The sequence below is a fragment of the Dermacentor variabilis genome, chromosome 10 (assembly GCF_050947875.1).
Source record: "Dermacentor variabilis isolate Ectoservices chromosome 10, ASM5094787v1, whole genome shotgun sequence".
Classification (NCBI taxonomy): domain Eukaryota; kingdom Metazoa; phylum Arthropoda; class Arachnida; order Ixodida; family Ixodidae; genus Dermacentor; species Dermacentor variabilis.
In genome coordinates this window covers 64,647,349-64,708,296 of record NC_134577.1, presented here as the reverse complement: position 1 = coordinate 64,708,296, position 60,948 = coordinate 64,647,349, and the positions used below count along the sequence as shown (strand labels likewise).

The following is a 60,948-nucleotide window of genomic DNA, read 5'->3' as shown; positions in this document are numbered from 1 at the left end:
GCAGAAATTTTATGCAGACCCGGGGAATATGTTCGAATCGACTTGAAGCGAAGCTTTATATTACAATGTTACATAACTGCGACGCCTACAATTTCATTTAATGCCATTCTATGCAACGAGTAAATTCAAGCAAAGTTTATACAGAACTTTCAGTTCGTGCAATTTTTAGACTCGTGCTCTGCACTGTTCAGAAGCTATTATGAATAGCAAAATACGAAATCAGGTGGGTGCGCTGTGTGACGTCTGCGTAGTGATGTCACGGGTATGAAGGCGATGTGTGATGCCTGCCAAGGGCAGAATCCTGATCACGTGTGGGTGCACGGAGAACTGGGGGACATTTGTAATCGCAGGTCTTCGGAAAACATTCGAGCCGCTCTGCGTATTTCTCGCCGCCGCGATATTTTTGAACGTGAAAGCGGGAGCGCGCGGCTTTTCGTACTGCCACCGCAGTTTAGCGACGGCACCGAAAAGCAGTGCGCATGCGCCGTGCGTCCGCCGTGCGAGAATTACACCTTCGAGTGCATTGCGTCACGCAAACACGTGCGTGCCGTCTTCCTGCAGGCGTTACGCAATAAGGGAGCCGTACGCTTGCAGAGCGGCAACAGTGCTGAACTTGCAATTACGTTCCACGCGATGTATGAATAAACTCGAAACTATGTTAGCATTTGCTGACGATCTCCACGATCACTCTTTGTTCTCTAGCTAGGTGGTTACCACGTTACTTGCTGCGCTTGAAGGCGTATTGTAACAGCAACATCTTGTCTTCGAGGAAGGTATGCTCACAGCAGCTGTTCAAGCTCGCCATGACGCGTCTTCCTGCAGAAGAGAGGTCGGACGTATTCTAACATTCGCTCAAGGGATATTCTCAGCACTTCATCAGTGCCCTGCTGCAGAGGCCGCACAAGTGATTATCCGAAGTAAATAGCATTATCCAATCATTCAGCAAGCGAGGCGGCATTTCCGACGCTCCACATGGGCGTTGACCAAGTGCAACGACGGATTAAGCGGACGTGTTTGTGGTGGTTGCAGTCGTGGACATAACCCGTTATAGTCCACGCGCCAAGTGCGAGAACGGCCGGACGTTACCATGCGGCGAAGTGTGAGGAGTGCTGGACTGCGAAGTTCTGCGGCTGCGCATAAAGCCCGTCCTCACGTGCTTCGAGCAAGGCGTCGTGACTGCAATTGGCCGAAGCGCGCGCCTGGTGGACTTCCGGTGACTGAGGCCGAGTTTTCTTCCCGGACGAGTCGACCTTTTTTTCAGCACGCCTAAACCAACGCGTGTGAGTGTAGCGAGCAGCAGGGACACGGTAAGAACTTCTTCCGAACGGTCTTTGTTTTGTGCGTAGGACTCAATGTGATTTCCATGCAGTTACGAGCCAGCCGATGTGCAGGGAGTCGACGCGATCGGACGCACCTGCGTGAACCTGTGGGAGGCGATGTCAAGGCGTGGTCTCCGACATCTACAACTCGTCGAACGCGCTCTTACTCCGCAGCGCGACTGTAGCGGAATTTAGGACAACGTGCTCCTCCCCAACGCTCACGCCGCTTTCCCAAATACTGATTTTTTTGTTCCAGCAACTTTTTGCCTGCCCTGAACTCCAATAAAATCTAGGAGGTCGGTGGTTATCACTGCGAAAGGGGATATGACAAAATAACAAAAATCCAACGCCGAATAATTGCAGTTTACAGCTGTTACTTCTCCAAGTGTTTCAATATTTTGCGAAAAGTGCGTGAAATAAAAAGGTTGAACGTTTGTTTCATAGCCTGTTTTCTGCAATGCGTGACCAAAAACTAGGGAGAGAAAGAAATTGCGCAAGGATTTCCAGGTAATAAAGGTAACGCGAAGCATTAGGAACGCACCGTTTGAAATGGACGCATCCGAATTTCGGTTAGTCATGCGATCACCACCGAGGGGGAAAAAGACTAGCAGACAAGCTTTGGTTAGACTTCGGTTATACGCTCGAAATTACGTGCCCTCTGGGGAGCGTTCTACCGGAAGAATTTTTAAAATTGGTTCAGTAATAGCAGAGATAGAAATATTGCAGTGCCGGGGGCCAATAATTTAGGGTTTTTATGCTAGCGTAGGATTGTATCCTGCGATTATTATCGCAGCATGAACGAACGCTCGAACACTGTGGAAAATCTCAGTTCAGCTGTCCGCGCGCGCGACTCCACGGCAAGGGAACAAGCAGACGACACGGCAGTACTGTACATCTCTTGCAGAGGTACGCAGTAAAACGAGGACCCACGCATTGGGTTCGTAGGTTTTACTATTAACGTTCATTGGTCTATTGAAGCAACAGATTAAACAAGTGCTGTTGCCTTAAATAATTGTCACGAACGTGCCACTATGAGCGACGTCACAGCACTGCCATTTAGGTAGGCGCGCTTGCGCGACATACGTAGACTCTCCTGTTGGTTCGGGGTGCGGGGCCCGCGAGAAGGGCAAACGGTGTTTGGTTTGAAATTGACTCTTTCCTCGGCGCACAGAGATGTAGAACTTGGCGCTTTTCACTGGACTGCGCTTTTCAGCTCAATATGGCCAGGCTTGGTGAGGGGGCCCCTCTTAACTGCGCTTGCAGTAGACAACACCACGTGATCCCGTGTTCGCGTTCAGAAAGACCGCACGTGTGGGTCGGTCTACTGTTGGAGGGGACAAGCGAGCGCGTGGCTCATGTTCCGCGTAGCGCTCCGTGCAGGAAGCGACGGAAACAGCGCATGCGCGAAGCGACGCAGGAGCAGCGCATGCGCTTCGTCGTCTGCACGTCGTCTGCCGCAGAAGCACCTCGTCGCTTTCTTCGCACGCGGTCGCCCTACCCTGCAGTCAAGAGCCCACCGCGTAACCAAGAACCATGTAATTTCGTTCACTGCCCCGCAGGAGACATAGAAAGCACATAAGTACACTCGCGTCGACAGCAGGGGTGTAGAATGTGAATAAGCAGCAGAGCTATTTTGTTTCGCACGGTATTTTCGGACGCGCGAGATAACGTCGTTATGCTGCGTTTCGAGCGAGTATTCCGCGCTCGGAAACGTTCACAACACCGTCGACAATATACCGCAAATTGCTCAGTTTGCTTATATATGCTATTGTCGATCTCTCAGTGGCATTAAGGAAAAGCCATACATGGCGGTACCCTTGAATGCCTTAGGCTACATATTCACCTTTGTGATTCAACAATGCCAGCTGTACGCGGCTTTTTGCATCTCGGAGCAACTCGACAGACTTAGCATGGCGTAGCCAGGCGTCACCGAAACATGCTGTGCTCAAGAGTGCCGAAAAGAAACGTAGTGTGACTCGTTTCGCTTAGTCATTAGTCAGGCTCCATCCACGAAACGATCTCGTGTTTGGGTCTGTCGTGTTATAACGTCCGAACGCGAAGCTTCTGACGCATCAAAAAGTTTCATGCCCCTAAGAGGGTTCTGAAAGGTCAATCATTTCTATGCCCTTAGCATCTAGACGGCTGGCAAGTCACGTTCATCGCAACTGCGGCTCAAGACGCGAGGGCGAACGCCGCGCGCTGGCGAAGCGAAGGGGTGGTTTGGCAGCAGACGACGCGCGCCGTTATGCGCATGCGCCGGTTTCTCGACGATTCCTGTGCATGACGCTGCGCTTAGCATGAGCAACGCGCACGCGTGCTTCTTCCAACGGTGGACCCTACCAGTACTTTGATGTTGCGACTGCCTGCTTATGTCCGATATTTTTCGTACGTTCTGCGGTTAAAAATTCTTTCCCTGCCCGTGAACGTTCCGGCAATGTCGGAAAAACTGAAGAATGTGCGCGAGGCGTGCAGTGTGGTGTGGCGTCTCGGGGAGGAACGGCAGGACGAAATTTTTCCCTTTCTCAGCGGACGAGGGGTAAGAGCAATTTTTCTGCAGTCGTTATGAAAAAAACAAGCGATATCCTTGTCAAAACAGACTTAGTACAGAACGAAAGATTTTCCGGGGTAATTTTCAAATGAATATCGTTTTTCTTTTGCGCGGCGCATTTTTCTGCGGTGTTGTAAGAAACTGAAGCCACTTGGCAGTTACACAGTGGCCGATTGGTGCTAGCTGACGAGCAGACGTAAATTTTGCTACGGTTAGCGGTTGCTCATTTTTTCCACAAGTAGAAAACTTGCACTCTTTATTTGCCGGAAGTACTTGAAAGCAAGCTTGTTGCAAAAACTGCTTACGCAGAAAAGCATTCCAGGGATCAGTCTTTTGGTGACGCCACCACATTTGAATATTCGTGAACAGAGGCAAAAAAATAATACGTAGCAGTCGCCCCTTGTGTTTTGAATTACAAGAAGTTCGAGTTACCTGTGCTACGACCGAGGTGCGCTTCACCTTTCAACCTGTGCTGAAGGACATTTGTTTTTCGTCGCTTCTTCGTACTCTCAACTTTGGTTTCGCTTTTTAGGTCTTCTTTAATCATGACCACGAGGTATTCTGCCCATTTTCAGAAGTCACATACGGAAAAATTATGCTGATTGGGGAGTCCTGACGGGTTTGACGTGGGAGCAGATGTACAACGGCTACGGCCTCTGCTCGGATCACTTCAGAGAAAGACTACGCCAACCCTGTCTGTTCGGGTCGACTATGCAGATTGTTCGAGTGGCTGAGCGGCCCCTGATGGATGAAGGTAAGGAAAGCAAGTTATTAGTGCTTGCGAATTTGTGCTTCTTTAAATAATTTTTGTACCGAAACCACTCGACATGGCACGGCGCAAGAGCCATGAGCGCGGCGAACGCCGTCTTTTCCAAGTCGTTAGTCACGGCATCGGGTACTATCTGACGTTACGCAGTGAAATTTGCTCGGCGTGCGCCAAGAAGCCGCTTGCTTGTCAGTTTCTCTTTATCGCTTGCTCTTCTGTGGTGCGCGATGTACCCGATTATAGGCTAAACTAAAAAGCTGAACAGTTTTCGCCGACAGCGAGCGAACTGACGTTCGTAAGAAGTCGCGCCGCGTTTGGTGCTGCAGCATGCGATACGGCGAAGCCCGATCTTGCCGCGCGCTGCTGTCTTTTCCGTAAGTTTGGCTTGACGTTCTGCTGCGGAAATTCTTCAGGAGCAAGAATTCTGGTGCTCGCTTGCCCAGCAGCTCCAAAGTATCGCAAGTTTGTTTTCCTGTTTTGGGTATTTTGCAGAAAAATGAGCCCAAAGTACGTAAAACGCAAAATCGCCTTATCCTTATCAAGATAAATAAAAAAACTAGCTCTTACAAACTGATGCATAGTAACCTGCGCTAGCTATTCAGCCACTAGCAATGCTGAACTGTTACATGAATATATAGCATCACTAAAATTTGGAGCGTTGCTCATGAAAATTTGGAGGCATACTACTTGAAATCTCGCAGCCAAATATAATCATAAATGACCTACGTGGATTGAAAGTACTGTTTTCTGAAAAGTTTTCTTTTTCTCACGCACCCTAGAAATTTGATAACGGGCTATTTGTGTTCCCATAAATCTGAAGGGATGTCATATGGCACGCATTTGTCGCCAATGGAATTCGCTTTACAATGGAACGTGACAATCAAGCATAGATAGGACACTGTGCTTGTCCTGTGTGTTCCTTTACACAACGTGCAACTTTGGCAAAAATTTGCCAACTAACCCAACGAGATGTCACATTGATGTATGTTTCTACATGTTCTCTACGCCGCCGCAGCCAGGCGAAAAGCGGATAATATACTCACCATAAAACGCAGGCGTCATCAGCCAACTGAGGAATGATACAGAAAGGTAACGCAAGTCAGCGAAGTTAAATAGTTGCCCTAAGGTTACCATGGGGACAACACTAGAAAAGTTGATGTACCGGGTGAGTCCAGAGTTCTACCAACTCCTACGGCACTCTATTACCGCAGTAGGAAGGACATGGAGAAATGTTTCCTGGAGCACGTTGGCGTGGTCGCAGATTTGAGCGGTGTGACCACTTTACTGAATTATAAGCTAAACACTATAGCTTAGTATAAGGAATAAGTTGGTCTAATCCGTGCCTCATAGACCTGCTGCAGCAGTTACGCTATGTGTTGCTGATGCTGCCCCTAAATGACATCAACCTAGATCTCGCAAAGCCGCGTGAGAGAAAGATCACTGCAAGAAAGGTCCAGAAGCTTGAAAATTAGGCACAGTTTCTTACTGATATTTCATTCTTTTTTGTAATTTGGATAGTTCTTAGGGTGTCCCCTGATTAGCCAATCTTTACAAGATATTTCGGCGTATTTCAATATTTTCCTAAACATAGTGCAGCGTTTTGTCTTTGTGCAGACAATCATTGCTCCGAAACTTGAACTCTCGCATTTCAAAATGAATATATAGCTGCCATACAAGGATCGTGGGATGCTGGAATCTTCTGGAGTTTACTTCGATAAAGTTGTGTAAGTACTAAGGTTACTCGACACTCTTGACTTTAGTGGGTTCATTATTACGGCAAAACTTGTGGCAAGGGGGTGGAGTGTGCTCCTTTTGGCAAAACTACGAATAATCTTAATAACCAAAGAAGGTATGCTGTGCCAGGAACGAGTGTTGAAGAAAAGTTTAAATGCTTTCGCCTCTCTATCTTGTCGACATTGAAATGCTCATGAAGGATGACCTACACTTTGTGCTGAACAAAGTCTCGGCATGGGCTAATCATAACGGCTTCAAGCTGAATACGTAGAATAGCTTCTGTGTCCTCTCTACAAGGAAGAGGGGCCTTGTTCCGGAGCCTAGTATCCGCCTCCATGGTCAGCGCTTACTTTTGAACACATAGCACATATTTCTTTATATAGTATCTGACTTTAAGCTAGCGTTTATGCCGCATATAAAGTATGGGAGAACGAAATCTTTGAATACAATGAAGATTCTTAAAATTCTGGCTCACACGACGTAGGGCAGTGACAGGGGCTGTTTAATGAACCTGTACAGGAGCCTCATACGATCGCGTCTGGACTATTGTTGCGCGGTGTATCAAACTGCCGCTCCAAGTGCATTAAAGATTTTGGATCCCGTTCACAGTTTAGGCACTGGCCTGGCCACAGGCGCCACAGGGCAATATACTTGCAGACGAACATGCTACACCGATAACAGTGAGAGCCTGTAACGCAACCATATAGATATTCCTCCCACATACTTAAAGCCTTTCTTGCGCAGAACGCTGAGAAACTTTTGGCAATCCATTTGGGACCATGAAGCCCCTAATAAATTTAATTTAATTAAGCCGCACCTACGAAATTCCCCTCCGGTCGCAAAAGCGGTACATACAGCTGTCATGTTCTGTAGACTGAGAATAGGACACGCACACGGTACTCATTCTTACCTCCTGATTGGTGGTGAATCTCCCCTCTGTGGTAGGTATGGTGAGAGGCTGACCGTTCTCCACGTCTTGGTGGAGTGTCGGGAAGTAGAAGCTGAACAAAAAATGCACTTTCCTCTAGTATACCGATGCGGCATTCCTCTTCACCCGCTACTGTTTCTTGGAGCAGAACCAGTTCTTGATTACAAATCAGTGTTAATTCTTTACAAAATATCGATTTATTACGCGTTAAAAGAGAGGTATAGCTCAGCGAGCCAGTGGACAAGCGTAGAAGCTAGTGCGCATGCGTGGTGCAACATGCGTAGTGGCGTCTATGCTGGACCGCTTGGCCCGCTGGCTCGCCGAGCCATAACTCTCGACAAGCCCACGATATTCGTAGCACATCCTCTCACGACAGGCTGATGCTGCAATAGTAGCGACCTGTATGGCACACGCCTCCGGACCTTTCTGCTTAAGGGCCTTGGTGAGGCAGTAGTGCTACTTGTAGCGACATATTTTAGATCACCTCTTCCTAGTATATCGTTTCTGCATAGCATATCTCATGTGAGATTAGTTTTATTACGAAGATATTTATGCACTATCCAAATATTATTTTAGGCCTCTATACATCCATGCTTCATGCACATCTCATTTTCATTATTTACCAATGACAATCGATTATCATAGCTTTGGTGCTCTTTGGCCACTTCTGGCCCCTGAGCTAATAAACTCCGATCACCATCGTCATCATTAAACTCGTAACATAGCTCTGACTCCTGTGCAATGCTTCAAACGAGTCGCACTAAACAGCATATGGCTCTGTTAAATACAGTGCATAATGTACGTTCAGCGAATTAGAGGAAGGTCTTGAAAACCATTCAAAAGAGATTATACTGAGCAGGTTGCCTTGGTGCATTGAGTGCAGCCGATTTGAGTTACTTTTAAAAATATTTCTCCATGCCCCAAAGCTTTGTGTTCAACAACACATTTGTGCATCACTCTGGCCTTCCCAAGCCTCAACTGACGTTCAACCGCCGAATGACACAAGCTTCTTCATTTACTGTCTCTCGATTAAAAAAAAAAAAACTCGGTGATATTTGCTGGTTTCGTCTTAGAAATGTGTCATGTATGTCTACATAAATTATGATACAAGAAATAAAGTGCATTACCAATTTTAAGAAACCACTTCAATATGTTTCTGGGGAATTTTGGAATGATACCCTTTCCCCAATGTTGCAGATCGGGATGAAGCTCTAGTGGCCTTGCATGTTGTATCGCGAAACGAAACCAAATATGTAGAAACACTATAGAGATTTTCAGTATAATTTGCTAAATATTTATCGGCTCATTAGCACAAGGACAGCTACGCAGAAACTTTACTAGATGTAGCACGTTTTTTGGACTAGCAAGTGTACCCGTCGTATAAAAAAAAAGGAAAGCTGTTTTTACTGGTAAGCGAAAATGCGAATCGGCTGCTGCTGTTAATCATTTTTATTATTCACAAGCAACTATTTCGACACAAACTGCTTTGGTAGAGTTGCGCACAGCAAACAGACATGTCATCTGTAGCAATTTTCAGTTTGTAAGAAATTGTAGGAAGCTCTCACATGTAGGTATGATCCTAAGTATGATCGTGAATGCTCCAATTTGCAATGAAGTTCGGAAAGAGAAAAGCAATCTGCAAAAAAAAAAATGCAAGCGTTGTTGGTTTCCGTTGGTGCCTGCAGTGGAAGTCGTGGGCTCTTCGACTGCATAGCCGATACCAAGCGAGATATCCGCCATGGTTCCTCAGTGGCTATGGTGTTGGGCTGCCGAGCACGAGGTCGCGGGATCGAATCCCGGCCATGGCAGCCGCATTTCGATGCGGGCGAAATGGGAAAACACCCGCGTGCTTAGATTTAGGCGCACGTTAAGGAACCCCAGGTGGTCGAAATTTCCGGAGTCCTCCACTACGGCGTGCCTCATAATCAGACAGTGGTTTTGGCACGTAAAGCCCCATAATTTTAATACCAAGCGAGATGGCGCTTCCCCCTCAGCGACTGCAAACAACATTAACTTGGCTCTGTCCAGCTACGTGGTGGCATTTGCATATCTTTAAACTCTCACTTTGTATATTTTTGGATATAAGTAGAGAACTTGGGCCACTGGGTGTGGACTGGATGCTGCCTTGTCGAATACGCAACTTGGGTCATCTTCGTATACGTGTCCGAATAAAAAATTTGTTGCTGGCCGCTGCCTTGACTGTAGCAGACAACTTGGGTTCACTGGTTTTATATATAACACCGGGAGTGCGCCAAAACAGACAAATCCACGCGCTCGGTACGTACAACTTGGTCTGTGCCTACCGTGTGTGTGTCCAATTCTTGCACAATCCCCTAGAATGTATGTGCCACACTTCCATAAGGAGCTTGCAGCCTTACGTAGGTTTAGAGATGTTTCACACTTCTCTATGCATGCACATTTCACCAACACGCTTGGTGCATCATGCATTGCCTTCGTTCGGACTCGCGAGGCAGACAGCTAAAATGTACTGGCGACCGGGCTGCCCAGCTGTCATCCGCTACTGTGGCCAATTCGCTTGCTCAAACAAGCTCTGCGTCATCTACATTGCAACGCTGTCCTGGATATCTGCATGTTTTCTTCGTCTTCCTCGGTGCTAGTGGTTAAAGCGTCACACTAATATAGTACTGTACCCGTTCGTTAATCACAAGTCCCGCGACCGACCGGCAAGAATTGCCGGTCTTCGCGGGTGTGGGAGGTGGCCAGGTTGGCTCCTGGCGGGGGATTCACGCGTTTCACACGTCAAGGAGTTGGGCTGCCGCCGGGTGGTATTGCTGGTACCTGTCCGGCCTTCCTCAACAGGGGGAGCTATGGGCAAGTCGCGGGGTCCTTCTGAAGCGCAGAAGCACGGTATCGGAATCCCGGGATACGAAGGGCTACCAGCAGTGCCATCTTTTGGCGGCTGTTCTTTTCATCACGTCACAGTGACTTGCCAACGGTACTTCCACTTTCGCGATCGTCCTGTCAAAATTGCTACTCTTCGAGGGAATGACAGGGCGCGAGCTTTTTCCCGTTCTAGTGTTTTCCATTCTCCTGCGAGACTATAATCTCGAAACAGGAACACGCTACCCAACGTTCCGGATTTTGCAGAAGCATCTCATTAAATGGCTCTGTTCCCTAACTCAGTCGGCATGTCAAGATTCTTCGACATTCAGATCTGGTGAGACTTCGAGACTGGTATCCGCCTACGATTGCAGGCGCCAGTGCGCGTATTTATGTTTGTGCTACAACTTCTTTGCTTTGTTGAAGCTTGATCTAGTTTTTTTTAGTCTTCTGTTTGCAACGTGTCCGTTGATATTGCATTTTCCCGTGTGTAAGCTACGCGCAGAACTTACAGTACAGCAGGGCGCATTAATCCGGCATGCTCAGACGATCAACCCTTCTCACTCCAGCACCTTCTCAGAGGTTCACTCACTGAAGAACATCTCGTGACAGGGGTGTCTTTTCCAACATATCAGGGATCATATGGCAATGCCATACGGCAAAGCTAGAGTCGCCATGTCTTGAGTGCGCCTAAAGGTCTCGGCACCGAAGCACAAGCAGAGGTAGAAGACGTCGTCGAGGTTGATTAACATCTGCCGGTCGACCATGAAATTTGCGTCGCAAGACTGCTCGACTGCTCAGAGGAAAAGCCTGTCTCTGTCCGCGTGACGCCATGCTTGTTAATCTAGTTAGTCAGCGATCGTTTACAAGATAATTCGGCCAATAATATCATTATTTCCTATCGCTGTCTAATAATTTGCTATCGGAATGGATGCTCCGGCTTTTGTGTGATGCCTTGACTTTCCTATTTTGTACGTGTCTATTCCAGCATCCAAATGATTAGCACCGTTCTTTGCGAAAGAAAATTATTTCTGAATTGGCTTGCGAAGTTTTAGATTATGGGGGCCTAGGAAATCGTTTATATTGAGAAGCATTTTGCGAGGAGAAAAACGTCTTTTTAACCAACTGCTGTGCCACTGCGAACGCTGTAGGGATTTTGCAAGCGTCAGTGAATGCGCTTTGATCTCGCTGTAGAAGCTAGTCGAGAAACGACGAAACACTTCGTATTTATTTATTGACGGGGCACTCGCAATCTGTCTGTTTCCATAGGCAAAGACCGGTATGGGGACGATTTTGAAGATACATTTGAAGAAATGTCATTATAACATTACTACGAATACAGAAATGGCAGTCAGATGTGAGGAGAGACAAAACAAATGTTGCAAGTATCAACAGCAACTAAGAAAAAAAAGGGAGAAAAAAAGACATGCATTAGATGTCGGGTGAGGTTCTTCTACGGATAGAAATAATGGAATTGCAAGACACAACACCTGACAATGAGCACAAGTCCACAAGGTTAAAACGAGCTGCCCTGCAATTGACAAACTAAAAAACACAATCACCCATGAATTACCATCAATGCACCGGGGTTCAAGCCGAATACAGAACAGCGTCGTCCTCTTCGTTTGTGTATCGCACCTTGCAGCAACATGTGGCCCACGAGGCTTTTTGCGTCGTGGGCTACAATCCTCGTAGAACACAATACTTTGTTGCTTTCGAAGTGAAATAATTGCGCTCAATGAACGTTTCATGTAGTGTCTATGTGATATGTGACCTTGGCCAATTTTTCCTTAAATTATTCTTTACCCCTGTTTGCGAGGTTGTGACCTGGTGGCCGGCTGTTCCAGCTGCTTGGTGTCTCGATGCCCACCCTGTGGATCTGGTGGCCAGCTAATCTAGCGACATGGTAACTCCATTCCTGCCCTGCGGACCTAGTGGCCAGCTTTTCTTCAGGCCTCCTAGGTTGCTGGTCAGAAAATCGCGCCTGCGTTAAGGATTCACAGGTGGCAAAATGATTTTTTTTTGTAACAATTTCTTTATCAAAAAGACATGTTCGACGCGTTTTCCGTAAACATTCGCAAAATCAGCGTTTGTGTTGACCTCTTTCCTTTCGCGTTGTTTGATTTCTAATATTTCCTTGTAATTAAAGATTGTACTCGCTGCAATAACGCGCGATGTAGCCTGAAACGATATCGCTGGTTGCTGTCGCGTTGGCTGTCATTTTGCCTTGACAGTGCATGTGATTGCGCGAAAGAGTGCTCACTTTCTTTCGTGAATACTTTTAGTCTATGACGCCAAAACGCAACACGTGCCGCTTTTTTGAAGACACTACGAAGTATCTGGATTAATGCTGGCAACTCGTTTATGTAGGACATCACAGTGGCTTCTGTTTGAAACAATGCGGGGACGGACGGACGGACGGTCCTTGTTCCGCTTCATAGCATACGAGGGGAGCACAATCGTTTCTGCTGCTTTCGAAGGGAACTAATTACGCTCAAAGAACTTTTCGCGTAGCCCCTGATCGACAAGTTCATTCGGCTAATTTCTGCTGTAAAATGTTTTTTTGTCCTGCACGCGAAGTCGCCGTATCGACCGTTAAACAAATGCACCACAGCTACCAGTACAGTGCAGCACGCCACTGAATTCAATGTATCCGCTTTATATAAGAACGTAACCTGCTAGTTCCTTGAAAGTGCAGTCAGTGACTACTGCAGAAAACTTTTACGTTTGTCGACGTTTGGCCCATTTTTGTTGTCTTTTGTCGTGTCGCCATCAGGGGAAAACGTGCCGAGTGAGGCATACGCCAAGAACAAAAATGTTTCCCTTTCCTGCCGTGGTTGCTTAGTGGTTATGCCGTTCGGCTGCTAAGCACGAGGTCACGGAATCGAATTCCTGCCTTGGCGACCGCATTGCGATGGGGGCGAAATGCGACAAAACCTGCGTACTTAGATTTAGAGGCTCGTTAAGGAACTTCACGTGGTCGTGATTTTAAAAATTGGGCCTAACTAGAATTTATACCCCGATAAAACGTTCATGCCGGAATGTATTTGAAGGGAAATTTTTTTTATTTAGATGCTACACAGCTAACGACGGTGCTTATAATTGCTTGATTTAATCTATGCAATGAGGGAATTTACGCAATGTTTATGCATAACCTTCAATTAGTACATTTATATTTGTGCGCTCATTGTTCAGAAGCACTTTAGGAATGCACACACCAAATCATGTGGTGATATTTCTGCGTAGCGATATTACGACGACGAAGAAGATCTGTGATGCTTATCGAGGAATGTATGCTGATGACAGGGGTATGCACAGGAATGTATAGAGATTTCTGCAATCACGCGTATTCGGGACCTATTCGGGGCAGTTGTAATCTTGAAAGAATGTGTGACTCGGGAGCTCTGCGTAGGCGGTCACCGAGGGTCATGTAACTTCTGCTGTGGCGGTTACGGGCTTATGTCCGCGAGTGTCCTTGAAGAGCGACCTTACAGTTATGGAAAAAAATTCTTCGGCATTGCCCAACGCACCTTGTTAAAATAAGAAATAGTGGCGTTTCCCATGCCTATGATGCGTTATTAGGAAGACCAGCGTTGATAAGTTAATTCAATGTGAGAAACATGTCTGTCATCTACTCCGAGCCAACTCCTAATGCAATAGAGAAACTACCTCCACGCTTGCGCACGACGAAAAAAAAACGGTATCTCTCTTCTAAAGTATTTATAGATTTATTTGGTTATTGCCCAAGGTGACCACGTCGATTAATCTGGTTAACCATAACCATCAGGCTACTAATGTCATCTTCCAGCTATTTTCATAACCCTTGTCATGCACCAGCTGATTCAATGTTATGTCTACCAACTTTCTCATTTGATCACAGCACCTAATTCCCTGCCGTCATCGACAGCGCTTCCTTTCCCTTGGCGTTCATCCTGCAACTCTAATGCAACTTCCGTTATCTGCCCTAGGCATTAAATGGTTCGTAAACTCTATATTTTACTCTTAATGTCAACTATAGTGTCGGCTACCCCTGTTTGCTCTATAATGCACATCGCTGTCTTCCTGTCTCTGAGCGTTACGCCTAGCATTTTCTCAAAGTTATTCGTTAATCCCCAAGTGTATGCTCCATATATTGGGACCCTTAGAATGCTGTGATTGTACGGCTTTCAAGGAAGGCGGTAAGTTGCCGGTCATTATGCCGTAATTCGTACCTTATGGAATCCAACCGATTTTATTTTCCTGCTAGTTAGCTTAGCATGATTAGTCAACATAGCTAGGCTATCAAACCTTACCTTAATGTTATGCGTAATAATCTTCAACCTCACTCTTACACTCAGTCGGCTCAGTCAAACCATAGCACACATGCCTCACTTTATTACGAATTCCCATTCATCATCATCATCATCAGCCTGTTTTATGTCCACTGCAGGACGAAGGCCCCTTCCTGCGATCTCCGATTGCCCCTGTCCGACGCCAACTGATTCCAACTAGCGCCCCCGAATTTCCTCATTTCATCGCTCCATCTAGTCTTCTGCCGTCCTCGACTGCGTTTCCCTTCTCTTGGTACCCATTCTGTAACTCTATCTAATCTTATCTTAACGCTTATCTAACCGGCGTATTACATGACCTGCCCAGCTGCATTTTTTTTCTCTTGATGTCAATAAGAATATTGTCTATACCCGTTTGCTCTCTGATCCGAACCGCTCTCTTTCTGTATCTTAATGTTATGCCTAGCAATTGTCATACCATCGCTCTTTGCGCGGTTCCCATTATAGACATATTACTCAGCGCAATGATATAGACGCTATAATTTCGGCAACAATAGTCTGGTAAGGTTATTCTATCCAGCAATTGATCCTTTTAGCAAAACTAATCACAAGCACCGCCGCCCTTGCGTTGCATTAGCGGAAGGTGAAATCTGACAGTAGACTATCAATCATCAGGCACCACGTAGGCAAATTTGCACGCTACGTTAAGCTAACGTCAAATGAGCATCAGCCAAATGTCAGAAGAACATGATGTTGGCGTCCAGATTCCATAAATAGTCATCACCGAGAGTTCAACGAAACTCACAGCCTGCATATTCGCAATATTAGCGAAGGCGAAAGGTGTACTTCAGGCGAAAGGCTATGGCGGTTGGGATTGTCATGTGTTAGCATCCCATGCGTTCGGTTGTCTTCCGTCAGGAGTTGCGGTATCATGGCCTTTACGGAATCTGGGCCTAGGTCCTTCCACACAAGCTACCGTATTGCGCTTTGTTCCTGTGTTTTGCTTTTTCGCGCTGATGAGACAGATTATTTTTGCTTTTTACGGAATTATATTCATTTGTCGGACCTAGGCGCTGTGTTTGTGTGTTTCGCTTGCGTTCGCCTGTTTTTTGTACGCGACCGAGATACTTTCTGGCACTTTGACAAGCTGACTATCTTCACGCAAGGCAAAGAACAGTGCCGGCCGTATACATAATTGAGTCCGGCGCCGAGTCTCGCGAAATCTCGCGAAACTATCTCCATAAGTGGTAACCACACAATACACGCCTGCTTTTGCAAGATGACGAAAACAGAGAAGGCATGCTAGCGGTGGCCGGCACAAACGGGGTTTGCTGTCCTGCCGTTCTTATAACTAGGTTGTACCTGACGCAGTCATAGTCGAGGCAAACGCCACAAGTGTCGATGCCTTTCTAACTGAAATGAGAGCGCTTGTCTATATGCCTAACCAACTCGGGCCAAGCTGACTATACCAACTCAAATGAGAAGAGCCGGATGACCTAATGAGTCCTAATGTCCTTATATATATTTTTTTTTCAATAGACGTCATGGCTGCGGTTGCGGTGTCAAGAACAGAACCCGAAGGCATCGCGTCCTCATTTCTTTCACCGTGTTTCTCACATACCCGTGCCACGTCGCTTCTTTTTCAACGGTGCCGCGAGCGAACGGGAAGAGATCGAACTGCTCGAGGCGGGCACCCATCCCTCAAGCGAAGGCGATGCTGGTGTTTCGTGCATCGTCACCGGGACCGGCGGTGGGAGGCCGCACTGTGACCGACTCTGCTAGCTAGGCCAGCAAGGCGAGCGCGTCGAAGACGTGTCTTCCTTGCGTCTTGATCTTTCCGGAGCCTTTCGCTTTACAAAGGTAATTACGTAAAAAAAATTGTTTTGCGCTCAATAAACTTAAGTAAACAAACATTCTTTATAACCCTTAGCAATAAAGCGTAAAAAAACACTAATAAGTGGTTATCGTTAGCGCATCGACAATTATGCCACCTCTTTATGGTACCACAGAAAAAGAAATGCATTCTGGGTAAATTGGAACTTATTCAGCGAAGTATCGCTTGAGGAAAAATCAAATAGCAGACGTGCGTTGAGTCAGAATGGAAAGTTCATTGAAAAAATTATAACAGTTTTGTCATAAGCGTCAGACGTCTGAGCAAACATGTAGTGTGAATGAAGATTTTTTTTCCAAGCTTGTGAGCCCCTAATGTAACGCCTTCAAGCTCAGCGGAAAAGTGTATCAATAAAGAATAAAGAAAAAGGGCGAACAAAGCAAGGAATGCGATTTAAAAATAATATTACACGAAGTATACGAATCATAGATGTAGTGGCTGTAAGAACTGAAGTAAACGTCAGCTAAATAAAGAGAGCTGTTGTGCTAGGGGTCCTCTGTTTGAAACTTGCCACTGGCAGATTTCACTTATGATTTTTAATTAAAGCCAACGCCCTTTTTTAGCGATTTAGTGATAGGATACGTGCATTTGCAGGGGAGCTGCAGTCAGCATCCAGTTCGAGCCTTTCAGAGAATTGAGTGAACAAGAGTTACCTGAGCTTCTAAGGGCAAAAGGGTGATATTGTTTTTCTGCGAGAAGTAATTTGGGAAAATTCGTTTATCAATTATTCAAGTCAGTGCCAGTATACTTACATTTGCAGGGAGAGCGATGTATGCGTCGAATTTGAGCTTCTCAGAAAATTCAGTCGATAGGAATGTGGTGAGGCACTAACAGTCTACAGGCTGGCGTGTTTCGCACCGTAACTTGAGCAAATTCGTTTACTAATCATATAGGTTAGTGGAAGTATTCGTGCAATTGAAGAAATAATGAAGTAAGCGTCCAGTTTAAGCCTTTCAGAGAATTGAGTGAAGAGGAGTTACCTGAGCTTCTAACGGAAATAGGGTGATATTGCTTTTCTGAAAAAAGTCATTTGGGCAAATTCGTTTATCAATTATTCCAGTCAGTGTCAGTTTACGGACATTTGCAGGGAGAGTAATGTATCCGTCGAATTTGAGCTTTTCAGAGAATTCAGTCAAAAGGAATGTGGGGAGGTACTAACAGTCTACAGGTTGGCGTTTTTTGCGCTGTAACTTACTTGAGCAAATTCCTTTAATAATCTTATATGTTAGTGGCAGTATTCATGCAATGGCAGCAGTAATGAAGTTAGCGTCCAGTTTGAGTATTTCAGAGAATGGAGTCAACAGGAGTTACCTGAGCTTCTAAACTCCCTATAGGGTGATATTTTTTTTTTCTGGGAGAAGTAATTTGGGCAAATTTGTTTATCAATTAGGCAAGTTAGCGCCAGTACACGTACATTTACAGGGAGAGTGATGTATGCGTCGAAATTGAGCTTTTCAGAGAATTCAATCAGTAGGAATGCTGGGAAGTAGTATTTGTCTACTAAAGAACCTCTGTGCAGCGCGTAGGAGAGCGGAGCGAAAACTAATGAGAAAAACGGGAAATCCATCTGCGAAAACTGAATACAACAGGATAAACGCTGTCATCCGTCGTCACACAAAAAGATTAAGACGAGTTCAATGGGCTGCTTTCTGTGAGAGTTTATCGGCGTTTACTCCCATGACAAGGATATGGGGAGTAATGAATAGCCTATCCGGAATGATTCGCCTACACAGGCCATTCGAAGCACTTGCTTTAAAGCAAGGAAAAGACTTGCAAACCCTTGCAGAAGATTTTGCAGACGTATACACATCTGGCAGATCAGCAGGAGTATCGAACCCTCTGTTGTCTGAAGCATTCCATACCATGGATACGCCGTTCACCTTTCGTGAGTTGGATTTGGCGCTTAGCAAATTAAGAAGACGCTGTGCTGTGGGTCCCGATTCGATCAGCAATCAGATGCTGACAAATCTGCCATATGAACGAAAACGAGCACTTCTGGGCATATTTAATCACGTCTGGAGCACAGGAGAGATCCCAGAAGCGTGGAAGACAGCATGGGTGGTGCCAGTGCTCAAGTCCGGAAAGAATCCTGCAAACCTCACCTCATATCGGCCAGTGTCACTAACATCATGCGTATCAAAGTTGATGGAAAGACTAATATGTACGAGGTTAACATGGTATCTTGAGCAAGGAAATAGACTGCCATCACGTATGACCGGATTTCGTCCACGGTTGAGTGCCCAGGACAGTGTCTTGGATCTACTGAGCCATATCGAGCACCATCGCGTAGACGGCCTTTCCACACTCGCCATCTTTATGGACGTTGCCAAGGCATACGACTGTGTGCTTCATACAGGCATCATCAACGAACTCCGAGCCATGGGCGTCTCGGGAAATGCTCTTCGATTCGTCCATGAATTTCTCAGTGATCGATGTGTACAAGTTAAGCTGGGAAGTATAACGAGTGTCAAGCGACGCATTTCCCTCGGCGTCCCACAAGGAAGTGTCCTATCCCCCTTGCTTTTTAACGTTGCCATGGCCAGCCTTCCAGATGCCCTGAAAGTAGGTCGGACGGCAGTTAAAATGTCCATCTACGCAGATGACATCTGCATTTGGATCTCGGGGTACCAACACAAACGTTTGGCCCGGATAGCCTAGGCCGCAATCTCCACTATCGATCGCCACTTATCGACGCTTGGCCTATCCTTATCAGCAGAAAAATCAGCCTTCATGCTTTTCCCGGGAGTGAGACGCAAGTCAACACGTCTGACGCTGAATATCAGAGGGCATTCAATTCTTCGTGCAACTCATGTTCGATTCCTGGGCGTCACCATCGACAACAAGCTACTATGGCGTGGTGTGGTCGAAAGTGTTGTGGCTGCATCGGTGCAAAGAATCAACGCACTTCGTCGATTGGCAGGTGTACGTTGGGGAAACAATCCTATATCCATGCTTAAACTGAACGCTGCACTGATAACAAGCCGCATTCTCTATCAGCTCCCTCTGATATCACCATCATCGAGTCAATTCGAGCGCTTGGAGGCAGTGCACAGAAAGGGACTTCGCTTGGCGATGGGAGTTCCAACGGCGGCTTCAAACAAGAAAGTCACTAATGAGGCAGAGTCTCTTCCACTCCGCCTCTTGGCATCTCAGCCCTTGCTGACGCAGCTATTAAGGCTGGGCGAGCCACGCGCAGGCACGGCGCTTCTCCGGCGGCTAAGATCAAGAACTCGCTCACATTTCCATGCGGCGCTGAACACCTTCCGATTTTTAGGATTGGAATGGCCTAAACGAAGTCGCCTTGGCCAGCCATGGTCTTTTCCGGACGTTACCTGCAGCCTCAATGTACCCCACCTACCGACGAAACGCACCATTTCAACTGCCGAAGCCAAGTTTATTGTGTTGGACCACTTGAGCACTTTGTTTCAAAGCCATCTACAAGTGTACACAGACGGTTCGGTGTGTGCACAAACAGATAGCTGTGCAGCTGCATTCTGCATACCATCCCTTGATGTGTCATGGTCTGGCCGACTGGATCGCGTAGTTTCCTCTACAACAGTAGAAAGCGCCGCAATCACCGCGGCTTTGCGGAAACTACGTGCCTTTTCTGCACGAGATGTCGTGGTGCTGACGGATTCCAAGTCAGCATTACAAAGATTGCATCGGGGCCTACCTCTAGAGAAATTTACAAGGCAGTCTCTGGCACTGATTGACGACCTCATGAGCAAAGGATTTAACATAAGGTTTCAGTGGATTCCTTCACACGTAGGAATTGATGGAAACGAGGAAGCTGACGCCCTTGCACGCCTAGCGCTGACATGTGTCCCAAAAGTGAAAGCTCCAAAAGCTTTTCAAAACCCTAAGGATGCAATCCGCCTTCACTTTCGACAGATGCACAAGAATCCACACGAATCCTGTGTGACTCATGGATTTACACGCGAACAAGCGACGCTTTTATACCGCATCAGGACCGACTCCGCATACACCCCAGCTTGGTTATTCAAGACTGGGCTTCGCGCTTCCCCACTCTGTGTTTTCTGTGGTGACATTGGTGACATCGAACATTTCATTTGGCTATGCCCACAGTTTGACACAGAAAGAAAAGCGTTGGTCGACAACCTGCAAAAAAGCGGTCTCACGCACAGGACATTTGAAGACGTTGTTTTCCCCGGAGGGCCCGCGGCATTCAGGAAGAGAGCGCAACGCCTGCTGATAGCCTTCCTGCGAGACACGGGGCTCTTCGACACCTGGTGACACATCCCTGATCTCAACTTGAAGGAGGATCAGGCGGAACAATTGCCGGCTATGTATGCCAGGCTAACCCCGCCTGCTTCAACATCACCACCACCACCACCACCTACGGGCTGGCTTCTTTTTGCGCTATACCTTACATTCGTTTACTATTCATATAAGTTAGTGGCAGTATTCGCGCAAATGCAGGAGTAATTAAATAAGCGCACAGTTTGAGCCTTTCAGAGAATTCAGTCAACAGGAGTTGCCCGAGTTTCTAAGGGCAATAGGGTGATATTGTTTTTCTGTAAAAAGTAATTAGGGCAAATTCGTTTATCAATTAGGCAAGTTAGTGTCAGAATACGTAAATTTTGCAGGGAAGCATGTATGCGTCGAAGTTGAGCATTTCAGAGAATTCAGTCAATAGGAATGTGGTGAGCTACTCACAATCTACAGGCTGGCTTGTTTTGTGCTATAACTTACTTGAGCAAATTCGTTTACCAATCATATAGGTTAGTGGCAGTATTCTCGCAATTGCATAAGTAATGAAGTAAGCGTCCAGTTTGAGCCTTTCAGATAATTGAGTGAACAGGAATTACCTGAGCTTCTAAGGGCGCTGTAGGGTGATATTTTTTTCTGCGAAAAGTAATTAGGGCAAATTCGTTTATCAATTATTCAGGTCATTGTCAGTATACGCAAATTTGCAGGGGGGGTGATGTATGCGTCGAATTTGAGCTTTTCAGAGAATTCAGTCAATATGAATGTGGTGAGGAAGTAATGGTCTACAGGCTGGCGTGTTTTGCACTATAACTTACTTGAGCAAATTCGTTTACTAATCATATAACTTAGTGGCAATATTTGTGGCATAGCAGGAGTAATTATGTAAGCGTCCAGTTTGAGCATTTCATAGAATTGAGTGAACAGGAGTTACCTGAGCTTCTAATGGCGCCATAGGGTATTTTTTTCTGCGAGAAGTAATTTGGGCAAATTTGTCTGTCAATTAGGCAGATATGTTTCAGTACACGTACATTTGCATGAAGAGTGATGAATGCGTCAAAATTGAGCTTTTCAGAGAATTTAGTCAGTATGAATGCATTGACGTACTAATTGTCTATAGGCTGGCGTTTTTCCCGCAATATTTTGTTGATCGAATTCGTTTACTACTCATATAATTTCGTAGCAGTATTCGTGCAATTGAAGAAGTAATGAAGTAAGCGTCCAGTTTAAGCCTTTCAGAGAATTGAGTGAAGAGGAGTTAGCTGGGCTACTAAGGGCACTATAGGGTGATGCTTTGTTTTCTGCGTGAAGTAATTTCGGCAAAGTCGTTAATCCAATAGGCGAATTAGTTACAGCATACGTAAATTTGCAGGAAGAGTGGTTTTATGCTTGCTTTCGTGCTTTTCAAGGAATTCAGTCAATAGGAATACGATAAGGTACTAATTGTCTACGGGCTAACGTTCATTCCGCAATATGTTACTTGAGCATATTCGTTTACTAATCATATAAGTTAAAGGCAGTACTCGTGCAATTGCAGAAGTAGTGAAGCGTCAAATTTGAGCCTTTCAGTGAAAATAATGAGCAGCAATACGCTGACCTTCTAAGGTGCTATAGGCTGATGTCTTCTTTTTCTGCGAAATGTAATTTGGGCAAGTTGGTTTATAACTTAGGCAAATTAGTGTCAGCATACGTACCTTTGCAGGGAAAGTGATGTATGCGTGGAATTTGAGCTTTTCTCAGAATTCAGTCAACAGGAATGCGGTAAAGTACTAACTGTCTATAGGCTAGCGCTTTTACCGCTATAAATAAGTTGAGCAAATTCGTTCTTTAATTATATAATTCAGTGGCATAATTCGTGTATATGCAGGAATAGTGATGTAGGCGTCGAATTTGAGCCTTTCAGAGAATTGAGTGTGCCGCAGTACGCTGAGCTTCTAAGAGGCCAATAGACAGATTTCTTTTATTAAATAATTCATATTCATGATTCATGATTCCTAAATTAATTTATGAATCAAGTAAGTTTGTCCGTAAGCGGGAGATTTGCTGGGGAAGTGTTGGATGGGTCGAATTAGAGCTTCACATAGAACTAACTATACTATTATACGCTGATGCTTTCTTCCGTTTTAAGTTATTTGCGCAAATTCCTTCATTAATCAAGTATGTTACTCTGTGTAAGCGTGCATTTGTAGGAGCAGTGATGGATGGCTCGAATTTGAGCTTCACATAGAACTGAGCTAACACGAGTGAGCTGAGGTTCTAACGTACTATTATAGGCTGGTGTTTTTTCCCTCTATAATTTATTTGCGCAATTTCCTTCATAAATCAAGTAAATTACTGTCTGTAAGCGTGCATTTGCAAGAGCAGTGATGGATGGGTCGAATTTAACTTCACGTAGAACCATTCTATTGTAGGCTCGTGTTTTTGTCCGGTAGAATTAGTTTGCGCAAATTTGTTAATCTATCAAATAAGTTAGTATCTTTAAACATGCTTTGCAAGGGTTTTTGTCCACTGTTAGTTACTTGCCCAAATTGGTTTATTAATGAAGTAAGTGGGGTCTAAGCGGGAATTTGCAAGGGGAGTGATGAATTGGTGGAACTTGAGCTTCACATAGAACTGTACTATTATGGGCTCATGTTTTCTTTTTTTTGCCGTTACACTTTATTTGTACGAATTCGTTTATTAATGAAGTAAGATAGTGCCTGTAAGCGGTCATTACCAAGGGGAATTATGGATGGCTCGTATTTGAGCTTCACGTAGAACTATACATTTAGAGGCTAATGCGTTCTTCCGCTATAATTTATTTGGGCAATTTCGTTCAATTATCAAGTAAGTTAGTGTACTTAAGCGTGCATTTGCAGGGGTGGTGATGGATGGATCGAATTTGAGCATCACATAAAACTGAGCTAACACGACTGAGCTGAGGTTCTAACATGCTATATGCTTATGCGTTTTCCGCAATATGTAATTTGCGCAAAATGGCTTCATAACCATGTATTTATTGCCTTTGTGCGTGCGTTCAAGCGGTGGGATGGATGCATCAAGTTTCAGCTTCAGAGAAAAATAAGTTAGCACGATTACGCAGAGGTTCTGTGGGGTATAGACTGATGTTCTTTCCTCGAACAGAAATTTCTGCATGTTCGTTTAATATTAACGGATGTTAGTGTAAGCATACGGGCTTTTGCAGGGGGATTGATAGATGCGTCGAACTTGAGGTTGTCAGAGATTTGGGTCAGACGACGTGGCTGAGGTTCTGTTGGGCTCTATTTTTTTTCCTGAGATTAGTAATTTTTGCAAATTTATATAATAGTCATGTAATTTAGTAACTGCGTACGTGTGTTTGCAGGAGGAGTGATGGATACGTCGAGATTCAGCTTTTCATGGAGGTGATTCACCACAACTGAGCTGGTTGCAGTTTTCCGCGACAACTCTAATTTCTTGAAATTCGCTTAATAATCGTGCGGTTAGCTGTGCAGCGGGTGTGAAATATGTGTGAAATTTGAGCTTTATATATAAGTAATTCCGACAGCGCAGACGTTCTATCGGGCTATAGACATACGTTCTTTCCGCGATGACGTATTTCGCATATTCGTTTAATATTGGTGCAAGTTTGTATACGCGCATTTGCAGGGGTAGTGATGGATGGTTCGAATTCAAGCTTTACGGTGAAGTGAGTTAACGCGACGTCGCTGAGGTTCTGACATGCTGTAGGCTGGTGTTTCTTCTGAGAATTGATTTATCTATCATCTATGTGCCTGCACACGTGCATTTGTAGGGGGCGTGATGGATGCGTTGAGTTTGAGCGTTACAGAGAACTGAGTTAGCACGACGTAGCGTAGGTTCTAACGGGCTAAATGCTCGTATTTTGCTCTATAAGTAATTTGCGCAGATGAGTTTACTAACCGTATAAGTTAGTTTCTATATAGGTGCATTTGTGCCAGCGATAGTAATAATGCTCATGTAGTGTCTAATAAATGTTACCGCAATCAAAAGAAAGGGGATGGTGGAATCTGAAAACAAGTTCGAGTTTAATGGTGACTAGGCTAGCAACCCAGTGTCTCGTACCATGAAATATTTTTTCCTGTTCCTGTCGCATACGCAAACCACGTTTTCTTTTGTTTGCTTTCGTCCATCGCTGCCGAGAACGGCCGGCACGACATGGACCCGGTCGTGTTGTGCACTTTGCGGCTTCGTCACCAGGTGAAGCGTGGGAGGCAGCAACGGGGGCATCTATACGAGTCAGAGCAACAAGGTGAGCTCATCGAGCAGTTTTCTTGCGTCGTAATTTTTCCAATACCTCTCGCTCTGCACGGTCTGCAATTGCCTGTAAAATTATTTCGGTAGCTCCATATTCAAGCAGCCCAGCGTCACAAGGTCGACTGCGGTGTGCAAGGTATACTGCAAAGACCGTTATGCATCATTTTCTTTAAATTCATCCTTTTTAATGTGTTTTGTCGTTTCTTCCCGCTATCACTCGCTTTTTTTTTATCTCTGGCTAGAGTGTTATAGTTCGCACTGATCAATCAGTCCTAAACGTGCGAATAAACTGCTTATCGGCTCCTATTCCATCATTTGTGCTTTTAATAAGCTTTACTTCGAAACTTGCATTATAATCACAGAAATTTCGGTATTGTTTCGAGTATACTGTGATGTGAAGGCCTCTTTATATTCACGGAGAGAACGGCAGTTCCTCGTTCGAGAACTATTCGAAAAGTATTCGATATTCAATTCGTTTCGCTTTTGACACTATTCGATTCGTATTTGATTCAGTTTTGTCATATTGCACTCATACACCCTCAGCAGAATTCATATACAAGCAAAATAGCTAATGTGAGGAATTACGGTGGGTGTCATGATGGTCCTAAAAGGATTGGAGGCGCCCAGCGTGCTCGTTCGAAGTTGGTGCAAAAACTTCTTGTGACTGGTGCGCCATTTGCTTTCAGTGGCGGTGGTTTTCAGAGACACATAATTTAATAGCGGGAAGCAACGTAGTATGCCCCTGTAGGAGAAGTATTGAAGCAGGTCCCGTCGCTTGTCGTGGTACAACATGCGGCCAGTCGATGTGATGGCCACTGGAGTAAGGAAGAAGGAAGATAGCTGCTATGAATCCCATTCAGATAGAAAAGTCTGACATGGAGGCTTTTTGTAAAGCTGGTGCAACGTGATTTGGTCGTTTAATCACAGCCGCAGCCTCATCTGCATCTGTGATCCAGTGAGGTGGTCAGCTTTCTTTGCACATTCGCCAACACAGTTGGCGGCATATTACCACAATCTCCCGAATTTGAGCTCCACAAAGGACTGCGCTAACACAATCGAGCTGAGGTTCTAACATAGCTGATGTTTTTTTTTTTCGCTATAAGTTATTTGCGCGAATTCGTTTATGAATCAAGTTAGTGTGTGTAAGCATTTGCAGGGGGAGTGATGGATGGGTCGAACTTGATCTTCACATAGAATTATACTATTGTAGGCTGGCGTTTTTGTCCGCTATAATATATTTGCGCAAGTTCCTTTATCAATCAAGTAAGTATCTGTGAACATGCTTTGCGGGGGGATTCATGAATCGGGGGAGCTTGAGCTTCACATAGAACTATACTATTATAGGCTGGGGATTCCTTCCATTATAACTTATTTACGGAAATTCGTTCATTAATCAAGTAAGTTAGTGTCTCTAAGCTGGCATTTGCAGGGGGAGTGATGGCTGGGTTGAATTTGAGCTTCACATAACACTAGCTAACACGACTGAGCTGAGGTTCTTACATACCCGTATAGGCTAATGTATTTTTATTTCGCAATAAGTTATTTACGCAAACTTGTTTATGAATCAAGTTAGTGTCTCTAGCGAGTTGCAGGGGGAGTCATGAATGGGTCGAATTTGTGCTTCACATAGAACTATACTATTGTGGGCAGGTGTTTTTGTCCGCTATAAGTTATTTGCGCAGATTCGTTTATTATTCAAGTAAGTATCTGTAAACGTGCATTTACAGGGGAAGTGATGAATGGGTGGTATTTGAGCTTCACATAGAACTATACTATTATAGGCTGATGTTCTTTCCCCTATAATTTACTTGCGCAAATTTGTCTATTAATCATTTAAACTAGTATCTGTAAACATGCTTTGCAGGGGCAGTGATGGATCGGTGGAATTTGAGCTTCACATGGAACTATACTATTATAGGCTGATGCTCTTTCCCCTATAATTTACTTGCGCAAATTCGTTTATTAATCAGTTAAGCTAGTATCTGTAAACATGCTTTGCAGGGGATGTGATGGATGGGTGGAAATTGAGCTTCACATGGAACTATACTATTATAGGCTGATGTTCTTTGCCTTATAATTTACTTGTGCAAATTCGTTTATTAATCAGTTAAGCTAGTATCTGTAAACATGCTTTGCAGAGGAAGTGATGGACGGGTGGTATTTGAGCTTCACATAGAACTATACTATTATAGGCTAATGTTCTTTCCCCTATAATTTACTTGCGCAAATTCGTTTATTAATCAGTTAAGCTAGTATCTGTAAACACGCTTTGCAAAGGCAGTGATGGATGGGTGGAATTTGAACTTCACATGGAACTATACTATTATAGGCTGACGTTTTCGAGCTATAAGTTATTTGCGCAAGTTCGTTTATTGATCAAGTAAGGTCGTATCTGTAAACATGCATTTGCAGGGGGAGGGATGCATGTGTGCAATTTGAGTTTCACAGAACTATACTGTTGTGGGCCGATATTTACGTCCGCTGTAACTTATTTGTGCAAATTCGTTAATTAATCAAGTATGTAACTTTAAACGTGCATTTGTAGGGGAAGTGGTGTATGGGCGGTTTTTGAGCTTCACGTAGAACTATACTATTATAGGCTGATGTTCTTTCCGCTATAAGTTATTTGCACAAATTAGTTCCTTAATAAAATAACTTAGTGTGTGTAAGCGGGCATTTGCAGGGGGATTGATAAATGGGCAGAATTTGAGCTTCACATAGATTTATACTGTTATAGGCTGATGTTTCGTTCAATTCAGTCGAAACCTCAGCAGTCATGGAGGCATTACGGAATCAGGGTGAAGATGAGCCATATTTAAAAATACTGGAAGATATATATAGCGGCTCCACAGCCACCGTAGTCCCCCACAAAGAAAGCAACAAAATCCCTATAAAGAAAGGCGTCAGACAGGGAGATACGATATCTCCAATGCTATTCACAGCATGTTTACAGGAGGTATTCAGAGGCCTGGAGTGGGAAGAATTGGGGATAAAAGTTGATGGAGAATACCTTAGCAATTTGCGATTCGCTGATGATATTGCCTTGCTTAGTAACTCAGGAGACCAATTGCAATGCATGCTCACTGATCTGGAGAGGCAAAGCAGAAAGGTGGGTCTGAAAATTAATCTGCAGAAAACTAAAGTATTGTTTAACAGTCTCGGAAGAGAACAGCAGTTTACGATAGGTAGCGAAGCACTGGAAGTGGTAAGGGAATACATCTACTTAGGGCAAGTAGTGACCACGGATCCGGATCATGAGACTGAAATAACCAGAAGAATAAGAATGGGCTGGGGTGCGTTTGGCAGGCATTCTCAAATCATGAACAGCAGGTTGCCACTATCCCTCAGAAGGAAAGTGTATAACAGCTGTGTGTTACCAGTACTCACATATGGGGCAGAAACCTGGAGGCTTACGAAAAGGGTTCTACTTAAATTGAGGACGACGCAACGAGCTATGGAAAGAAGAATGATGGGTGTAACGTTAAAGGATAAGAAAAGAGCAGATTGGGTGAGGGAACAAACGCGAGTTAATGACATCTTAGTTGAAATCAAGAAAAAGAAATGGGCATGGGCAGGACATGTAATGAGGAGGGAAGATAACCGATGGTCATTAAGGGTTACGGACTGGATTCCAAGGGAAGGGAAGCGTAGCAGGGGGCGGCAGAAAGTTAGGTGGGCGGATGAAATTAAGACGTTTGCAGGGACAACATGGCCACAATTAGTACATGACCGGGGTAGTTGGAGAAGTATGGGAGAGGCCTTTGCCCTGCAGTGGGCGTAACTAGGCTGATGATGATGATGAGGCTGATGTTTTCTTCCGCTATAAGTTATTTTCGGAAATTCGTTTATTAATCAGTTAAGTTAGTATCTTTAAGCATGCATATGCTGGGGCAGTTATGTATTGGTCGAATTTGAGCTTCACATAGAAATGAACTAACATGACTCAGCTGAGGTTCTAACATACTATTAGAGGCTGGTGTTTTCTTCTGCTGTAAGTAATTTTCCGAAATTCGTTCATTAATCAAGAAATTAGTATCGGTAAACGAGCATTTGCAGGGGTAGGGATGGATAGGTGAAATCTGAGTTTCACACAGATTTATACTAGTATTGGCTGATGTTTTCTTCCGCTACATGATATTTTAGGAAATTCGTTCATTAATCAAGACAATTAGTGCGTGTAAACGGGCATTTGCAGGGGGAGTGTTGGAGTGGTGGAATTTGAGATTCACATAATTATACTATTATAGGCTGATGTTTTCTTCCGCTATAAGTTATTTAAGGAAATTCGTTCAATAATCAAGTCAGTCAGTGCGTGTAAACGGGCATTTGCAGGGGGAGTGTTGGATAGGTGGAATTTGAGCTTCACGTAATTATACTAATATAGGCTGATGTTTTTTCCGCTATAATTTTTTGCACAAATTTGTTTATTAATCAAGTAAGTTAGCGTCTTTAGGGAGGTATGGTAGGGTAAAGTATACATGTTAGTTTTAACGTAATATTTTAGAAACGGCTGCAGATATTCGTATTAAATTTCACGCACTTGCAAAAGATGTTCTTGGGTACAACACAAGACACTTTGTTTCTGTCTAGATGGTTTGGCCTTCCTGTGGCCAACTGCCAAAATTTCGGGTTTGTTTATTTATTTGATTTACCTTTTCTCTGCAATCACGCAGAGGAATGTGATGATATTACACAGTGTTATTCTAAATACCCACAAGTTGCATCTGAACTAAAGAGATATCATATGAACTGTGGAGTTCGCACCGAAAAAATATGTATGCTTGAACAAAGCCACAAGGAGGTTCCTTGCAGTGTAAATTTTTCCAGTGTTATCTTTCACATCATCAGAGATTTTTTAGTTCGGGATATTTATGACTGGTTGTAGTACATGTGTACAAAGTTTCACTGGAATGGGATGAATACTTTCTGAGAAAAGGTACATTGAGTTAACAAGTTCATAAAAACTGCAATTTGAGAAAAATGAAGTTGTATGTTCGAATACTGCTTGTGGATGCTCCAAGTGCTCTAAGAGAATACATTTAACTGCTTACATTATTGCAGGTTTCTCCAAAACCCTTCTTAGTGTTCTTTTTTTATCCGTCGTGCTTCTTTGTTCTCGGCAGAGTCACAGAATTCTGCCCTGTCAACACGCTCTTTGTCCATCCTGTGGAGGGCAATTTTACAAAACAGACCTGGAACAATTCCAAGGGCCTCCAGAACTACTTTTCGTGCAGAATTACTGTCATTGGAGTAGGCTACAGCATTGTTAGTTGCCGTCTTCAATGTGTAAGCACTGACAAAGTTTTGTTAGGGCAGCGGCACCAGATGAGTTGATTGAGCGACTCAATGGTGTTTTGTGTTCTTTCATGAATACATTTGCTCAGAAAACTGATTGCCTTTCAAAGTTCTTTCTGCTTCATTTGCTGGACGATCGTGCCATCTTCTGGGCAAGTAATACATTTGAAACTAGAAACAGAGGCGACCACGACCACGTAAGCAAAAGCAAGAGTTTGATGTAATAGTTCTTTTCTACAAAGGAATATTACGTCAAACTCTTGCTTCGAGTTAAGAAATTCGACTTCGCCCTGCCATCTGCGAGCCGCCTGGTTAGCTCAGATGGTAGAGCGGCTGCCCCTGAAAGGCGGTGGTCCCGCGTTCGAGCCCCGGACCAGGACGAATTTTCATCTACTGCGGTGCTTTCGTTTCGAGGAACTCGCATGGGATTCCTTTGTGCCAATTTCTGCGATAGGGTGGATGTCTGATTTCCTTTTAATTAATGATTTTTTAGTACAAATCATTTACTTACCACACACGCACACAGGCAAAAAAAAAAACACGCAAGAACGAAGAAAACCGCGATTGACAACGATAAACAAACCGGCCTCCGTCCACCATTTTAAACGCCAGGGCGCTCGGCACACTTCGGCTGACATTTGAACCGCTTTGAGTGGGCACTCAATTGAGCTCGTGCTTCCGCACATTTATTCCCCATAGTGCAGTCGAGTTTTCTGTGCCAAAATTGCAAATTCAATTTTTTTTCGGTGGGTTACCTTACCATACCTTCTTAAGCGGGCATTTGCAGGGCAAGTGATGGATGGGTCGAATTTGAGCTTCCCATAGCGCTGAGCTAACAAGACTCAGCTGAGGTTCTAAGATACTCTTAGAGGCTGATGTTTTCTTGCGCTATAAAATATCTTTGGAAATTTGTTCATTAATCAAGAAAGTTGGTATCTGTAAACGTGCATTTGCAGAGAGAGTGATGGATAGGTGGAATTTGAGCTTCACATAGATTCATACTATTATAGGCTGATGTTTTCTTCCGCTATTAGTTATTTTCGGAAATTCGTTCATTTATCAAGTAAGTGTGTGTAAGCGTGCATATGCGGGGCAGTGATGGATGGGTCGAACAGGAGTTTCGCATAGAAGTGAGCTAACATGACTCAGCTGAGGTTCTAACAAACTATTAGAGGCTGATGTTTTCTTCCGCCAGAAGTTTTTCGGAAATTTGTTCATTAATCAAGAAAGTATCTGTAAACGTGCATTTGCAAGGGGAGTGATGGATAGGTGGAAACTGAGCTTCACATAGATTCATACCATTATAGGCTGATGTTTTCTTCCGCTATTAGTTATTTTCGGAACTTCATCCATTAATCAAGTAAATTAGTGTGTGTAAGCGGGCCTTTGCAGGGGGAGTGATGGATGGGTACAAATTGAGCTTCACATAGAACTATACTTTTTTATTTTTATTTTATTGTACCCTCAAGACCGAAGTATTGCAGAGGGGAGTCGGAAAAAACACACAAGTAAATAAACAAAGCAGCAATAAACAACAAATGTGATTTGTTAATTGCATCCGGGAGTAATAATGTCTGATAAGGCCGAACGAAACTTTGAGTTGTCCTTGATTGCGGCAACTGCGCCGGGAAGGTGGTTCCATTCCTGAGAAGTCCTAGGAATGAATGATTCGTTACAGGTTCTGCTGCGGCACTGACTGATTCCAACCTTATGGCTATGGTCGATGCGAGAGGAAATGTAGGTAGGAGGTGACATTAGAATATCGCGTAGTTACGAATTGTGGAAATATAGTTTATGAAATAAAGCAAGGCGAAAGCACTTACGCCGGGCTGAGAGAGGAGCAAGCAGTAGAGAGTTTTTCATGGCAGTTACGCTTGATGTACGGCTGTAATTGCTATGAATGAAACGTACGGCATTGTTTCGGATTAGTTCAAGTGATTGAGTAAGGGTTTCGAGGTGCGGGTCCCAGATGGATGAGGTGTACTCCATTTTACTCCTAATAAGCGTTTTGTATAGAATTAATTTTAATGATGTAGGAGCAGAAGAAAAGGGGCTGATGTTTTCTTCCGCTATGAGCTTATTGCGAAAATTAGTTCATTAATCAAGAAAGTTAGTGTCTGTAAGCGTGCATTTGCAGGGGCAGTGAAGGATGGGTCGAATATGAGCTTCACATAGAACTGAGCTAACATGACTCAGCTGAGGTTCTAACATACTCTTAGAGGCTGATGTTTTCTTGCGCTATAAGTTATTTTTAGTTCATTCGTCATGATAAATGACGAATGAACGAAAAATGAATGAAGTTACTTTTCGTTCATGATAAATTCGTTCATTTATCAAGTAAGTTAGTGTGTGTAAGCGTGCATATGCGGGGCAGTGACAGATGGGTCGAACAGGAGTTTCGCACAGAAGTGAGCTAACATGACTCAGGTGAGGTTCTAACATACTATTAGAGGCTGATGTTCTGTTCCGCTCTAAGTTATTTTTAGAAATTCGTTCATTAATCAAGTAAATTAGCGTGTGTAAGCCGGCATTTGCAGGGGGAGTGATAAATGGGTGGAATTTGAGCTCAACATACAACTATACTATTGTAGGCTAATGTTTTTGTCCGCTGTAATTTATTTTGCTCAAGTTCGTTCATTAATCAAGAAAGTTAGTATCTCTAAACGTGCATTTGCAGGAGGAATGATGAATGGGCGGAATTTTAGCTTCACAGAGAACTATACTATTGTAGGCTGATGTGTTTGCCCTCTATAATTTATTTTCGGCAAGTTTTTCATTAGTCAAGAAAGTTGGTATCTGTAAACGTGCATTTGCAGGGGAGTGATGGAGGTGTCGAATTTGAGCTGCATATAGAACCATACTATTGTAGGTTAATGTTTTTGTCCGTTACAAGTTGTTTGCGCAAATTCCTTTATCAATCAAGTGTCTGTAAGCATGCATTTGCAGGGGGAGTAATGGATAGGTGGAATTTGAGTCTCATATAAAAGTGTACTATTATAGGCTGAGGTTTTTATATGCTATATGCCATTTTCACAAATTCGTTCAATAATCAATTTAGTATCGATAAACGCGCATTTCTAGTGGAGTGATGAATGGGTCGAATTTGAGCTCCACATGCAAGTGAGTTAACAGGGCTGAGCTGTAGGTTCTAACATACTATTTCAGGCTGATCTTTTTTCCACGATAAATTATTTGCGCAAATTCTTCTATGAATCAAGTTAGTGGGTGTAAGTATTTGCAGCGGGAGTGATTGATGGGTCGAACTTGAGCTTCACATAGAATTGATTGAACACGATTGAGCTGAAGTTCTAACCTACTAGTATAGGGAGATGGTTTTTTCGCTATAAGTTGTTTGCGCAAATTCGTTGATTAATCAAGTAAGTTATCGACCGTAAGCGTGCATTTGCGGGATGAGTGACGGATGGGTGGAACTTGAGACTCATATTAAAGTGTACTATTATAAGCTGAAGTTTTTGTACGCTATATGTTATTTGCAGAAATTCGTTAATAATCAAGTTAGTATCTATAAACGCGCATTTCTAGGGGGATTGATAGATGGGTTGAATGTGAGGTTCACATAGAACTGAGCTAACACGACTGAGCTGAGGTTCTAACATACTATCATAGGCTGATATTTTTTTGACGATAAGATATTTGCGCAAATTCGTTTAATAATCAAGTAAGTTAGTGTCTGTAAGCGTGCAATTGCAGGAGCAGTGAGGGGTGGGCGAAATTTGAGCTTCACATACAACTGAGTTAACAGGACTGAGTTGAGATTCTAACATACTATTAGAGGCTGATGTTTTTTCCGCAATATGTAATTTGAGCAAATTCCCTTAGTAATCATGCATTTATTGTCTATGTACGTGCATTGAGGTGAAGTGATGGATGCGTCAAATTTCAGGTTGAGAGAAAAGTGAGTTAGCACGATTGCGCAGAGGTTCTATGGGGCTATAGACTTACGTTCTTTCCGCGAATAGAAATTTGTGCATATTCGTTTAATGTTAATGTATATTAGTGTCTGCATACAGCCTTTTGCATGCGGAGTGATGGATGTGTCGAATTTGACCCTTTCAGAGATCTTGTTTCAGACGACATGGCTGAGGTTCCAACTGGCTCTAGTTTACGTTTTTTTTTCCAAGAAAAGAAATTTGCGCAAATTTATATTATCGGCGTGTAATTTAGTAACTGCGTGCGTTTGTTTGGAGGGGGGGGGATGATGGATAGCATGAATGGGCTGACTACCCTTTTCCGCGACAACAAATGTCTTCAAATTCGCCTAATAATCGTGTAGTTAGCGTCTGTGTATGTGCATTTGCAGAGGGAGTGAATGATGTGCGAAATTTCAGCTTTACAGGTAAGTTAACGCGACAGCGCAGACGTTCTATCGGACTGTAGACTTCCGTGGTTTCCGTGATGGCGTTCTTGCGCATATTCTTTTAATATTGATGCGAGTTTGTGTACGTGCATTTGCAGGGGTAGTGTTGGATGGATCGAATTTAAGCTTTACAGTGAAGTGAGCTAACGTGACGTCGCTGCGGTTCTGGCATGCTATAGGCTGATATTTCTTCTTCGATAAGCAATTTGCGCAAATTGATTTATCATCCATGTGTCTGCACACGTGTAGCTGTAAGGGGCGTGATGGATGCGTTTAGCTTGAGTGTTGCAGAGAACTGAGTTAGCACGACGTAGCGTAGGTTTTAATGTGCTAAATGCTTGTTTTTTTTTTGCTCTGTAAGTAATTTGTGCAAATGAGTTTAATAACTATGTAAGTTAGTATCTATATACGTGCATTTGTGCCACCGATGGCAATACTTCTCTTGTAGAGTCCATATAATTGCTGTCGCAATTAAAAGAAAGGAGATGGCGAAACCTGAGAACAAGCTTGAGTTTGATGGTGACCAGGCTAGCAACCCAGTGTCTCGTATCATGAAACATTTTTCCCCTTCCTGTCACATACGCAAACCACGTTTTCTTTTGTTTGCTTTCGTCCATCGCTGCCGAGAACAGCCGGCACGACATGGACCCGGTCGTGTCGGGCACTCATCTGTTGGCCAAGGACGTTGCCGGGGTTTCCTGCTTCGTCACCAGGTGAAGTGTGGGAGGCAGCACCGGAGGCAGCTATACGAGTCACAGAAACAAGGTGAGCTCTTCGAAGAATTTTTTTGCGTCGTAATCTTTCCAATATCACGAACTCTACAAGGTAAATTGCCTGTAAAATTATTTCGGTAGCTCTATACTCGAGCAGCCCAGCGTCACAAGGTCGACTGTGGTGTGCAAGGTATACTGCAGAGTCCGTTATGCATAATGTTTTTTTACTTTAGCCTGTTTAATGTGTTTTGTCGTTTATTCCGTCTTTCACTCGCTTTATTTTTCTGGCTAGAGTGCTATAGTTCGCACTCATCAATCAGTCCTGAACATGCGAATTAACTGCTTTTCGGCTCCTATTTCATCATTTGTGCTTCCTTTCGAAACTTGCATTATAATCACAGAAATTTTGGTAATGTTTCGAGTATATTGTGATGTGAAGACCGCTCTATATGGACGGAGAGAACGGCAGTTCCTCGTTCGAGAACTATTAGAAAAGTATACCATGTTCAATTCGTTTCAATTTTGACACTATTCTATCCGTATTTGAGTTTTTGAATATTGCTACTCGCATACCCTAAGTGAAATTCAAATACAAGCAAAATAGTGAATGAGAAGAATTACGGTGGGTGATATGGATCGCCCCCGAAAGATAGGAGGCGCGAACCGTGCTTATTCTAAGTTCGTGCAACGACTGCTTGTGACTGGTGCGCCATTAGCTTTCAGTGGCGCTGGTGTTCAGAGGGATATATTTTAATAGCGGGAAGCAGCGTAGGCGTACGGTTGTAGTCGGAGGGGGGTTGTTTAAAGGCGGACGAGGTATGTCTCTGCAGGAGAAGTACGGAACGAGGTCCCGTCACTTCCCGTTGTGCTGGTGTGATGGCCACTGGCGTAACGAAGAAGGAAGATAGCTGCTATGAATGCCATTCAGATAGAAAGGTGTGTTGACATGGAGGCTTTTAGTAAAACTGGTGGAACGTTATTCGATTGTTTAATCACAGCCGCAGCCTCATCTGCCCCTGTGGTCCAGTGAGGTGGTCAACTTTCTTTGCCTATTAGCCAACACAGTTGGCGGCATATTACCGCAATCTCCCGATATCGCGTGTAGGGGATAGTCCACACGGCTGCGTACTGCAAACGGCGATGTATCTCGTGTCATAATGGGGAAGATCTCATTGGTGGGTGGATGAGTGGATGGTCATGATGACGATGCTACCCGTGGTGGCCCGCCATCGGACATAGTGGATGAGGAAGAAGCTGTGGAGGATGTACATGCCAGGGATGGGCTTGTCAAGCAATGTCATATCTGCATTAAGAAGTGAAACGTTCCTACATGAACGTTATAAATATCGCTGCAGTTGTTAAATGTGTTATGAGCAGCGCACATTATCAGTAGGCAGCATTGCTTCCCAGACTGGAAAAGCGAAGCCTAATGCTGTGGCAAGCGCTCTGAGCAGTGGCCACAGCATATACGAGTATATGCTGTATATGAGATTATATGAGAACGCTATGAACGCTTATAGTGATCATCATATGTATAACAATTGTGTAGTAGTGTCAGGTGGTGGTTTGTTAGGACGAGGTTCGACTGTAATTTACGACCACATTATTTGTGGCCTGGATCATACTGTAAAACGTCGCTGTTTCGATCATACACCGCCATTGTTGCCATTGTTCTAATGCACGGAGTCTACTAAAACATTCCAAAACCTGTTAAAACCCATCATTAATTCCTTTGAATATAATAAAAAGCAAGGCTCACAAAATATTAGCATGTATGCTATAGCATACATGCTAATAGTGGACATTTAGTGCACTTTTGACTTCCTTCATCATATTAAATACAATAAAACCCAGTTATAGCAAAGTTGGAAGGGGAAGAAATTACTTCCTTCAATCCATTACTACGTCATATCGATTATTACGTGTACTGCACTACGAATTTCCAGGGTATTTGAAGGGGAATTTGACCAACTTTGTTATATCCATCATTACGTTATGCCCCGTTTCGTCATAACACAGTTTTGCTAATTCCTTATACCTCTGCAGCAGAACCCCCATTCATTGAATTGAGGTTCAAAGGTATATGCTGAGCTCCTAACTAGCACATTTTCACTTTTTGTGCATGCTACTACCGTCAAACTGATCGCGTTCATCATCGTATTTTTATGTCCACTGGGCAGGGCGACTGCTTCTTCCGACGATCTCCGATTAGCCCTGTCTTGCGCTAGCTGATTCCAACTTGCGCATGCAAATTTGCTAATGTCGTCATTCCACCTAATTTTCTGCCATCCTCTACTGCGCTTCTCTACCCTGGAACCCATTCTGTAACTCTAATATTTCAGCTGTAATTTTTTTCTCTGATTGCCAACTAGAATGTTGGCTATCCCTTTTTACTCTCTGATTCACACCGCTCTCTTGCTGTGCCTTAACTTTGAGCCTAAGATATTCCGTTCCATCGCTTTGCGCGGTCCTTAACTTCTTCTCGAGCTTCTTTGATAACCTTCAAGTTTCTGCCTCACATGTTAGCACCCGTACAATTCAGTGATTCTGCATATTTTCTTATTTTTAACGACAGTGGTAAGCTCCCAGTAAGTATTTGATAATGCCTGGCCGCCATTGGAATCTGAAGCTGGCAACGTTTAACGTTAGAACGCTATCTAGTGAGGCGAGTCTAGCAGTGTTATTGGAGGAATTAGAGGGTAGTAAATGGGATATAATAGGGCTCAGTGAGGTTAGGAGGACAAAAGAAGCATATACAGTGCTAAAAAGCGGGCATGTACTGTGTTACCGGGGCTTAGCGGAGAGACGAGAACTAGGACTCGGATTCTTGATTAATAAGGAAATAGCTGGTAAGATACAGGAATTCTATAGCATTAACGAGAGGGCGGCAGGTCTTGTTGTGAAACTTAATAAGAGGTACAAAATGAAGATTGTACAGGTCTACGCCCCTACATCCAATCATGATGACCAGGAAGTCGAAAGCTTCTATGAAGACGTGGAATCGGCGATGGGTAGAGTGAAAACTAAATACACTATACTAATGGGCGACTTCAATGCCAGGGTAGGCAAGAAGCAGGCTGGAGACAAGTCAGTGGGGGAATATGGCATAGGCTCTAGGAATAGCAGAGGAGAATTATTAGTAGAGTTTGCAGAACAGAATAATATGCGGATAATGAACACCTTTTTCCGCAAGCGGGTTAGTCGAAAGTGGACATGGAGGAGCCCGAATAGTGAGACTAGAAATGAAATCGACTTCATACTCTGCGCGAACCCTGGCATCATACAAGATGTAGACGTGCTCGGCAAGGTACGCTGCAGTGACCATAGGATGGTAAGAGCTCGAATTAGCCTAGACTTGAGGAGGGAACGGAAGAAACTGGTACACAAGAAGCCAATCAATGAGTTAGCGGTAAGAGGGAAACTAGAGGAATTCCGGATCAAGCTACAGAACAGGTATTCGGCTTTAACTCAGGAAGAGGACCTTAGTGTTGAAGCAATGAAGGACTATCTCATGGGCATCATTAAGGAGTGCGCAATAGAAGTCGGTGGTAACGCCGTTAGACAGGAAACCAGTAAGCTATCGCAGGAGACGAAAGATCTGATCAAGAAACGCCAATGTATGAAAGCCTCTAACCCTACAGCTAGAATAGAACTGGCAGAACTTTCTAAGTTAATCAACAAGCGTAAGACAGCGGACATCAGGAACTATAATATGGAGAGAATTGAACAGGCTCTCAGGAACGGAGGAAGCCTAAAAACAGTGAAGAAGAAACTAGGAATAGGCAAGAATCAGATGTGTGCGTTAAGAGACAAAGCCGGCAATATCGTTACTAATATGGATGAGATAGTTCAAGTGGCTGAGGAGTTCTATAGAGATTTATACAGTACCAGTGGCACCCACGACGATAGTGGAAGAGAGAATAGCCTAGAGGAATTCGAAATTCCACAGGTAACGCCAGAAGAAGTAAAGAAAGCCTTAGGAGCTATGCAAAGGGGGAAGGCAGCTGGGGAGGATTAGGTAACAGCAGATTTGTTGAAGGATGGTGGTCAGATTGTTCTAGAGAAACTGGCCACCCTGTATACGCAATGCCTCATAACCTCGAGCGTACCGGAATCTTGGAAGAACGCTAACATAATCCTAATCCATCAGAAAGGGGACGCCAAAGACTTGAAAAATTATAGACCGATCAGCTTACTGTCCGTTGCCTACAAAGTATTTACTAAGGTAATCGCAAATAGAATCAGGAACACCTTAGACTTCTGTCAACCAAAGGACCAGGCAGGATTCCGTAAAGGCTACTCAACAATAGACCATATTCACACTATCAATCAAGTGATAGAGAAATGTGCAGAATATAACCAACCCTTATATATAGCTTTCATTGATTACGAGAAAGCGTTTGATTCAGTCGAAACCTCAGCAGTCGTGGAGGCATTACGGAATCAGGGTGTAGATGAACCATATGTAAAGATACTGGAAGATATCTATAGCGGCTCCACAGCCACCGTAGTCCTCCACAAAGAAAGCAACAAAATCCCTATAAAGAAAGGCGTCAGACAGGGAGATACGATATCTCCAATGCTATTCACAGCATGTTTACAGGAGGTATTCAGAGGCCTGGAGTGGGAGGAATTGGGGATAAAAGTTGATGGAGAATACCTTAGCAACTTGCGATTCGCTGATGATATTGCCTTGCTTAGTAACTCAGGAGACCAATTGCAATGCATGCTCACTGACCTGGAGAGGCAAAGCAGAAGGGTGGGTCTGAAAATTAATCTGCAGAAAACTAAAGTAGTGTTTAACAGTCTCGGAAGAGAACAGCAGTTTACGATAGGTAGCGAAGCACTGGAAGTGGTAAGGGAATACATCTACTTAGGGCAGATAGTGACCACGGATCCGGATCATGAGACTGAAATAACCAGAAGAATAAGAATGGGCTGGGGTGCGTTTGGCAGGCATTCTCAAATCATGAACAGCAGGTTGCCACTATCCCTCAAAAGGAAAGTGTATAACAGCTGTGTGTTACCAGTACTCACATATGGGGCAGAAACCTGGAGGCTTACGAAAAGGGTTCTGCTGAAATTGAGGACGACGCAACGAGCTATGGAAAGAAGAATGATGGGTGTAACGTTAAGGGATAAGAAAAGAGCAGATTGGGTGAGGCAACAAACGCGGGTAAACGACATCTTAGTTGAAATCAAGAAAAAGAAATGGGCATGGGCCGGACATGTAATGAGGAGGGAAGATAACCGATGGTCACTAAGGGTTACGGACTGGATTCCGAGGGAAGGGATGCGTAGCAGGGGGCGGCAGAAAGTTAGGTGGGCGGATGACATTAAGACGTTTGCAGGGACAACATGGCCACAACTAGTACATGACCGGGGTAGTTGTAGAAGTATGGGAGAGGCCTTTGCCCTGCAGTGGGCGTAACTAGGCTGATGATGACCATATACACTACAACCCATATTTATTTTTGTGTAAATTTCCTTCCCATGGTAAGGCTCACCTGTCAATAACTGACCTGGATAAACGGAACCCAGTCCAGACTCTAAAAAAATTAAATGGGGTTTTACGTGCCAAAACCACTTTCTGATTATGAGGCACACCGTAGTGGAGGACTCCGGAAATTTCGACCACCTGGGGTTCTTTTACGTGCACCTAAATCTAAGTACACCAGTGTTTTCGCATTTCGCCCTCATCGAAATGTGGCCGCCGTGGCCGGGATTCGATCCCGCGACCTTGTGCTCAGCAGCCTAAGCAGACTCTAGAGGCTGATTGGCGATGATTTCTTGTTTCCTTGCCAGGCTGTTTATCATTGCCTTTGTGCTCTGCATATTAATCATCAACCTTACCCTTTCGCTCGAACTGATAAAGATGTCTTATTGCTTCATCATCTTCATGCAACCAGTCTGAAAACTAGCGTAAGTGTTGTAATCTGTACAGAGTACTTCAGTAGGGTATAACGTGACTGTGTCTTCTTCGCTCATGGTGCCTACATGTGAAGTTGGAGCTTCTTGTTCATTTTGGGCTAGCTGTGGCAGGAAAGAAATGCAGACAAAAGCTCCGAGTTAAGTAGCACCCTCTCGTGATAAAGAGCTGCAGTCGCATGTAAGGCTAGTGCTTAGACTAAGAAAACCCTGCTTTAAACATCTCATTGCAACGTTGGAAGAGAACCGTAGTGAATTTTTCCTGTATTTACTCAAATGGTTCTGAATACCTTACAAAACACTTTTACACAATTAATATGGGTTCTGCACCTGATCTGCAAATTATTTTAGGAAGTAGTAAGGAAAGCATGTTGTAGAGTACTTTACTTTTGCAAGCTGGTCATTTTTGGTCCTATACTGAGCTTCGCAATATTTTGCTAGTACTCAACTTAAGAATGCACAATTTTTTCGTTCTTTTTAATTTTATTTACCCTAAATGCCCATCGCGCATTGCCTAGGGGGAGGGGGGAATACAATTTTAGTACAATGAACACTAAAAGTTATGCACACAACAAAAAATATAGCGGTGGTAATACACTTAAGCGCTCTTGCATAAAGAAGTAAACATACAATTTACCACACAAACGCGGGAATACGAAAAAGAAAATTTACAGAAATCAGTACAGCAATTTGGGCATGCAGATACCGAAGGGTGGGGATCATTTATTTGGTACGTCATAAAAATAACTGAAGAACACCGCAATCAAAGTTGGAAGAAGACGTGCCATTTGCAGGGGCCAAAACTACCGAATATCATTCGAAAGATCGCAGCACGCCAGCATCGGAGGTGAAGGACGTGAGAGAGCACGCGTATTGGCCAGCGTCACGATGGACGTTAGTCGTAGGGAGAAGTGGGTCGGAGACGGCTGCGGTGGGAGAGGAGGACGTGAGCTGTGCTGCGCATTTGTTGCCGAACACAAACCGGACGCACGGGCTCTCGCGCGAGAACTTTGTGGCGCTCGAAAGTTTAGGTACTGCGTGCACTTGGCTAGTTTTTATACCAAGTGCGGTGTAGATCAGACGCTGTGGTCGGCGCTAGGAACCGTGGTCGGTAAATTTCCTCTCCCCTGACTGTCTAATCGAACGGTGTGCAAATTCCCGAAAAATAATGAGTAAAACACGTGACAAGCGTTTATTTGTGCCGAAAAGAGTTGCCAGATCTCTCAAATGTTTTATTTTTTTTTTCAATTTTTGGACAGTTGCAGAACAGCCTGCTCAATGGAAGTGGCGATGACGGCGAGAATGTCCCCACCACTTACTTCAAATGACAGTCCCTCGAGCAGAAGCAAGTTGGTGCTTGGACCGCCCGCACGGCCGCTGGCCCAGGCTGGAATGCTTCTGCTGGAATGTCAGGTCTCGAAACTATATCCAAGTGACCACATTTATTGTCCCGACAACGTGGTCATTGGCATCATTGCCCACTATTGCGGAGAACACATGGTTACGCAAACATACACATACAAAACAAAAATGACGGGAAACAGAGCTGCACATAAGGTCAGACGACGACAATGACAACGTACAACGCCGATCACATGCACGACGGCTCTCATGTCACGTGTCGTGGGTCGAACTAATGATAAGTGTTTGCAGCAGCAGGCGCTGGGCAGACTAAGGAGCGCTGGAGGCGAGGGGGGGGGGGGGGAGATTGATCATCGAAATAGATTACCGAAGAGACCGGGGCTTAGCTCTTGTCCAATGGGTAAAGGCAGAGGAAATACAAGGAGTAGAATGCTGGTTGAACCCTGGGGTAGGGATAGATACCGGATAGAACGGAAAACAGGGCGAAGTTTCAGGAAAGTGGCTCTTAAGCATGACGTGACTGCCCCACCTTATTCTGCCTATGAACGCACTTCTTCTATCCTTGTCCTTCGCCATACGTTCGTTCTTCACCTAACGTGACGTGGCCTAACCTAATGTTAACCTGCTTTAATTACCCGCTCGCTATAGTTGTGTGTTCTGGTGCTTGTTACAGTGTGGAAATTTATTCAACTACCAAATATTAGCGCATAAAGGCAGGCTGGATTTTACTTGGTACATGCAAGTGTTCCAAGTTGACTATCATGCGCAATGGCATTAGCTGCGCAACACCGCTACGCAGGCCTGGAGCGGAAAAAGGAAGAGAGAAATAAGTTTCCACGCTGCCGCCGCCGAAGCACCAATCTGTATCGTTTGGATGTTACTGATGGCGTGAACTAATAAACGTGTGGCATCCTCCGCAACTCTTAATACTAACTGCGTTCGTGGACGAAAGATGGTGGGGCAGTTACGAGCTTTTGCAAAATGCGCAATTTGGGTGTGGCTAGCTACTGTCTGTTGGTCAAGCTGGTGTAGCGAAGTCTGCTGAAGCGTCCAGCCCGAAGCGGCTAAGATCGGACGGCACTGTGCAGGTGTGGTCTGTCCTTGAGTTTTGCGTGGTTGGGAGACTAGCTGAGTGTCCAAACTTGTAGAAATTAGTGAGGCCCGAGGGCTAAAATACTGGTAAGCAGTGTGGCCAACATTGCATTCGTAAATTAGCGGACCCGGCCGAGCGTTTGCCGGAAGTACGTAATCCCTCTGAAGTTTCAAACGAAGGTTTTCGCTTACTTCAGCCTGTTTATTAAACTTCTTACATGAATATACACAGTAGCAGGAGGAAGAACCACACTCGTTCAAACACCCTTGTTTATGTGAGCTATTGTCCGCCTATTGGAATGTTTTTTTTTAACAAACAAGGCAACCCCGAAATAGAGAAAATAATGCTTCTATTGAAATGAACGTTTCAGAAAAATGTGATCTCGCACTCAGTTTGCGAGCTCCACCCACCGCGTCGGAATGCAAAATTTGTTCGATATATTCACAGCATTGTTTGGTGTCCGCATGCTGTTTTTTTCACCAACGAGTTTCAGGAGCCTTTTAACCTTGTAATTCCTAACGCATCTTCTGTATACTGCGCTGTTTGAGACAGCGAAGTTAGGATTATCGCTTGTGAAACACAAGTAGCGAGATTATTGGGATGTGGCCCAGTGTAATTATTGAATAGCTTAAGATCTCAATTACTGTCTTGAGTGCTAACTGTCTTCACTCTTACATATTCTGTTTAGCACAAATGTACCCTCCATGGCGAGAAATAAAGGTGGCAAAATTCTGTGAGTTTTCTGTGAGGTAGAACTGTGTTTGGGCATTACAGGATTAAATACTCCCCAAGACTGTTGTCAGTGTCGTTGGAAGCTTCGAACAGCAAAATGTCCAACGTAAGTATTCGAAAACTTCATCAACGGACTGCCTCATGAACGGACAAAGAATATTGGTGGCACCTGACTTCAAGGTGCCTTGCGAAAATCGCACTCGAAGACGCTGCAGGTAGAGTTCACTCAATATACCTGGATGACTCAATACGCAGACTGTTGTTCAGACGCGCGTCATGATTCTGTAGCCGGCAAGGGTACACATACTATTGACGTTTTCCATAGGCTAAGCAATCGCCGTACAGGAATGAACCACTTAATATATCGCACACAGGTTAGCGCTGTTTTGCAGTTTAGTAGCGCACTTTTCTGAGCTGCGTTGTTCTACAAGCTTCACCCTTTTATCTCTTGAAACGGCAAGCTGTGGGCTCGATCCTAGCCTAATCATGATCAGCCTATCTATGTCCGTTGTAGGACGAAAGCCTTTCCCTGCGATCTCCAATCACCCCTGTCCGGCGCTAACCGATTCCAACTCGCGCCTGCAAATTTCCTCATTTCATCACCCCGCCTAATTTTCTGGCGTCATCGACAGCACTTCCTTTTGTACCCATTCTGTAACTTTAACGTTGTACCCGTTATCTATAATATGCATTACATGCTCTGCACTGCTTCACTTTTTTTTCCTCTTTGTGTCAATTGGTGCGTCGGCTATCGCCGTTTGTTCGCTGATCCGCACCCCTCCTTTCCTGTCTGAACGTGGCGCCCAACATATTTCGTCTCATTGCTTTCTGCGTGGTCTTCAACTTGTTCTGGAGCTTCTTAACCGCAATGTTTCTGCCCCATATCTTAGCATCATTAGAACGCACTCATTTCTGATGTAAGTAAACGCGCTTTTTCACAGACTCTAGAGGCTGATTGGCGATCGTGAACTCTAGTTCCCTTGCCAAGCAATTGAACGTTGTTTTTTAATTGTATGTTGATGTTTAACCCCACTCTTGCACTTTATCTCAACGTCCTCGATGATTTGTTGTAATTTATGCGTAGTGTTGCTGAACAGGACAGCGTCATCTGCAAACCAAAAGTTGCTCAGATATTCGCCGTTAAACCTCACTCTCAAGCCTTCTCAGTTTAACAGCTTCAATAATACCTCGAAGCATGCAGTGCATTGCATTGGAGCGGTTGTATTTCTTTGCCTGAACCCCTTCTTGATAACTGCACTTCTTGTGGAGTACCAAGGCAGTTGTGAAATCGTAGATTTCAAACGTATTCGCGTGTGCTTCTTGTACTCCGTGGTTAAGCGATGCTTTTATGACTGCTGGTATCTCTACAGAATCAAAGCATCAAATCCGTTTTCATATCTGCGAAATCCAAAGAGGGGTTGATTTTGTTCTACAGATTTCTCGATTGCCTGATTAATGACATCGATGCCTTACTTTGTGGAATATCCATTCCTGTAGGTAACGTGTTCTCTTGGTTGACTGAAGTGTTGTCCTTATTCTATTGGAAATCGGTGAATATTGTCTGCGATACTGAAAGCAAGATTAATGGACCCAAAATGTTTTGAATTTCGTTACGTATCCATTTATGTGTATTAATGTAGTGTTGGCATTCTTCTAGTTCTCTGGTACAATGTTGTGAAGGGCCGCAGGTTTTTCAAGCATGATATATCCTTCAGCTTCGATTAACTTGGCTCTTAAAACAGCAAAAGCGGCCGGAGAAGACTGATTAGCTTCATCGTTATGGGGGAGACTGCATAATGTTAATTACTACTACGAGTGAAGGTGGTATGGCTGCTTTGGGTACTGCTGGAGTCGGTATAAAAATCCTCCACTGCTTTTAGTATATGTTCGATGTTCCTAATATTACCGTACTTACCTTTCAGTGTATACGTCTTCGCTTGTCCTATGCCACGTTTTCTTACTGATTTCAAGCTGTGTCTATAACGTGAGAAAGAGTAACGAAGCAGTGAAATATATTTTCGAATATCCGTTCTCATTGTTGATCAGTGGTACTTACACAGCGGCAACATTCCTACCGTAACTGTGCGACCGTTCTTTGCTTGAAGAAATATTTTGATGGGGGCAAAATGCGAAAACAGCGGTGTACTTAGATTTAGGTGCACGTTAAAGAACGCCGGGTGGTTGAAATTTCCGGAGTCCTCCACTACGGCGTGCCTCATAAAGTGGTTTTGTCACGTAAAAATCCATATTTTTGCTTTAACAAAGTCCCGGTGTGAGTTTTCACGAGGACTGTTATAGCCTGCTAAAAGACTACGCCGTCTTGCTTAGAACATCGCAGTATAGGTTTTTATACAGTCTGAACGCCTTGCTTCTCTTTCGGAAGACAGACCAGAGGAAACATTTCGGGCATTGCAGCCTCCTACCTATCCTCTCTTCCACCCGATTTCACGCCCGCAGCAAGATCCGCTTTGTGGTGCCTCCGGCAGCTACAAGTGCGGCTTTCGATTCCAGGAGTTGAAGAAAGGCAGCCTTTAATCTGTATGGTGCACTTACGAACGAAAGCTATACTAGAGGGAACTGTGGCACTGGTTATTATTGTCGTGCTTGCGGCTTCTAAAGTTTTTCCGACGTTTACGATATATTCGTAAATTTTCAAGCACTCGTACTTCTCTCAACCTATAGCGAGGCAATTTGTGTACATTATTTGTTCCTAACTGATCATGCCGTTCCAAAACATCTTTAAAACTCCTATGTAGAGCTCCCATACAAACCAGCGCGAAAATTCGATTGAGTAAATTTTCGTTGCAATAATGACGATGATAACGCACCCGTATTTTCCGTCTACTGGACTCCCAGCGATGTCCCCCATCTTCCGCCATCTGACCAGATTTTTATTAGACTACTGGGACTTCGTCTACACATTACATAGCCTGCAGAGCTGATTTCCCTTTAGTGGCGACTAAAATCTAATATCGCCATAAGGCGAAAAGTTGGCCAAGCGAACGTCGTCGTTGGTGGGATGCCTGCCGAGTGAGTGTTCTATGACCCGCTGCGTCCAGGTAGGCAACGGACTCCTCCGTATCGTTAACGGACCCGGAAAAGCAACGCCACTGCCGCCGTGGCGTTGCTGTATTTATTCTGCAGATTTCTCGACGACATTCCGGTGGCTGAGTGGAGGCCGGAACACGACCTGATGCACTAGCCGACCCCCACCCTAAATCCTCAGCCAACCTACCTCCTCGCGACCGCCTAGTCGACCCACTCCGAGCCGAAGTTACAGATGCCCCACACTAAGTTAACGATAGTTCGAGCCGCGGTGCCCGCAACTTTTTTTCAAGCAGTGCGCGCGCTGGGAATCGAACCACCGCCGCTGGAGTTTCCTTGGGATCCCAAGCTAAACATGTAAACCACTCAACCACCGGAGCGGCACAGCAGCATAGCGATGGAAGGCGACCAGTATCTTGAGGCAAGCAGCAGCTAGCGATAACAGCTGACTAGCCCGGTTGTTACGATAACAGACGAGAATCACGGCCTCTATCCGGACCTATAATGATGTAGAGATATAGGCTGGAAAGGGACGGAATGAAAGACGCGCTCCAAACATCGCCCGACATACAAGGCCCAATGCCGAAGGCTACAATGCCCGAAAATGTTTCCTGTGGTCTACCTTCTGAAAGGAAGGCGTTCAGACTGTACCGAGACCTATACTGCCATGTTCCAAGCAAGACGGCGTAGTCGTTTAGCAGGCTATAACAGTCCTCGTGAGAACTCGTACAGGAATTTTCTTCAGGCCAGGAACAGTCGCATAGTTACGATAGGAATATTGCCGCTGGGTATGTAGCGCTGATCAGCAATGAGAAAATAACGGCTTACCATTTTTTCAATTTTTCGGCAAAAATTATTCTGTGCCTAATCGTTTATCGCGTTAAACGGCATCAGCGCAAGACCGGGGACTCAAATATGCCGAGAAGGAGCGATTTCGATACACTGTATTTTTCGCCGGAAAAATGATATTTTCCTGGGCTATAGGCTTAGCATTTTTTCAATTTTTCGGGGAAAATTATTCTGCGCCTAATGGTTTATTTATCGCGTTAAACGGCATCAGCGGAAGCACGGGGACTCATATGCCTAGAACGAGCGGTTTCCATTCACTTTATTTTTGTCAGAAAAATGATATTTTCCTGGGCTATAGGCTTAGCATTTTTTCAATTTTTCGGGGAAAATTATTCTGCGCCTAATCGTTTATTTATCGCATTAAACGGCATCAGCGCAAGCCCGGGGACTCAAATATGCCGAGAACGAGCGGTTTCGATACACTATATTTTTCGTCGGAAAAATGATATTTTCCTAGGCTATAGGCTTAGCATTTTTTCAATTTTTCGGGGAAAATTATTCTGCGCCTAATCGTTTATTTATCGCGTTAAACGGCATCAGTGCAAGCCCGGGGACTCAAATATGCTGAGAACCAGCAGTTTCGATACACTTTATTTTTCGTCGGAAAAATGATATTTTCCTGGGGCTTAGCATTTTTTCAATTTTTCGGGGAAAATTATTCTGCGCCTAATCGCTTATTTATCGCGTTAAACGGCATCAGCGGAAGCCCGGGGACTCGAATATGCCGAGAACGAGCGGTTTCGACACTTTATTTTTTGTCGGAAAAATGATATTTTCCTGGGCTATAGGCTTAGCATTTTTTCAATTTTTCGGCAAAAATTATTCTGCGCCTAATCGTTTATTTATCGCGTTAAACGCCATCAGCGCAAGCACGGGGACTCAAATATGCCGAGAACAAGCGGTTTCCATACACTTTATTTTTTGTCAGAAAAATGATATTTTCCTGGGCAATAGGCTTAGCATTTTTTCAATTTTTCGAGGAAAATTATTCTGCGCCTAATCGCTTATTTATCGCGTTAAACGGCATCAGCGCAAGCACGGGGACTCAAATATGCCGAGAACAAGCGGTTTCCATACACTTTATTTTTTGTCAGAAAAATGATATTTTCCTGGGCTATAGGCTTAGCATTTTTTCAATTTTTCGGGGAAAATTATTCTGCCCCTAATCGTTTATTTATCGCGTTAAACGGCATCAGCGGAGCACGAGGACTCAAATATGCCGAGAACGAGCGGTTTCGATACACTTTATTTTTCGTCGGAAAAATGATATTTTCCTGAGCTATAGGCTTAGCATTTTTTCAATTTTTCGGGGAAAATTATTCTGCGCCTAATCGCTTATTTATCGTGTTACACGGCATCATCGGAAGCCCGGGGACTCAAATATGCCGAGAACGAGCGGTTTCGACACACTTTATTTTTCGTCGGAAAAATATTTTCCTGGGCTATAGGCTCAGCATTTTTTCAATTTTTCGAGGAAAATTATTCTGCCCCTAATCGTTTATTTATCGCGTTAAACGGAATCAGCGGAAGCCCGGGGACTCAAATATGCCGAGAACGAGCGGTTTCGATACACTTTATTTTTTGTCGGAAAATTGATATTTTCCTGGGCTATAGGCTTAGCATTTTTTCAATTTTTCGAGGAAAATTATTCTGCCACTAATCGTTTATTTATCGCGTTAAACGGCATCAGCGGAGCCCGGGGACTCAAATATGCCGAGAACGAGCGGTTTCGATACACTTTATTTTTCGTCGGAAAAATATTTTCCTGGGCTATAGGATTAGCATTTTTTCAATTTTTCGAGGAAAATTATTCTGCCCCTAATCGTTTATTTATCGCGTTAAACGGCATCAGCGGAAGCCCGGGGACTCAAATATGCCGAGAACGAGCGGTTTTGATACACTTTATTTTTTGTCGGAAAATTGATATTTTCCTGGGCTATAGGCTTAGCGTTTTTTCAATTTTTCGGGGAAAATTATTCTGCGCCTAATCGCTTATTTATCGCGTTAAACGGCATCAGCGGAAGCCCGGGGACTCGAATATGCCGAGAACGAGCGGTTTCGATACACTTTATTTTTTGTCAGAAAAATGATATTTTCCTGGGCAATAGGCTTAGCATTTTTTCAATTTTTCGAGGAAAATTATTCTGCGCCTAATCGCTTATTTATCGCGTTAAACGGCATCAGCGCAAGCACGGGGACTCAAATATGCCGAGAACAAGCGGTTTCCATACACTTTATTTTTTGTCAGAAAAATGATATTTTCCTGGGCTATAGGCTTAGCATTTTTTCAATTTTTCGGGGAAAATTATTCTGCCCCTAATCGTTTATTTATCGCGTTAAACGGCATCAGCGGAGCACGAGGACTCAAATATGCCGAGAACGAGCGGTTTCGATACACTTTATTTTTCGTCGGAAAAATGATATTTTCCTGAGCTATAGGCTTAGCATTTTTTCAATTTTTCGGGGAAAATTATTCTGCGCCTAATCGCTTATTTATCGTGTTACACGGAATCATCGGAAGCCCGGGGACTCAAATATGCCGAGAACGAGCGGTTTCGACACACTTTATTTTTCGTCGGAAAAATATTTTCCTGGGCTATAGGCTCAGCATTTTTTCAATTTTTCGAGGAAAATTATTCTGCCCCTAATCGTTTATTTATCGCGTTGAACGGAATCAGCGGAAGCCCGGGGACTCAAATATGCCGAGAACGAGCGGTTTCGATACACTTTATTTTTTGTCGGAAAATTGATATTTTCCTGGGCTATAGGCTTAGCATTTTTTCAATTTTTCGAGGAAAATTATTCTGCCACTAATCGTTTATTTATCGCGTTAAACGGCATCAGCGGAGCCCGGGGACTCAAATATGCCGAGAACGAGCGGTTTCGATACACTTTATTTTTCGTCGGAAAAATATTTTCCTGGGCTATAGGATTAGCATTTTTTCAATTTTTCGAGGAAAATTATTCTGCCCCTAATCGTTTATTTATCGCGTTAAACGGCATCAGCGGAAGCCCGGGGACTCAAATATGCCGAGAACGAGCGGTTTTGATACACTTTATTTTTTGTCGGAAAATTGATATTTTCCTGGGCTATAGGCTTAGCATTTTTTCAATTTTTCGGGGAAAATTATTCTGCGCCTAATCGCTTATTTATCGCGTTAAACGGCATCAGCGGAAGCCCGGGGACTCGAATATGCCGAGAACGAGCGGTTTCGATACACTTTATTTTTTGTCGGAAAAATGATATTTTCCTGGGCTATAGGCTTAGCATTTTTCAATTTTTCGGGGAAAATTATTCTGCGCCTGATCGTTTATCGCGTTAAACGGCATCAGCGCAAGCCCGGGGACTCAAATATGCCGAGAACGAGCGGTTTAGATACACTTTATTTTTCGTCGGAAGAATATTTTCCTGGGCTATAGGCTTAGCATTTTTTCAATTTTTCGGGGAAAATTATTCTGCGCCTAATCGTTTATTTATCGCATTAAACGGCATCAGCGCAAGCCCGGGGACTCAAATATGCCGAGAACGAGCGGTTTCGATACACTTTATTTTTCGTCGGAAAAATGATATTTTCCTGGGCTATAGGCTTAGCATTTTTTCAATTTTTCGGGGAAAATTATTCTGCGCCTAATCGTTTATTTATCGCGTTAAACGGCATCAGCGCAAGCCCGGGGACTCAAATATGCGGAGAACGAGCGGTTTCGATACACTTTATTTTTCGTCGGAAAAATGATATTTTCCTGGGCTATAGGCTTAGCATTTTTTCAATTTTTCGGGGAAAATTATTCTGCGCCTAATTGTTTATTTATCGCGTTAAATGGCATCAGCGCAAGCCCGGGGACTCAAATAGGCCGAGAACGAGCGGTTTCGATACACTTTATTTTTCGTCGGAAAAATGATATTTTCCTGGGCTATAGGCTTAGCATTTTTCAATTTTCCGGGGAAAATTATTCTGCGCCTGATCGTTTATCGCGTTAAACGGCATCAGCGCAATCCCGGGGACTCAAATATGCCGAGAACGAGCGGTTTAGATACACTTTATTTTTCGTCGGAAAAATGATATTTTCCTGGGCTATAGGCTTAGCATTTTTTCAATTTTTCGGGGAAAATTATTCTGCGCCTAATCGCTTATTTATCGCGTTAAACGGCATCAGCGGAAGCCCGGGGACTCGAATATGCCGAGAACGAGCGGTTTCGATACACTTTATTTTTTGTCGGAAAAATGATATTTTCCTGGGCTATAGGCTTAGCATTTTTCAATTTTTCGGGGAAAATTATTCTGCGCCTGATCGTTTATCGCGTTAAACGGCATCAGCGCAAGCCCGGGGACTCAAATATGCCGAGAACGAGCGGTTTAGATACACTTTATTTTTCGTCGGAAAAATATTTTCCTGGGCTATAGGCTTAGCATTTTTTCAATTTTCCGGCAAAAATTATTCTGCGCCTAATCGCTTATTTATCGCGTTAAACGGCATCAGCGCAAGCAAGGGGCCTCAAATATGCCGAGAACAAGCGGTTTCCATACACTTTATTTTTTGTCAGAAAAATGATATTTTCCTGGGCTATAGGCTTAGCATTTTTTCAATTTTTCGGGGAAAATTATTCTGCGCCTAATCGTTTATTTATCGCATTAAACGGCATCAGCGCAAGCCCGGGGACTCAAATATGCCGAGAACGAGCGGTTTCGATACACTATATTTTTCGTCGGAAAAATGATATTTTCCTGGGCTATAGGCTTAGCATTTTTTCAATTTCCCGGGGAAAATTATTCTGCGCCTAATCGTTTATTTATCGCGTTAAACGGCATCAGTGCAAGCCCGGGGACTCAAATATGCTGAGAACGAGCAGTTTCGATACACTTTATTTTTCGTCGGAAAAATGATATTTTCCTGGGGCTTAGCATTTTTTCAATTTTTCGGGGAAAATTATTCTGCGCCTAATCGCTTACTTATCGCGTTAAACGGCATCAGCGGAAGCCCGGGGACTCGAATATGCCGAGAACGAGCGGTTTCGACACTTTATTTTTTGTCGGAAAAATGATATTTTCCTGGGCTATAGGCTTAGCATTTTTTCAATTTTTCGGCAAAAATTATTCTGCGCCTAATCGCTTATTTATCGCGTTAAACGGCATCAGCGCAAGCAAGGGGCCTCAAATATGCCGAGAACGAGCGGTTTCGATACACTTTATTTTTCGTCGGAAAATTGATATTTTCCTGGGCTATAGGCTTAGCATTTTTTCAATTTTTCGGGGAAAATTATTCTGCGCCTAATCGTTTACTTATCGCGTTAAACGGCATCAGCACAAGCCCGGGGACTCAAATATGCCGAGAACGAGCGGTTTCGATACACTTTATTTTTCGTCAGAAAAATGATATTTTCCTGGGCTATAGGCTTAGCATTTTTTCAATTTTTCGGGGAAAATTATTCTGCGCCTAATTGTTTATTTATCGCGTTAAATGGCATCAGCGCAAGCCCGGGGACTCAAATATGCCGAGAACGAGCGGTTTCGATACACTTTATTTTTCGTCAGAAAAATGATATTTTCCTGGACTATAGGCTTAGCATTTTTTCAATTTTTCGGCAAAATTATTCTGCGCCCAATCGTTTATTTATCGCGTTAAACGGCATCAGCGGAAGCCCGGGGACTCAAATATGCCGAGAACGAGCGGTTTCGATACATTTTATTTTTTGTCGGAAAATTGATATTTTCCTGGGCTATAGGCTTAGCATTTTTTCAATTTTTCGGGGAAATTATTCTGCCCCTAATCGTTTATTTATCGCGTTAAACGGCATCAGCGGAGCCCGGGGACTCAAATATGCCGAGAACGAGCGGTTTCGATACACTTTATTTTTCGTCGGAAAAATGATATTTTCCTGGGCTATAGGCTTAGCATTCTTTCAATTTTTCGGGGAAAATTATTCTGCGCCTAATCGTTTATTTATCGCGTTAAACGGCATCAGCGCAAGCCCGGGGACTCAAATATGCGGAGAACGAGCGGTTTCGATACACTTTATTTTTCGTCGGAAAAATGATATTTTCCTGGGCTATAGGCTTAGCATTTTTTCAATTTTTCGGCAAAAATTATTCTGCGCCTAATCGCTTATTTATCGCGTTAAACGGCATCAGCGCAAGCAAGGGGCCTCAAATATGCCGAGAACAAGCGGTTTCCATACACTTTATTTTTTGTCAGAAAAATGATATTTTCCTGGGCTATAGGCTTAGCATTTTTTCAATTTTTCGGGGAAAATTATTCTGCGCCTAATTGTTTATTTATCGCGTTAAATGGCATCAGTGCAAGCCCGGTGACTCAAATATGCCGAGAGCGAGCGGTTTCGATACACTTTATTTTTCGTCGGAAAAATGATATTTTCCTGGGCTATAGGCTTAGCATTTTTTCAATTTTTCGGGGAAAATTATACTACCCCTAATCGTTTATTTATCGCGTTAAACGGCATCAGCGCAAGCCCGGGCACTCAAATATGCCGAGAACGAGCGGTTTCGATACACATTATTTTTCGTCGGAAAAATGATATTTTCCTGGACTATAGGCTTAGCATTTTTTCAATTTTTGGGGGAAAATTATTCTGCACCTAATCGTTTATTTATCGCGTTAAACGGCATCAGCGCAAGCCCGGGGACTCAAATATCCCGAGAACGAGCGGTTTCGATACACTTTATTTTTCGTCGGAAAATTGATATTTTCCTGGGCTATAGGCTTAGCATTTTTACAGTTTTTCGGGGAAAATTATTCTGCGCCTAATCGCTTATTTATCGCGTTACACGGCATCATCGGAAGCCCGGGGACTCAAATATGCCGAGAACGAGCGGTTTCGACACACTTTATTTTTCGTCGGAAAAATGATATTTTCCTGGGCTATAGGCTTAGCATTTTTTTTCAATTTTGGGGGGAAAATTATTCTGCGCCTAATCGTTTATTTATCGCGTTAAACGGCATCAGCGCAAGCCCGGGGACTCAAATATGCCGAGAACGAGCGCTTTCAATACACTTTATTTTTCGTCAGAAAAATGATATTTTCCTGGGCTATAGGCTTAGCATTTTTTCACTTTTTCGGGGAAAATTATTCTGCGCCTAATCGCTTATTTATCGCGTTAAACGGCATCAGCGCAAGCCCGGGGACTCAAATATGCCGAGAACGAGCGGTTTCCATACACTTTATTTTTTGTCAGAAAAATGATATTTTCCTGGGCTATAGGCTTAGCATTTTTTCAATTTTTCGGGGAAAATTATTATGCGCCTAATCGCTTATTTATCGCGTTAAACGGCATCAGCGCAAGCCCGGGGACTCAAATATGCCGAGAACGAGCGGTTTCGATACACTTTATTTTTCGTCGGAAAAATGATATTTTCCTGGACTATAGGCTTAGCATTTTTTCAATTTTTCGGCAAAATTATTCTGTGCCCAATCGTTTATTTATCGCGTTAAACGGCATCAGCGCAAGCCCGGGGACTCAAATATGCCTACAACGAGAGGTTTCGATACCCTTTATTTTTCGTCGGAAAAATGATATTTTCCTGGGCTATAGGCTTAGCATTTTTTCAATTTTTCGGGGGAAATTATTCTGCGCCTAATCGCTTATTTATCGCGTTACACGGCATCATCGGAAGCCCGGGGACTCAAATATGCCGAGAACGAGCGGTTTCAATACACTTTATTTTTCGTCAGAAAAATGATATTTTCCTGGGCTAAAGGCTTAGCATTTTTTCAATTTTTCGGGGAAAATATTCTGCCCCTAATCGTTTATTTATCGCGTTAAACGGCATCAGCGGAGCCCGAGGACTCAAATATGCCAAGAACGAGCGGTTTCGATACACTTTATTTTTCGTCGGAAAAATGATATTTTCCTGGGGTATAGGCTTAGCATTTTTTCAATTTTCCGGGGAAAATTATTTTGCGCCTAATTGTATATTAATCGCGTTAAATGGCATCAGCGCAAGCCCGGGGACTCAAATATGCCGAGAACGAGCGGTTTCGATACACTTTATTTTTCGTCGGAAAAATGATATTTTCCTGGTCTATAGGCTTAGCATTTTTTCAATTTTTCGGCAAAATTATTCTGTCCCCAATTGTTTATTTATCGCGTTAAACGGCATCAGCGCAAGCCCGGGGACTCAAACATGCCGAGAACGAGCGGTTTCGATACACTTTATTTTTCGTCGGAAAAATTATATTTTCCTGGGCTATAGGCTTACCATTTTTTCAATTTTTCGGGGAAAATTATTCTGCCCCTTATCGTTTATTTATCGCGTTAAACGGCATCAGCGGAGCCCGGGGACTCAAATATGCCGAGAACGAGCGGTTTCGATACACTTTATTTTTCGTCGGAAAAATGATATTTTCCTGGGCTATAGGCTTAGCATTTTTTCAATTTTTCGGGGAAAATTATTCTGCGCCTAATCGTTTATTTATCGCGTTAAACGGCATCAGCGCAAGCCCGGGGACTCAAATATGCCGAGAACGAGCGGTTTCGATACACTTTATTTTTCGTCGGAAAAATGATATTTTCCTAGCATTTTTTCAATTTTTCGGGGAAAATTATTCTGCCCCTAATCGTTTATTTATCGCGTTAAACGGCATCAGCGGAGCCCGGGGACTCAAATATGCCGAGAACGAGCGGTTTAGATACACTTTATTTTTCGTCGGAAAAATGATATTTTCCTGGGCTATAGGTTTAGCATTTTTTCAATTTTTCGGGGAAAATTATTCTGCGCCTAATCGCTTATTTATCGCGTTAAACGGCATCAGCGGAAGCCCGGGGACTCGAATATGCCGAGAACGAGCGGTTTCGACACTTTATTTTTCATCGGAAAAATATTTTCCTGGGCTATAGGCTTAGCATTTTTTCAATTTTTCGAGGAAAATTATTCTGCCCCTAATCGTTTATTTATCGCGTTAAACGGCATCAGCGGAAGCCCGGGGACTCAAATATGCCGAGAACAAGCGGTTTCGATACACTTTATTTTTTGTCGGAAAATTGATATTTTCCTGGGCTATAGGCTTAGCATTTTTTCAATTTTTCGGGGAAAATTATTCTGCCCCTAATCGTTTATTTATCGCGTTAAACGGCATCAGCGGAGCCCGGGGACTCAAATATGCCGAGAACGAGCGGTTTCGATACACTTTATTTTCCGTCGGAAAAATGATATTTTCCTGGGCTATAGGCTTAGCATTTTTTCAATTTTTCGGGGAAAATTATTCTGCGCCTAATCGTTTATTTATCGCGTTAAACGGCATCAGCGCAAGCCCGGGGACTCAAATATGCCGAGAACGAGCGGTTTCGATACACTTTATTTTTCGTCGGAAAAATGATATTTTCCTGGGCTATAGGCTTAGCATTTTTTCAATTTTTCGGCAAAAATTATTCTGCGCCTAATCGCTTATTTATCGCGTTAAACGGCATCAGCGCAAGCAAGGGGCCTCAAATATGCCGAGAACAAGCGGTTTCCATACACTTTATTTTTTGTCAGAAAAATGATATTTTCCTGGGCTATAGGCTTAGCATTTTTTCAATTTTTCGGGGAAAATTATTCTGCGCCTAATCGTTTATTTATCGCGTTAATCGGCATCAGCGCAAGCCCGGGGACTCAAATATGCCGAGAACGAGCGGTTTCTATACACTTTATTTTTTGTCGGAAAATTGATATTTTCCTGGGCTAAAGGCTTAGCATTTTTTCAATTTTTCGGGGAAAATATTCTGCCCCTAATCGTTTATTTATCGCGTTAAACGGCATCAGCGGAGCCCGAGGACTCAAATATGCCAAGAACGAGCGGTTTCGCTACACTTTATTTTTCGTCGGAAAAATGATATTTTCCTGGGGTATAGGCTTAGCATTTTTTCAATTTTCCGGGGAAAAATTATTCTGCGCCTAATTGTTTATTTATCGCGTTAAATGGCATCAGCGCAAGCCCGGGGACTCAAATATGCCGAGAACGAGCGGTTTCGATACACATTATTTTTCGTCGGAAAAATGATATTTTCCTGGTCTATAGGCTTAGCATTTTTTCAATTTTTCGGCAAAATTATTCTGTCCCCAATTGTTTATTTATCGCGTTAAACGGCATCAGCGCAAGCCCGGGGACTCAAATATGCCGAGAACGAGCGGTTTCGATACACTTTATTTTTCGTTGGAAAAATGATATCTTCCTGGGCTATAGGCTTAGCATTTTTTCAATTTTTCGGGGAAAATTATTCTGCCCCTTATCGTTTATTTATCGCGTTAAACGGCATCAGCGGAGCCCGGGGACTCAAATATGCCGAGAACGAGCGGTTTCAATACACTTTATTTTTCGTCGGAAAAATGATATTTTCCTGGGCTATAGGCTTAGCATTTTTTCAATTTTTCGGGGAAAATTATTCTGCGCTTATCGTTTATTTATCGCGTTAAACGGCATCAGCGCAAGCCCGGGGACTCAAATATGCCGAGAACGAGCGGTTTCGATACACTTTATTTTTCGTCGGAAAAATGATATTTTCCTAGCATTTTTTCAATTTTTCGGGGAAAATTATTCTGCCCCTAATCGTTTATTTATCGCGTTAAACGGCATCAGCGGAGCCCGGGGACTCAAATATGCCGAGAACGAGCGGTTTAGATACACTTTATTTTTCGTCGGAAAAATGATATTTTCCTGGGCTATAGGCTTAGCATTTTTTCAATTTTTCGGGGAAAATTATTCTGCGCCTAATCGCTTATTTATCGCGTTAAACGGCATCAGCGGAAGCCCGGTGACTCGAATATGCCGAGAACGAGCGGTTTCGACACTTTATTTTTCGTCGGAAAAATATTTTCCTGGGCTATAGGCTTAGCATTTTTTCAATTTTTCGAGGAAAATTATTCTGCCCCTAATCGTTTATTTATCGCGTTAAACGGCATCAGCGGAAGCCCTGGGACTCAAATATGCCGAGAACAAGCGGTTTCGATACACTTTATTTTTTGTCGGAAAATTGATATTTTCCTGGGCTATAGGCTTAGCATTTTTTCAATTTTTCGGGGAAGATTATTCTGCCCCTAATTGTTTATTTATCGCGGTAAACGGCATCAGCGGAGCCCGGGGACTCAAATATGCCGAGAACGAGCGGTTTCGATACACTTTATTTTTCGTCGGAAAAATGATATTTTCCTGGGCTATAGGCTTAGCATTTTTTCAATTTTTCGGGGAAAATTATTCTGCGCCTAATCGTTTATTTATCGCGTTAAACGGCATCAGCGCAAGCCCGGGGACTCAAATATGCCGAGAACGAGCGGTTTCGATACACTTTATTTTTCGTCGGAAAAATGATATTTTCCTGGGCTATAGGCTTAGCATTTTTTCAATTTTTCGGCAAAAATTATTCTGCGCCTAATCGCTTATTTATCGCGTTAAACGGCATCAGCGCAAGCAAGGGGCCTCAAATATGCCGAGAACAAGCGGTTTCCATACACTTAATTTTTGTCAGAAAAATGATATTTTCCTGGGCTATAGGCTTAGCATTTTTTCAATTTTTCGGGGAAAATTATTCTGCCCCTAATCGTTTATTTATCGCGTTAAACGGTATCAGCGCAGCCCGGGGACTCAAATATGCCGAGAACGAGCGGTTTAGATACACTTTATTTTTCGTCGGAAAAATGATATTTTCCTGGGCTATAGGCTTAGCATTTTTTCAATTTTTCGGGGAAAATTATTTTGCGCCTAATCGCTTATTTATCGCGTTAAACGGCATCATCGGAAGCCCGGGGACTCAAATATGCCGAGAACGAGCCGTTTCGACACACTTTATTTTTCTTCGGAAAAATGATATTTTCCTGGGCTATACGCTTAGCATTTTTTCAATTTTTTGGGGAAAATTATTCTGCGCCTAATCGTTTATTTATCGCGTTAAACGGCATCAGCGCAAGCCCGGGGACTCAAATATGCCGAGAACGAGCGGTTTCTATACACTTTATTTTTTGTCGGAAAATTGATATTTTTCTGGGCTATAGGCTTAGCATTTTTTCAATTTTTCGGGGAAAATTATTCTGCCCCTAATCGTTTATTTATCGCGTTAAACGGCATCAGCGGAGCCCGGGGACTCAAATATGCCGAGAACGAGCGGTTTCGATACACTTTATTTTTTGTCGGAAAATTGCTATTTTCCTGGGCTATAGGCTTCGCATTTTTTCTATTTTTCGGGGAAAATTATTCTGCCCCTAATCGTTTATTTATCGCGTTAAACGGCATCAGCGCAGCCCGGGGACTCAAATATGCCGAGAAGTACGGTTTAGATACACTTTATTTTTCGTCGGAAAAATGATATTTTCCTGGGCTATAGGTTTAGCATTTTTTCAATTTTTCGGGGAAAATTATTCTGCGCCTAATCGCTTATTTATCGCGTTAAACGGCATCATCGGAAGCCCGGGGACTCATATATGCCGAGAACGAGCCGTTTCGACACACTTTATTTTTATTCGGAAAAATGATATTTTCCTGGGCTATACGCTTAGCATTTTTTCAATTTTTGGGGGAAAGTTATTCTGCGCCTAATCGTTTATTTATCGCGTTAAACGGCATCAGCGCAAGCCCGGGGACTCAAATATGCCGAGAACGAGCGGTTTCGATACACTTTATTTTTCGTCGGAAAAATGATATTTTCCTGGGCTATAGGCTTAGCATTTTTTCAATTTTTCGGCAAAAATTATTCTGCGCCTAATCGCTTATTTATCGCGTTAAACGGCATCAGCGCAAGCAAGGGGCCTCAAATATGCCGAGAACAAGCGGTTTCCATACACTTTATTTTTCGT

The 60,948-nt window shown here is 43.7% G+C and overlaps 1 long non-coding RNA gene across 1 annotated transcript; it reads left to right on the top strand.

Annotated features, from left to right (window-relative positions):
• Positions 1-4,446: 4,446 nt before the first annotated feature.
• Positions 4,447-44,277, top strand: LOC142559589 (uncharacterized). Its single transcript, XR_012823164.1, has 2 exons — positions 4,447-4,621; positions 42,350-44,277. It is a non-coding gene; the product is annotated as an uncharacterized LOC142559589 (long non-coding RNA).
• The last annotated feature ends 16,671 nt before the right edge of the window (positions 44,278-60,948 follow it).